Source organism: Suricata suricatta, chromosome 5, assembly GCF_006229205.1.
Source record: "Suricata suricatta isolate VVHF042 chromosome 5, meerkat_22Aug2017_6uvM2_HiC, whole genome shotgun sequence".
Taxonomy (NCBI): Eukaryota; Metazoa; Chordata; class Mammalia; order Carnivora; family Herpestidae; genus Suricata; species Suricata suricatta.
In genome coordinates, this window is record NC_043704.1 from 128,357,847 (window position 1) to 128,429,795 (window position 71,949).

The 71,949-nt window shown below is 40.8% G+C and overlaps 1 protein-coding gene and 2 long non-coding RNA genes across 5 annotated transcripts; all 3 read left to right on the top strand.

Annotated features, from left to right (window-relative positions):
• Nucleotides 1–4,160: 4,160 nt before the first annotated feature.
• MRPL3 (mitochondrial ribosomal protein L3) lies at nucleotides 4,161–44,435 on the top strand. 2 transcript variants are annotated; one of them, XM_029940294.1, is made up of 10 exons: nucleotides 4,161–4,416; nucleotides 5,437–5,621; nucleotides 6,863–6,954; nucleotides 9,250–9,348; nucleotides 16,232–16,331; nucleotides 18,567–18,627; nucleotides 30,164–30,272; nucleotides 35,421–35,498; nucleotides 38,766–38,843; nucleotides 43,306–44,435. In XM_029940294.1, the coding sequence occupies exons 1-10, from the start codon at nucleotides 4,325–4,327 to the stop codon at nucleotides 43,456–43,458; spliced, it is 1,047 nt and encodes a 348-aa protein (XP_029796154.1). In that variant the 5' UTR covers nucleotides 4,161–4,324; the 3' UTR covers nucleotides 43,459–44,435. The 2 variants fall into 2 exon arrangements, with proteins under 2 accessions (XP_029796154.1, XP_029796155.1); XM_029940295.1 differs by lacking the exon at nucleotides 9,250–9,348.
• Nucleotides 44,436–44,762: 327 nt separating this feature from the next.
• On the top strand, nucleotides 44,763–48,678 carry LOC115292842. The gene is made up of 3 exons (XR_003909166.1): nucleotides 44,763–46,369; nucleotides 46,801–46,844; nucleotides 47,733–48,678. It is a non-coding gene; the product is annotated as an uncharacterized LOC115292842 (long non-coding RNA).
• Nucleotides 48,679–53,228: 4,550 nt separating this feature from the next.
• On the top strand, nucleotides 53,229–60,463 carry LOC115292843. 2 transcript variants are annotated; one of them, XR_003909167.1, is made up of 3 exons: nucleotides 53,229–53,428; nucleotides 54,362–54,408; nucleotides 60,204–60,463. It is a non-coding gene; the product is annotated as an uncharacterized LOC115292843 (long non-coding RNA). The 2 variants fall into 2 exon arrangements; XR_003909168.1 differs by lacking the exon at nucleotides 53,229–53,428 and adding an exon at nucleotides 53,909–53,938.
• Nucleotides 60,464–71,949: the final 11,486 nt, after the last annotated feature.

Here is a 71,949-nt window from a genome sequence, read left to right on the forward strand (position 1 = left end):
CATATTCAAGTCCTCTTGGGCACATCCTTCAAGCCTGGCCTTGGCCTCTCTGAATAAAGGGTATACTAGACACCTACCCAGAAGCTGTACTAGGGAGCAGAAGAAAATCTGGAATAAAACTTTCTTTCTTTCCCGTAAACCAGCCGGGCATAATCTGGAACTTTTTTACAGGGTAAATCTATCATGGTAAATCTGTCAGCAACTGGTCAATTTCTGCAACTTGCTAGATGCAATTCTTTTTCTTTCACATGGAAATACATATGGTGTTTGTGGCAGATTGTATTTTCTAAAGACGGCTGTAACAATGTTTCCCATCTCACCTGCTCTTCTAACAAAGTGATTTTGACATGTTCACATTGAGGGGTGGGTCTATGTTCTTTCCCCTTGAATCTGGGCCAGCTTGTATCTGAAGTGAAGTAATACCGTGTAATTTATAAAGATAGGTCATAAAAGGTGACACAGCTTACATCTGGTTCTCTTGAGACGCTTGCTCTTGGAACCTAGCCACCATGAGGAAGCCCGAGCATCCCACCGAGAGACCACATTCCAGAGAACAGCCAACTTGAGGTCCTGACTGATGGCAGTGTCAGGCACCAGGCATGGAACAAATGAGTCTTCAAATGATTTCAACCCCACAGCTAACATCACCTCCAGTCTTTAAGTCATCCCAGCTGAGCTCCCAAACATCATGAAGCAGAAACAACCCATCCCCACGGTGCCCTTTCTGAATTTCTAACCAACAGAAGCCACACAGATAATAAAGTGGTGGTTGTTCTTTGCCAAAAAGTTTGAAGAATAGCCGCTGGAGCAACTGGGGATTTTTGAGTGAAGCAGACCTACATCTTGAATTCCAGCCAGACTACTTATTAGTTAATTGGCCAGTTACTTACCCTCTGAGGAATCTCATATGTAATCGCCTATGTAAAATGGTGACAATATCTATCATTATTGTGAAGAGCAATCTCGATGGTGTCTTGTTTTTTCTGAGGCTCAATTTCCACAACGGCAAAAGAGGATGAAAATAATAGGACCTACATGATAGGTGAGGAGTGACTGAACACATGTAAAGCACTTAGAACAGTGCTTGCGACTCAGCAAGAGCGATGTGTTAGTTATTTCTCATTCTTCAGGGACCCTTTCCAAGAATAATCAAAATCCCAAATGAACTCAGTCTCTACGAATTTCTCAAGACTTTGTATCTTCTAGGCTCAGAGGGGACACCCTGACCATGGTTCCAGGTGACAAGAATATTCACCAGGCTAGAGCCACACTCCAGCCATCAGAACTACGCTGGCATCAGGAGAAAGACCAGGGAGAAGGAACTGTCTTTGGTTAAAGCGTTTGGTCCCCTGGCAGGTGATGCTCCACTGAATATAGATAACACTTCTGTTCAATCATGAAATAATTTCAAAGAAATGCAGATGGGTTTAATTACATTAAGTTTCAGAACGATTCTGAATAACATGGGTGGGCAGGATGCTGAGAAACTTTAAATGCACATCACTTCATGGCCACACGCCTCCTCTTCTTCCTCCTCCTCCTCCTCCTCCTCCTCCTCCTCCCCTTCTTCTCTTCCTCCTACTCCTACCTACTCCTCCTCCTCCTCCTCTGTCTTCTCATTTTTTTCCTAGGCTTTCCAATCTGGTCATCTCTTGGAACCCTAAAATCTGTGGGCTGACTTAAGAATTTATAAATAAAAAATTTTGATTTTAAAAGCTTTATATTGGAAGTGAAAACTGTAATTTGGTCTTACCGAGGACACTGAAGCAGAATTCATCATCTTACTGAATGAGCATCTGTAGGTTTTGTGATGTGGTCTCTTAAGCTTTCTACTCAGTCAGCAATGGAGTCTCAAAGTTCAAAGTTTTTTAAAGTTAATTTTATATATTGTCCTTCATAAGATCTCTATTTATTTTAGAACATGCCAAATTCTCACAACTTTTAGAAAAACTGGAAGAGGGGCACCTGGGTGGCTCAGTCGGTTAAGCGTCCGGCTTCAGCTCAGGTCATGATCTCACATTCGTGGGTTCGAGCCCCGCGTCAGGCTCTGTGCTGACAGCTGGCTCAGAGCCTGGAGCCTGCTTCAAATCCTGTATCTCCCTCTCTCTCTGACCCTCCCCTGCTAGCACTGTCTCTATCTGTCTCTCAAAAATAAATAAAAAATATTTAAAAATAAATAAATAAATAAATAATTTTTAAAAAAAGAAAAAGAAAAACTGGAAGAAAGCCATGATTAACTTAATGGAAAGTCTATGCTCACTTCAAAAAGATTTTTAATTTCAAATATAAGGCATGTTTTAAACTAAGACAGCATAAATGAATATAAAATGCAAATTAGCCAACAATGAAAATTAAGTATTCTACAATAAGCTAAGCATATAGGACATATCACAAACATTATAAGAACTAAATGAAGAGCCTAAAGGCAGAAAGAAACACATAGAAAAGATATTTCCAATAATCTATTGGTTTGAAACCTACTCCTTCTGTGGTGATTCTCTTTTGTTGGACCTGGCTTTAGAAATTCAGAAGTGACACTATTCTTCATGTTTTACTCAGTAAGGGGAACATTTGTTATATCATCTTTTTAAATTAGAAAAGTAAGAAGGATGGAATTGTAGTACTAAAAACAGATTGTGGGGGGTTATCTTTGTTCCAACGATGAACTGAAGTCCCAGACAGGTAAAGTGGTATTAAGGGTAGGGGTGGATCTGAAGGATGACATCAGAAAGTACAGGCATCTTGAGCACCGTGCCCGAATGCCCTAAAGGAGTCCTGGCTAAGTCCCTCAAGGACTGGACCTTGTCCTTGTCACTTAGCAGTATACTGGCATGGCAAAATCAAACACGATGACACCTTCAGGCCCAGCTGGCAAACAGGAGATGTGTGCTACATGCCACCAGACGAAGCACGCTTTGCTTAGATCCAGTTAAGCAGTGGTGCCTGCAAATGGTTCCATTGACTCAAGGTCTCTATTATGGACCAGGAGAGAGTTTGCACCAGGGGCAAAGGCTAGCTGAATAGCTGCCTCCTCAATCCTCACAGACCACTGTGTGTGTGATAATGTTTTCTTACCAATTTTCCACTTTAGCCATAGAAAGATTCTAATGCAAGGCAACGAACATATTGGTCACAGAGAGCCAAGGAAACAATATTGCTAAGAGCATAAGCTCTGTGCTCAGGCTGCTGAAATTTAAATCTTGGCTCTACCATTTATTGGCTGAGTGACCTTATTTAAATTATGTAATCTCTCTGTGTTTTTTTTTCTTGACTGTAAAATGGGGATCATTATGGTGCTATTACATAGTGTTGTTACAAAGATTAAGTGGGAAAATAGCCCAAAACAGTGAAAATGAATTGTTAGTAATCAGACTGCAATGTTTATAATGAAACGTAAAAAGTAATCATTTATTCCCTTCGACAATTTTTCTGGTCAGGAGCCTGTGAGTTTCTTGGCTGGGCGGTTCAGGCTCGAGGTTTTTCATGACATGCAGTCATCTGAAGCGTTGCCTGGAACCAGAGGATACACTTCTAAAGGGCTCACTCCTGGCTGAAAAGTTGGTTCCTCTTCATACGGCCCTCCCTACAGGGCTGTTTGAATGTCTTCAAAACGGCCACTGGCTTTCTCCACAGGGAGCAATCAGAGAGACAACACAGAAGTAGCAATTCTTTGTATGATCCAGCCCTGGAAGTCATACATGATCACCTTGGCCATATTCTGTGCCTAACACATGCCAGCCCTGTTTCAGTGCCAGCTCTGTCTTTCTGCCCGATGTACTATTTCGGACCAGCACCAACATTCTGAGTCTCTGTTTCCTCATTTAGAATGAAAATAACAATTTCCTTTCGCAGCTATTTTGAACATAAACCACTCTAACAATATAAAGGGCTGCTTAGTACAATGAGCTGCCCAACAGTAAACATTATTTAGAAGTGACCTCGCTTCCTTAAGGGACCTGTCCCTAGTTCACCTCGTTCTTGCAAAGTTTAATTCCCAACATCCCCCTACTTTTTTTTTTTTTTTTTTAGCCCCGGGAGAGACAAATCAGTCAGCCCCCGCCACCCCCACCCTGACTCCAAAGTAGGACTATCCGGAGGCGGAACTCTAGTTCCGAGGATTAACCCGGTGCCCGGAGTGCATTGGGAAACGGACCGGAAGTGGCTCTCGCGGCTCCTTTCCGACCAGGGAGGGCAGCGGTACAAAGTCGGCGGCAGGGCCCAAAGAAGGCCCCGGTGGATTCGAGGCGTTAGCGTGGGGACGCCTTGAAAGCAGAGCGGCGGGGCTCCGGGAAAAGCCGCGGGCCGAGCCCTCTCCGGCCGCTCCATGCCGGGTTGGAGGCTGCTGGCTCAGGCCGGCGCCCAGGTGCTGGGCTGCGGCGCGGGCCGCCTGCGTGCTGCCCGGGCCGCGGGAAACAGGTGGGTGTGGGCCAGAGACCGGGTGTGGAGGTGTGGTTCCTGCAAAACACAGCGACCCGGAGCAGTGGCATGACCCGGTGCAGAGGGGTCTGCCCTGGGTGAGCAGGAAGGGGCTCCCTCCCAGCCGCAGGCATGGAGGAGTTAGGAGCAGTCCCCCAAGGAAGTGCCTTTTAAAGAACTGAAGGGGTGATTTTCTGTTTTTAATGTTTATGAGCCAGCGACTGACAGAGCATTACCAACAGCAATAATATTATCTATGAATTAATGGGCGTTTTCTCTGTACTGAATGCTTTGTTGGGCATATTAGGCGCCTTAGCTCACGCAGCCTCACGAGATAGAACTGCTATGGTTACTCGTTTTACAGATATAATCATTATTTCGTACTGTCAGGATTACATTTTGCAGATAAAACGGGAGCTTGGGAAAGTAACTTAGCTAAGGTCACTCAGCTAATTAGTGCACAATTTGGGACTCTAACCTGGATGCGCCTGCCTACAAAAGGGGCGTGGACAGTAGACAGCTTTACTCCTTTTCTGACTCCCTCGTGCAAGAATTACACACCTCCTTCCCAACTTTCATCCCCTGAGGTTTTCCTTGGTGTGTTCAAGTAGTCAGAGGTTATGTCTGTTATGTGCCTTCTGAGCTTGGGCCATATCATCGCAGGGAAGAGGTGAGCTTATCAGATAAAGATCTGCATCCCACATTCTGCCACCTCCACTGGATGTAAACTATTAATGGACACATACAAATGGGCCACTGGCTTCTGTGCAGGACAGCTGTGTTAGAAATCGGTTTGTCCCAGAGGAGAAGATGAAGACCTTTTATTCTACAGTAATCATTAACAGTTAAAATGTGACCCCCTTTATTATCATAAGGAAAGTGAGGGGGGAAACTTGCATAGATTCCAGATCCTGTCTTAAGGCCCAGACTACACTTTCTAACTCATGTGACCTCCCTTCCACACATTAAATGGGGGAACCTTTTATATTGTGGTCTGTTTTCCAATTTTTATTTTTACAGAGCAGACATCTGGCTTTTGGTTAGAAGTCTCCATGGCAGGAGTGGTACTTGGTGGGATGAGCATCTTTCTGAAGAAAATGTCTCATTTGTTAAGCAGTTGGTCTCTGATGAAAATAAAGCCCAATTAGCAAGTAAACTGTGTCCTTTAAAAGATGAACCATGGCCTCTACATCCCTGGGAACCAGGTAGTTATTTTATATTTGAGAAGTTCTCATTTCCTGATGTGGCTGGTGCATTCAAAATCATAGTGACTGCTGTGAAATGATAAGTTTCTTGAATTTATTTTTCACATCTCAAGTGTGTTTTATTGTAGTGCGGTTTGCAGGTTTATTTCTAGCATGCTGATCTACTATGAATAAATGTCTGATGGTACTCAAGACTTCCTCAAGAAATTATTTTGCAGGTGAAAGGAAAATCATTCTGCATATGTCTTCTTGTTTCCTTCAGATAAAAATAAAATAAAGTAAATCAGGGAAGAAAAAGGAGGAGCATGATCTAAACTGCAGTGTGTCACCCTGATGTTTTCAGTTGGGATTCTAGCCCTCTAGGTTTGCAAAGCATAACCTCAGAATCAGCAACTTGTACCTCATAAAGTTCTAAACCCATGTGTAGCCAGACCAAGAAGAGTAAGGCCTATCCTGTGAGAGTGTGGTCTCTGGTTGGGGTTTATTATGACAGCTGAATTGTATAGTGATCAGAAGTTCTTAGTGGAGTAATTTTATTAACTTATGCAAAATCTAAGTAGCATGGGGGAGGCTGGCATACTTTGGCAACGTGACCTCTTCTGTCATCCCTGTAGACCTAGCTAAGTTCTTAGAATTTGAGTGGTAGATGTTCTCCAAATAATGAGGTTAGATATGAATTGAAACTAGGAAAGCAAAGCGTAATGATGGATTTATGCCCTCTGTTAATACCATTATTTTAAAAGCAGAATATTATCAGTTTACCTATTTTATTTTGTACAGTTCTCATATATTTGTTTATTATACAGAGATTTATTAAGTACCAATATGCTGCGCAGCCATGGTTGACATCTCTTACAAGGAACAGTTGTATTTTAAATTTTTTTTTAATGTTTTTTATTTATTTTTGAGACAGAGAGACAGAGCATGAGAGGGGGAGGGGCAGAGAGAGCAGGACACACAGAACCAGAAGCAGGCTCCAGGCTCCAAGCCAACTGTCAGCACAGAGCCTGACGCAGGGCTCGAACCCACGAGCGTGAGATCTGACCTGAGCCAAAGTCGGAGGCTTAGCCCACTGAGCCACCCAGGCGCCCCAACAGTTGTATTTTACACTATGAATATATTAACACGTTTCTTAACTGCCTGATGCTCATATTGAAACCACAGTGTAGCAAATACTGTTGCATCATGTTGACAGATGTTGAAAAAGTTTGTAATAACACTGATTTGTGTTTAATTACCAGGTTCCTCTAGAGTAGGCCTTATTGCCCTGAAGCTGGGTATGATGCCTTTATGGACCAAAGACGGTCAAAGGCATGTGGTCACATTACTTCAGGTAAGAAAAACAGAAGATATAATAGATTTGTATTTGTGCCAAGGCCTGTTTGTGCAAATGTGAATGGGCTGTATTTGTAACTGTGTGGTGAGAATGGGCTAGTGTCAAGCATAAATATTATTTAAAAACTTTACTTTTGACTGTTTCAGTAAGTGTTTTCCTCTTGCCTGAGTGGTGGCCTTCTTGACACTGGCTTTGGGATAACTAGGACAATGAATAAAAAACAGCATAGCCTGACTTCTCACAGTTGTACCAGTATAATTCATAATTGGAAAAAATCTCTGTCCCATCTTACTTTCATTCTTTCAACTCGAAATTAAAATTTTGATCTTGTGAGATATATATATATATGTATATATATGTATATGTATACACACACACACTCAATGGAATATTACTCAAAAAAGAATGAAATCTTGCCATTTGTAACAATGTGAATGGAACTAGAGTGTGTTATGTTAAGTGAAATAAGTCAATCAGAAAAAGATAAATATATGATTTCATTCATGTGGAATTTGAGAAAACAATTTAGGGGAAGGGAAGGAAAAATAAGGTAAAAAGAGAGAGGGAGGCAAATTATAAGAGATTCTTAAATACAGAGAACAGACAGAATTCTTGGAGAGATGTTGGGTGGGTGAAAAGGCCAAATGGATGATGGGCATTAAGGAGGGCATTTGTTGGGATGTGCACTGGGTGTTAGATGTAAGTGATGAATCCCTAAATTCTGCTCTTGAAATCATTGCACTATATATTAACTAATTTGGATTTAAAGAAAATTTTTTTCAAAAATTTGATCTCTTTGTTAGCTTAGCTTGTAACACTCTTGTCTAGGGAAGCATTTGGTCTCTCAGATAATACAAACTCTAATGGCTAAAAATATGGGCGCTGGGACTAGAATACCCGACTTCAGATCTTGGTTCTTCCACTTCTTACCTGTGTTTCTTGGAGCACTGGGCCTCCTCTGTAAAAGATACAATTATATTTGGTAAAGGAAATAAGTATTACCTCCGTTAGAAGGTTTTTGTGAGAGTTAGTTGCACAAGGTGATAAATGTCATGCACTTAAAATGGTGTTAAATGTCCAATTTATGTTGCCTGCTGTTTTCTTTACAGTTATTATTAGAGAAAGATCACTGATGGAGTTAGGAGACCATCATTCCCCAAATTGGGTTGGATATCTGAGTTCATCTTTGGGTCTGGTCCTAGACAGGTGATTGGATGGATGGTGGTGATTAAAATGAGTGCTTACGCACAGAAATATGCAGAGTGCGGTACTTCATAGGCCCCACGGGGCTACAAGCCTTAGGACATTGTTACTGACCCTGAATGATCAAAGCGAGGATTATAGTTTCTAAAACTCTGGGGAACTTTGAGAGCTTGTAGGAATGCCTGGTGGGATTGTAAATTGGTACAACCACTTCAGAAAACAGTTTAGCATAATCCTGTGGTAAAGTTGAGAATGTGAACCTTGTAGCCTGGCCGTCCCACTGCTGAGTGTGTAGTAAAAAAGTTGAAGAGAATGCCTCCACAACAGTGTTTACAGCAGTGTTGCTCCTAATACTCCCACACTAGAAATAACTCCCACGTCTCACAGAATGGGCAAGTAAGTCATGGTATTCACATAATGGGATGCTGGATAGCCGTGAAAATGAACAGAAGAGAGCTACATATGGATTAAAGTTAGAAATAAAAACAAGTGCAAGAAGCAAGGCATGGAAAGTACATCCAATTTGATTCTATTTATACACAGTCTAAAGCAGGCAACACTAAATAAACTACATTATTAAACGCTTTCGAAGGTACCAGTTATAAAGAAAAGTAAGTAAATGATTACCAAAAGTGTCAAGAATAGTAGTTATTTCTAGGGCAGTGCTTCTCAGATTTTAGTGAGCCTCAGAATCAACCTGGAAGGCTTATAAAACGAGATTCTGATTCCGGTGATGTCGGTGCTGCTTGTTTGTGGACCACATGTTGAGAAACACCGCTCTAGGGGTAAAAAAAAAAGGGGGGGGGGCAGGGCAGTTGGAGGGAGGTTATTGGGAAGAACCACGCAGAAGCTTTGTGGATTCTACTTCTTGGCAAGGGGGGTGGTTAATGCCTGTTTTGTCTGTATGTACTTGACTTTTTTGTTTTTTAAGGGTATTTCTATATTTTGAGATTGTGGTTGGTGTTAGAGGAGTGGCGGGGTAATTAACTTGAGGGAACTCCTAACTGTCCTGCGGCTCTGGTGCGGCTGGTGCGGTGTGTTAAAACGTGTCTTGGCACATACTTAGTTTTTTTATATTTGTTTTCTTAGGTACAAGACTGTCACGTTCTAAAATATACTCCAAAGGAAAACTGTGATGGAAAAATGGCAACCCTAACTGTAGGAGGAAAAACTGTGTCACGTTTCTATGTAAGGATGGATTTTCATTCTTTAGAATAGTACATTTCATTAGCTTCATTCAGCTCTGAATTCTTTAAGTTTAAGGCTATTCTGTAGTCACAAACTTGTGTTTGTCCAGGCAGTAAATTGTGGATTCGGCGGAAGGCAGTCTCTGGAAGTCATTGAGCCCAGGATTCTTAAAGAATTTGAGTTTGTTCCAGTTCCTCTCTTTAGTATTTGGAACAAGTAACTTTACCCTCTAAGCTGATGTATTTGCCCCTCTGTACAATGGGAATAAAAACACTGCCTGCCTATGAAGTTTCTTACCAGGATTAATGAGATTTTTCATACCTAGTTCCTACAAAGACACAGGGAAGAGAGTATGTGTGCTTGTGAATAGAGGTGTGGTGTGTGAGATCTTAGTGTGCGAGTGTGGGGGAAGGTCGTTATCCAAGTAGAGTGCTGAAGGGTTTAGAATTCTTCCTGTAGATTTCCAAGAACTTTCTGAGTTATTTAAAAAAAAAAAAATTTTTTTTAATGTTTGCTTATTTTTAAGACAGAGCATGAGCAGGGAAGGGGCAGAGACAGGAGACACAGAATCTGAAGCAGGCTCCAGGCTCTGAGCTGTCAGCACAGAGCGTGATGGAGGGCTCGAACTTGTCAACTGCGAGATCATGACCTGAGCCAAAGTTGGACATTTAACCAACTACTCAGCTACCCAGGCGCCCCAAGAGCTTTCTGAATTCTTTAACTGTGGCAGTAATGTGGTCAAATCATTATCTTGGTTAACTAAATGAGAAGAATCTGGATGCCAGGAGGACATTTAGGAAGTTTTTTTAAGCTTGAGAGTTGACAAAAGGCTTTGAACCAAGGCACTTGCAACGGGCATGGAGGGGACAGGGATTTGAACAGGAGTGGGTGATTATGTGGCGAGGGACTCAGGCGGAGAATGGTTCCTCAGCGAGCGCCTGGCTCAGTGCTGATGCTGAAACCTGGGATCGTGCCAAGGGAAGGGGAAGTTTTGGAGAAAAGAAGTGTGTGTGACATGTTTTTGGAAAATTCAGGTGGAGTTGTTCCATAAATAGTGGGATATACTGATCAGTGAATTCAGGGTGGTTAAAGCCACGTAAAATCACTCTAGTCCTGTAGTTGAGTAGTGCTAGAGGCCATTTAGGCCTGTCTCATAAGTGTTAGAGAAGGTAGTTACTTTTGCATATTATAGTAGTATAGTCTATTTATATATATTTTTAGTTCTGCTAAAAATTCTATTCATTCTTGACAATTTATTGGCTAATAATTTTAGGATTTAAAATAATTTCACAGAAATGAAGAAGCACAGTGAGGTATTTATGGAAACTTTTTTTTAAATGTCAGACTTTTTCAACTGTTTGGATTTTTTAAATGTATATATGCTAGTCTTCGTGTGAATAATTCTTTGATGTTTTCATGTCGATTGTACTTCTGTGTTTTTGTTATGTCTAGCACCATCATCTTTAATTACTGATTTTGTAGATTCATGACTTTATTGCCTTGATATTTGTAAATCAAATATAATATTGAGATAATCCACTCTGCTGCAACAGATCTGTGAACATTACTTCCCAGAAGTAGAAAAGTAGAAAAACAAATTCATGTGGGGTCAGAAGAACTGAGTTTTAATTCTCACTTCTACCATTAGCTCCCTTCACTCCACTGTCTTGAACAGCTGTTTTCTTTATGTAAAACCAAGGCGTTGGATTTGATGGTTGCTAATCCTCTTTTTTTCTAAGAGGCTCACACTGGGTCTCAAATATTTTAGTTCTCAAGAAAAAACAAAAGTTCCCCCCAAAAATGTATTTGGCAACTCATTTTATTCTATTTTACTTAGTGAAGAAGATGTCTTTTTTAAAAAAATTTTAATAACTATTTTGTGTTTATTTATTGAGACAGAGAGAAACAGAGCATGAGTGTGGGAGGGGTAGAGAGAGAGGGAGACACACAATCCCAAGCAGGCTCCAGGCTCTGAGCTGTCAGCACAGAGCCTGAGGCGGGGCTTGAACACAACAAACCGTGAGGTCATGACCTGAGCCAAAGTTGGACACTTAACCGACTGAACTGCCCAGGTGCCCCAGAAGATGTCCTATAGATAAGATTTTATTAGCATAATTCTAATAATTAAAATATTTTGGAAATGGTAGTACTGCACTTTCGTACTTCAGACTGTGGTCTACACTTTTGAGACTTTATTCTCTTTAGCGAGTATACTGCACAGCCCAGTGATTGGGATGCTCTCTTATGTTGTGGACGATTTCTACCCACTAACCTTACACAGAGTTTTTACTTACTGTCTGGTATAGGAAGTACTACAAAGGCCTTTCTTGTTCTTCAAGATACACATTTTCTAGGTCCAGAGAACATGTATTACGATACTAATTACAATTCCTTTCTTCAGAATGAGATGTGAAAGTGAAGTTTTAGAATTCTTTATAAGTAAAGAATTTTTGTCCAGAATGGAAAAAGATTTTCAAACCTAAAAGAAAGCAAACTTCCTTTTGTATATTGTAACCCTTAGAGAAGGTTCAAGTACATTAGCTATAGGTTTTAAAAACAAATAGACCTATGCATATAGAATCTCAAGTGGTTAAGCATTTTTAAATGATTGATTGAATCAGTTTTGTTTATAATAAATAAAATATTATAACATATATAATATGTAACTGGGGTTGGTTTTTTCTTTTTCTTTTTTTTTAAGTCTGTAAAGAATTTAGGTCTCCTAGAAATTAGACGGTTCTTCTTTTGCTATTTTTGTAACTGGTTATAAATAAAAACAGTGTTTTTGAATAAGTAAGTTAAGTGGCCTTAAAAGTTGATCGAATCAATTCATCTTAGAGAAGCATTTTCATTGTGAGAAGGATAATTGCAGAGAACTCTGAAGAGGGAGAAAAAAATGCAGCCTCATAGATGGGATTATCCGAGTGTGACACTGCTGTCAGTCTTTTAAATTGCCTTTTGAAATCATTTATTTGGAAGTCAAAAAAAAAACCCCTCGTGTTACACTGCTGCTGCTTTCAGCTCAACTTGAGCACTTTGTTTTTCTCATGACCGATACCTAACTAGTTTTGTGATATTTTGATTTTTAAAAGAAAAAAATTAAAGTATTCAATTTTACTGAAATTGAAAGATAATCAAGAAGAATGTTATGTATTACCTTTTATGTCTCAGTGTGCAGTTACGTAGGTCAGGATATTTATCATCTATTTTGTGTTGCTGAAAAGTAGAAAGTTTTTCTTAGAGGCTTCCTCACACACTTACAAGCTGTTAATAAAATGCTTTTTAAATCGTCAGATAGAATATGTGCATGTCAAAAATAAGTTTGAGGTCTATTCTTAAATAAATCTAAATCTGAACATCTGGAAAATAATTGCAAGGAGCCACATTTTAAATGGCAACTTACATGTTTTTGTCACGTAACTTCCCTCTCGTTGGGAAGGAAGCGTGTATACTTGAAGATGAAAAGCAGGGGACTTGAGAAGTGGTTGGAGACGAGGGTTGGATTTGAGCGTGTGGGCGGTGGACTGTAGAGGATGCCTGGGAGGAACCTAGGTCCCCTGTCTTCTGGAGGAAGGGAGGGGAGGCCGCGCCTTCTGGAGGGAGGGAGGGGAGGCCGCGCCTTCTGGAGGGAGGGAGGGGAGGCCGCGTCTTCTGGAGGGAGGGAGGGGAGGCTGCGTCTGAGGCAGCACTGAAGGACGCAGCGACCTCTCCTGGGCGTCCAAAGCGGGTTCCACGGGAAGGCCCCAGGGCTTGTGGGTCCAGAAATTAACATTCTGTGCTCACGGGCCCGTGCCACCCAATCTCATGTCCATCAGAGGCAGCCTTCTCAGTGTTACAAAGTGGCCCAGCAGTTCACTTTTTAAACTGAAGTCCAGTAACTGCGGTCTGCTGCATGGTCACGTAGTCTGCAGTTAGGCCCGGCCGTGCAGATGCTCCGTTGGATCGGGGTACATCGTCCGCATCCTCGGGTTGGCTAGGGTTTTTCAGGTGCTGCTCTTCTTGCTTTTTTAATTACAGATTATTCTTGGTTTGGTTTCATAGTGTAGCTTCCTGAAGATTTGTTCAATCTCAGAATAAGTTGTGATGTTTAATTTAGGCCTACAATTTTTTAAATAATTAGACTCGTGAAGATAACATTATAAACACAGTGATATCGTGTGCCAAGAACTGATGCAGCAGCAAGAATGGAAAGGTGAGGTGACTTGGAGAGACAGACCAGGACTTCACATCCAGATGGATGTCTGTCCTCCATCTCTTATGTCTTCACCGTGCGTTCAGCTCACTTCTGCAGTGTCTGACCTGCTGCTGTGCTCAGCTCTGAAGTCACAGATACAGGTCAATACAGCAGCTCGCCATCCGTGTGCTCCATCGGACAGGCAGACATTTGTTGGTGAGCATAAGGTAACATGGAGAGTAAATGAACATGTGCGGGGTCTAGAGACAGCCTAGACAGGGGAGTAGTCTGCTCTGGCAAGCCCGCCCGGGCAGGAGTCTGACAGGAAATACCTCTGGAGCTGGGCCCAGACATAGATTTAACAGATTTTTAACGTGCTCTGGAGGTAGGAGGTGGAGAATTACAGGCCAAGGGACTGGCACAGGCAGACACAGACAAGCATACACAGAGTATTGTGGCTCGTGGGGGGGAGGGGCCTACAGGTGTTTCTTTTGTGAGGGGACAAGTCGTTGAAGGGGAGAGAGCATCAGGAAGATAGATACACCTGGGTTGGTTATAGTCCCATGAGAGAGGTACTCTTCACATCAGGAAATCTAAAGCAATACAGCTTTTTTGGTAAGTCTTCTAGCAATCTATATCGAGAGTCTTAAGAATTAAAAAAGACTCAGGATGTTATTTTTTAAGGAAATGAGGTATCCATAAAGTTGTCCATTCAAAGATATTTTTTATTCAAGGATATTTACAGTAGCAGAAAAAAGAGCAGGGGTGAAGGGAAAAGCAGGAGCTACCAGAACCTGGGGATGTAGCAGCACCTAAAGTTCTGTTCTCAAATCTTACATTGTGGTGGGATTGGGTATGAAACAGGGAGGCTGTAGCATAGAAGATAAACGATAAAAAATGGCTATCACGATATATAGAAATGCTTTGAAGACTAATAAAGTAGGTTGAGAGGATTGCGAGTGACAGAAAGTGGTGCTCTTTTAGATAGAATAATCAGGGAAGGTAAGTTAATATTTGGATGGAGGCCTGAATAAAGTAAGGGAGCACTGTAGCCCTCCAGAAAACTGGCAGAAAAGCATATCAGGCAGGGGAGACAGTATCTGCAAAGGACCTGAGGCCATTGTGTAATGTATTCTTGGGCTGGTAAGGAGGAATGCGTTGTACCTGAAGCAGGGTAGCCAGGAGGAGAGTAGTCGATGAGGACAGAATGCGTAGAGCCTTGGAAAACCTGGTAAGGATTTGGGATTGATTCTGCAGGAGATGGAAACCATTGTGGAGCCATGAATGAGTTAGCTTGAGTTTTAAAAGGATCATGCCAGCCTGTGACTGGAGAACAGAGCATGGAGTCAGGTGTGTGGAAGTTTGGAGACCGATTAAGAGGCTCTGGAAATAATCCAGGCAAAAGATGGTGGATTGAGGTGCAGGTGAGAAGTAGTTGATGTGGGCTATATTTTTTCTCTTTTGTTTGAGAGAGAGCATGAGCAGGAGAGAGGCAGACATACTCAGTGAGGAGCCTGACACGGGGCTTAATCCCAGGACGTGTGAGATCATGACCTTAGCTGAAATCAAGAGTTGGACACTTAACCAACTCAGCCATCCAGGCACACATGGACTGTATTTTTAGAGTCTACAGTAACTGCTGACTCTAACAGGTGGGAGGTGAGAAAGGAAAGAGTCAAAGGTAATCACAAGATTTTGGGTCCAAACAACAGAAGTATGGAGATGTCATTTATTGAGATTTGGAAGATCCAAGGAAAGCAGTCTTCTGGAGAGAAGTTGAGTTCAATTTTAGACATGTCAAATTTGAGCTACTGTATGACATTGAAGTGAACTACTGAGTTGGCATTTGAATGAATGAATTTGCAGTTCAGAGTAGAATTTGCGAGTGACCTTAGAAATGTGGGGTTATTAGCATGTGAAAGAACAGAGTGACAGTCTCAAGCAGAAAGTGGTCACCTGCACCAAGCATTACTGATAGAGCCAATATGATGAGTATTGACCGGTGTATTTGACCACATGGAGATGGTTGGTGACCTTGACAAGCACTTTGCATTGAGTATTAGGAGCTGCAAGCACCTAGTTAAAGTAGGTTTGAGAGAATGGGAAGATAGAACATAGATTCAGCACAAGTCTTTCAAGGAGCATTGCTGTACAGGGGAGTTGAGAAGTTTTAGGTTTTTTAAGTTTGTTTTTTTTTTAACTTAGAGAGAGAGTGCGAGCACACATGCACACACGTGGAGGAAGGGCAGAGAGAGGGGGAGAGACAGAATCCCAAGCAGGCTCCATGCTGTCAGCACATAGCCCCAGGTGGGGCTCCGTCCCATGAACTGTTAGATCATGACCGGAGCTGAAATCAGGAGTCAGACGCTTAACCAACAGAGCCACTCAGGTGCCCCAGGATTGAGTTTCTTGGTACTTAAAGTCTCCAGTCAGAATTCACGTATGGTCACAACTCTGTTTCTTTTCCTGTAGAAGAAAAGTCTTTCACCATTTAGTGTATATGAGCTCCACCATGCATGTGGTTGGATCCTTGGTGTAGTGGATTATGGATAAAAATCCCACCTCCCTTAAATCAGAGGAATACGGTGCTCTTTGTTCATTACAGGAACAGTGTGCTCTTAACGATTTTTAATAACTTGGTTTAGGTCTGTGCATTGAACTCCACATCGAGTACTAATGAGTTACTTATGTGTACTGCTTTTCCTCTAGAAATCTCCGTCTGTATTGGAATTTTACCAAAAACTTGGATTGCCGCCAAAACAAAAAGTTAAAATCTTTCGTGTAACAGATAATGCTGTGATTAAGCCAGGTAATCTGAGGTTGGGGAGAGGAGGGAGGCAAAAATACCCAAATAAATTTGTTTAATGTTAGCCTTTCAGGAAAGCTGAATCTAGAATACAAAGCCCTAAACACTTATTTTTAAATACAAAACAGTATCTAATCACTGGGGACAAGCCAGCCTTTTTCTTTTTTGACTGGAAAGAACTGTAGAGAACTCTTTGTTTTCCATGAAAGAGGGAGGAGCGCTTTTGTTTTTAATTTGTATAGGTAGGTTTACATTTGCAAAAGCTACTCCAAAGCAATACACAAACTTTTATTTATTTTTATTTTTTTAAATACACTAACTTTTAAAATGGGACGGTCACTCAGTGTAGGGCGGTATTTTAATAAATGAGGAACAACTAGACTCCCACTGACACAGAATTTAAGAAAATATGAAACAGTAAAGTGACTGACCATAGCACCTCGATTCTTACTTAAAAGTTCCAAAGTATTTTACCTACTCCACGAAATGCCAGAAAGTACAATTTGGCAGTGTGGTTATATTGGTTTATGTAGTTAACAGTATTTTGACATCTTTGAACTTCAGAAAAGCTCCTGATCTCTTGAACTTTAGTTCAGACAATTAGACAGTCGGAGGGTGTTTTGAGATTTGATATTTAAAATCTGAAATGAATTTCATGAAGTAAAATACAGTTGGAATAGGCTTTATTAATTGGAGTGATAGAGGATCAGCCTTGATATTAGCTAGAATTAGAAATGTTTTTTGAAGTGCAAGTTTTATAGTTTAAAGCTAAAGTGAATGGAATTAAGGGAACAAATGTAAAAACTAAGTCCGTATTGCTTTTTGTCATAGCTCAAACCATGTGAAATTGTTTTGTAGGTTAGAGGTTATATCAGCAGTTCAGGTCTTTCAGCCTCCTAGAAATTCAGTCTCCCCTGTTTTTTCTTATTTCTTAATTCAAGGTTTTTCTCTGCCCATAGAACCTTATTCCCTGTTTTAAACAAGCCAAAAATAGCATTCAATTATATTCCCTACTACATTGATTATGGCTTTTTTTTTTTTCTTTTGGTAAGAAAAAAGAAGTCTCTTATTTGATGATGTAATGTTGATTCTTCACCTAGATAATAAATTCTTGAGGTCAAGAGCCATGTCTTAGACTTCTGTTTTTCTAGCTGTGTATGGTAAAAGTATTTGCAGATTAATTGTCAAATTAAATAGTTACCATAGCGTTAAATTGATGCAAACAAAATGTTGTAAAGGGATTTCACTTACAAAATTCCTTTAACTAACATTTTTCTGGTGTATTTTAAGTAAGACTCTCTTTATATACAACTAGATTTAGAAATGTTGGTATATAAAATTAAGGGTATCAATAATGGCAATTTTTCAGTATTCTAAATGATCCAGGTACGCTAGACTCACTATATTTTATTGATACAATGACCAGTCTACCAAAAATTGATAAGTATAGGCTTTATATGGGTATCACACCTCCAGTGTACAATGAACTTGGGTTCAAACAGTTAAGTTCCTATTTTTTTTTGTTTTTTTGTTTTTAAATTTTGTTTTTACATTTTTTAATGTTTTATTTATTTTTGAGAGAGAGAGAGAGAGAGAGAGAGATAGCATGAGCAGGGGACCATGAGAGAGAGGGAGACACAGAATCTGAAGATAGGCTACAGGCTGTGAGCTGTCAGCACAGAGCCTGATGCAAGGCTTGAAACCACGAACCGTGAGATCATGATCTGAGCTGAAGTCAGACGCTTAACTGACTTATCTCTTAAATAATTTATCTTTCATGGTTATAAAAGATTTGATCCAGCCAGAACATTTTTTGAGTCATTCTTTTGTTTTTATTTTCATTATATGAAATAGAAAAAATACCTTGTCAGTGTATTGTTATTTATCAAAGCAACCAAGAATCATCAAACCCGTGTATTTACCAGCAAGAACAGTGTTTGTCTTATGAATTGCCCGTTTCCACCAGTACCACGCTGGCCTCTGTGAAGGCATGAGCCCATCAGCCAGCCGTGATCTGATGGCCTGACATTGTGGGGCACGTTCTTCAGCCCATGGACAGTCAGCTAAAGCATGTTTGATGAACAATTTTATTTTCATTATTGGTGTTTCTAATAATTATAATTGCAGAAGAGAATCTTCTACTTTTTTTGAAATCTGATAGGTTTTCTACATGTAGTTTGTGTTCAGCAAAGTTGTTCTGGGCCGACATTTCATTTTGCTTGTTTTCTTTTCATAAAGGTACTCCTCTTTATGCTGCTCACTTTCGCCCAGGACAGTATGTGGATGTCACAGCCAAAACGTAGGTCCACTTAACTGGTTCTTTTCCTCTTGTTTTTCTCATATTAAAAAATAATGGAGCAAGTGAAAGTATAGTCTTTCAAGTCAATGAGTAAAGATAAAGTAATTTTATAATGTTACTGACTGTACTGGATTTTAAATTGCACTGAATTAGTTGTATGTGAAGAGTTTTAAACTGAGATGCATGCTTGTTGAAATGGGACTGAAAGAAAGGTCACATTACTCAGGTTCTTTGTGGGTTGGGCCCTGCTTCTATTTTTAAGACCAAAGGCTGCCTGCCGTTCGATGGTGAAATATAAATGAACAGTGCTATGCAGTTCTTTTGAGATTATGTCATCTAGTAATTGGTGGTTCTTTCCAGCTCTAGGAGACAGTTAAATTAGAAATATTTTATACTGTTCTGATGCTTGTTTTGCTTAAGGTTCCCCTAGGGTAACTATAAAACATTTTGTTAACTGTGTTAAAAGCCTATCTAAAACTAGAAAAAATATTACACCTTACGCCTCTAAGAGTACGATGTGCTCTGTCAGTACTGGGCAAGTGAGACCTCTTCCAAAAAGGCAGAGTATTCTTTATCCTTAAACAAGGGTTTAATTTGTTAGAAATCAACCCTTGATTGTCACACTGACTTTGAGTCGTATTCAGACTGGGCAGTGGTATTTCTGGTACTGTAGTCTTTTCGTATCTTACTATCAGATGACTTAAGAGAAGTTCGGTACTGGCAGGATGATCTCCAGGAAACATTTAGCTCTTGCAGAAGCAGCTTTTCAAAATTGGGTAAGGTTAGCTCACTGTGGAATGAAGTGACTGAGCCCTCATCTGTGTTCATGCAGAAATTGTCCAGTATATGTTAGGGGAATCCCCCTGATCTAGGCTAAACTAAACTCCAAATATCAGCTCTTGGCTCTTCTTGTTTCTTGTTCTGTGAACACAGATGATAATTTTACTTCTTTTGTGTGCCTTTTTTGTCATTTGAAAAATAGGTCTGAGAACCCTCTGAAGGTTAACGGTGGTCCAGAGGTGCTCTGGAACAGTCACAATCACAGCGACTGAGCCAAAGAGCTTTTAAGCCAGGAAACCAGATGAGTGCCAGCGTCAGTTTCCTTAATGCAGTCAGATACACTTTATTTCCGTTCACATAAGAGCCATAGCAAACAGCCCTTATCTTTGATCAGCTCTTTAGATGTCTAAAGAGTCATGGAGTCCGAAAGATTGGCAATTCAATGGGTCCTCTTTTTAGAGAGATTATGGACTCCCCCCTCTTCTTTTTTTTTCCCTGCATCCTGATTGTTGCAGCTTCATTCCTACTTAGTGGGGCCTCTAAAATTACTTGGTAACTTTCTTTGTTCTGCCTTTCCTTGTCAAGAACTCAGAATGTTGGAGCTGTAAAACTGGTTAGCTGGGGAGATGTGTGTGTTGTGAATCAGATGATTTTCCTTTTTAATTTCAGAATTAATTATTACATGTGATAAAGCACCTCAGTAATTCTGTTAATTTACACACACTTGATAGTGTGTGAATTCCATTACCTGGTTTGCAGAATGTATGAGATATTCCGAGCCGTCCTACAAAGTCCGAGGCCTTTGTTGGCAGGTGCCTTGTGGTGGGATTTGTGACTAGCTTGGACTCAAGCCAGCGCTTTACATGCCTGTGTTCAGTAAACGCTTTCATTTCATATGCTGCTGTCAGGTTTCATTGGCTTCTTAAAAGTTATTTTTAAAACTTCTCCTTCTTGTTATGGGCATAAAATGAAAAGGAAACTTGTCATATACCTAGAAAACTGTAAAGCCTTGTGCCACGACTAGATGGCTGATAAGAGCTGAGGGGACAGCTAGCCCTGGGATTTAAAGTAGTTGCCATTCAAGTCTGCAGAAGGGAGGACCTGTGTTCGAGAAGGCCTCACTGCTGTGTGGGCTGCAGTGCAGGATTCTCTGCGAACTTCACCGTGTGACAGGGGAAGAGTTAGCCCACACAGGAGTCCACTTTAGTCTGCGGGTGTGTCTTCACGTGGTATTCCTTGAGATCAGATGAAATAGACTTTTACTTTTTGCTGAATATTTCCAGTGACTCTTGTAGCTAGCATGTTATTATGGCCTTAAGATGCTTATAAGTGGTTGTACATTAGTAGGACTCTGTCCTCACGAGGAGCCGTTTTGAATTCCTTCCAGGGGCAGCATTGGGTCCTCAGCTCATACAGTCTTGGTGGCTGCTTGCTGCCTCTTCTCTTTGCCCCTGACAGATTATGGGGAACACACACACGCATCTACTTGCTTTCCTTTGTCCTTTTAAAACTGTCTCCTATGCCTGAAGCCTTTCATTTTAGGCACATGAAGTTCTTCACAGCCAACGAGAATGTTCTTCTTGTTGACTGTGAATAGAACCATCATCTTTTGGGAATAGACTACAAGTACTCAGTCCTGTACTGTGGCTCACTTGTAGCCAGAGATTTGCTTCTTTGTCCTCCATTTCCAGCCCCTGTTTTAGATATTTTGAAATGTCTGGACCCCCTCTTCTTGATTATTAATCCTATTAGAAAAAAATTGTGCAGTGACACAGATAGGTCAGATGATGGAGGATATGGATTTACAGGCAGGGACAGTGGTTGTCACACTTGAGTAGGTTTCTGAATCTGCAAGAGAGCTTGTTAAACACAGATTACGAGGACACCTCCCCCCACCCCATTCTTCTTGTTCAGTAGGTCTGGGGTAGTGCCTGAGACTTTGCATCTTCAACAAGTACCTGGTGATGTGGATGCTACTAGTCAAGGGACCACATTTCAAGGAACACTGGACTGGAGAATAGTCAGGGGCTCACCAGTGAAACCGCTTTCCCTTCCCACTCCTTTACCCAGCTTAGAATCCTAATCCTTTCCTTTCCCTAAGTCTCTACTCAAATTATAACACGTTAACCTCTGTTGTACAGCAAGCAAATTTAATCAGTCCAGTTTCAAGTAACAGTGGCAATAAAAGTAGACCTATTTATAACTCACATTTTAGTTAACATAAAACTGAAAATTGGTCTCTTTAGAGACCTTCATCATCTTCCTTCCATTAGAAAAGAAAAATCTCAATCTCTAAGTGAAAATCTTCATTTTTCTTTTATTGTAATAATTATGTTTAATGGTTAAATCTATTCTTATATTTTGAGTATTTTAACTTTTTTGCTTTATACTTTCAATTTTAATTGCTTGACTAAACATATTTTAGAAACAACTAGGAAAATTTGGGGTGCCTCCTGGGTGGCTCAGTAAGACATCTGATTCTTGATATCAGCTTAGGTCTTGATCTCAGGATTGCTCTGAACTCTAGGAGGAGAAAACAAGGCATGTGCTGCCTTCAGGATACAATTGCTGTTTAGTCCTGTACGTTTCCAATTTTAATTCATTTTTAACAAGTTACTTTACTATTATTCAGAGCAGTACATTTTTCAGCCTAGTAATGAAACAGTTTTCAAAATGAGTGACTAAACTATAGAAGGAAATAATCCCTATAAAAACTAATACCTCTTAAATCTAGTGAGTGTGTATTTCAAGCTAAAGGAGAGCTTGGAGGTCAGTGTTTGGGGTTAGATTTTGTTGTTTTGTTGCTTTAAAATTTCGTATAGTAGTCATCTACAGTTATCTCACTTTTAACTCTACAAAATAGCAAACTCAAAATCAAAATTAAAGCCTAATGAGAAGCAGAATAGGGAACCGCCAAAAGCAGGGGCTTTGCTTCCCAGTAGCTGTGTGACCTGGACAGCTTTCTCACCCTCTCTGTTGCCTCATCTTTAACATGAGAATAATTATAGCCCGACCTCATGGCCTTGATGTAAAGATTGAGTGAGAATGCACAGAAGGCTGTTCGCTCAAGGCCTGCCATGTATTAAATGCTCAGGAGAGTTGGCAAGGATCACAATTGTTGATACTATTGCTTTTTAATTTGTTTCAGAATTCAGAGGAAAAAATTTTTTTCAATAGGAAATATCTTTTAAAATGAAAAATTTTTTTTCAATAGGAAATATCTTTTAAAATGAAAAATTTTTTTTCAATAGGAAATATCTTTTAAAATGAATAAAAACATTAAGTCATTAGGAATTCTGTTGTGGTTTTTTCTAATACATCTAGTTAATTGCCCTCTTAAGATTGACTTGTATAGCAAAGTTGAAGCTTTCCAAAGCACTCTAGGTAGTTTTAAGGTTATATACTACTTGCTACATCTAGAGTTTACAGAGTAATGAAGATGCCTTTAAAGTAGTTTTATGACACTCCAGTGTACTGGATATTTTCGTATTTTTCCTCTAATCTGTTTCCCAAGAGCCAGTATGACCTGGGTTGAAAGCATGGCCATATGCTTCCATTTACCAGGGATTTGTCCTTGGGCAGGTGGCTTAACTTGTCTGAGTGTAGATTTCATTGTCTTTACCTTAATGGCATGGGACTATATGGTTTCTAAGATTCCTTTTGTTTCAAAAACTTATTTATAAAAAATAATCCTTCCGTTTTCCAAGTGGCATAACTTACTCTTATCTACATTAATGAAAAAGTCAGACTTAACAGTGGATTCAACAAAACAGCGATATGGTCTTCGGGTCTATTGAAGAAAGTGACAAGGCTAAAGACCTGCAGAAAACTGCTATGTCCTTTCATGATATTGTGAAATGATTCAGTTATGTGAGGGATTTTTTTCGTTTTTGTTGTTGTTGTTAATGTTATAGAAGCGCACATTGAATTTAGGACAGCAAATGAGGTTGTCTGAGTTTATTTAGGACAGCCAGGAAGTGGTCCCTTTATAAGAGGACTCAAAAGAATCACTGCATATTTGGCTCTTTGTACTGTTGAATAAGCTGAAGTCAGGAAGCTATAAACTGTGCACTCCTAGCAGTCACTTGTTGATAAAAATGTTCCCAGATATTGATGGGAGGTGTATGGTTTTTAGACAGAAACAATACATTCTGCATTTTCAGGTCATGCTGTCACAAACTCATCCTAGACAGTAACAGCTATATGGCTGTTCGGTGCCAGCTTTTAACTAAATGTGATAGAACACAAAGCAACTGAAAAATTCCACTGTACCTGACTTGTGGGCTCAGGAGCTGTACATCACTGATTAAATAGGTTTAGACAACACTGAATCAGAAATTGACTCCTAAAGTTTATGGGGGTCCTCAGAGAGATGCCTTATGCTTAGAATGTGCAGAAATTAAAGTAGGGAGATAGCATCTATCTGCATGAGTTTGTTGAAATGAGAAGCTATAATTAAAGATTAAAGCATTTGTGCCTTATTAGTTTATCATAAATTAAAGGCTAATCCTGGTGGAGATCATGAATTAGCTAATAGGGCTTTTTATTAAAATTGCCCTTTTTTGTTTAGTAAAGTTTTAATTAAAAGCTTTTGCAGGGGGCGCCTGCGTGGCTCAATCAGTTAAGCATCCGACTCTTAAGTTAGGGTCAGATCATGATCTCCCAGTTGTGAGATTGAGCCCCAAGTCTGGCACCACACAGGGTGAAGATTCTCTTTCCTCTGTCCCTCTCAAACAAACTTGGGCTCGCTCTCTCTCTCTCTCTCTCTCTCTCTCTCTCTCTCTCTCTGTGTCTCTGTCTCTTTCTCCTTCTGTCTCATTAAAAAAAAAAGTAAAGAAAAAAGAAAAGCTTTTTGGGTGGTTTGAATCTAAAACATAGGAAAGTAAGGTCAAATTACATCCTACAAGAGATTCTTTTGATTGTTGATTGGACATTATGCCTCTATATTTCCTGTTACTTTTTCACAAGAAAAGATACCATCTTGCTCTATTCTCAGTTGTTCAGTTTCATAAAGCAGCAGCCCAATCATGATTTTGGTGAGGACCTGATGTGAGTCTCCATTGCCCTGTATTCATAGTAATGTTTAACCATAGAGAAGCTGGTTTTAAATCAGTGATTTCTTCTTTCCACCCTCACCTCCATAAAAATACAGTCTGATCTTGGGGCATCCTTAGAGAAGTCAAGAGTCATCTCTTCCATTTAGTATTCAGTTACTGGTTTTCTGAGAGATTATGTACCAGTCACTTAAACTTTTTACAGCATAAATTGTAAAGAGAAAAAGTAAAGCTCCATTTAGAAATGGTTCTGATACAAAATCCTCTACTTACAGTATGGATTTTGATTATTTTAATTAAAAAAATCAAGTACTTTGTAGCTGATATAACACATGAGAGCACTTTGGCTCTTTTTTCATGGTAAAAGTAGAAAGGCAATGCTGTGAGCAGGGTATTTGAGGCTGAGGGAGCAGAATGAGCAAAAGCAGGAAAGAGAGTGGCATCCTTAGGGATTCATAGAATAGTCTGCTATGACTCGGATCTGTGATGGGCAGGGTTTGAAGGTAGACCGGACCCAGTTAGAAAAGACCTTATATGCCACAAGCTAAAGAAGTTACTGACAGCCACCTAACGTTATAGTTTAGATTGTTTGCTTGTTTTTGTTGCTATTTTGCTTTTTAAAGCAGGGGACAGCTTGTGTGAAAAGACTGTTGTCTTAGGAATGTCACTCTAGTGCCTCTGACGGAGGATAGCTTGAAGAAAAAGAGATGTTCAGTTTCCGTTTCTGAAGCATTATAATTGATTGGCTGAGATATTTGGATTAGTTATGGACAGTACATCTGTAGAAGGAGATCGTAGCAGAATTCTTGCCAGAGGGCAAGGTTTGTGGATCCCTGGCTTATTAGTAAAAGGTTTAAGAGTCAGCAGACTTTTACTCAAAGGGCCAAATTTAGAATCTTTGAGGTTTATAAGCATTATGTTCTCTGTTGCAAATTACAGCTCCGTAGCAATAAGTAAATAGATGTACATGGCTATGTTCAAATAAAACTTTATTTACAAAAGTGGCCACTATAAGCCATAGTTCGCCAACCCTGATTTAAACCATATTGAAAAGAGGGTCAGCAGCAGGACTCTTAAGATCATCGTTTCATGTAGCAACAAGAGGCAAGAAACTTCTCCAGGAGCATTAGAGAAGCAGAAAGATAGGGAGGAAATGATGATTGAGAGTAGTGACAGGAAGAGTGGTAAGCAAGAAGAACAGAGGACAACTCTTTCTATTTTAAAAAAGGCTATAGAACAAATCAAGAGACTACAGATGCTGGCGAGGGTGTGGAGAAACGGGCACCCTCTTACACTGTTGGTGGGAATGCAAATGGTGCAGCCGCTCTGGAAAACAGTGTGGAGGTTCCTCAGAAAACTATCAGTAGAACTCCCCGATGACATAGCAATAGCACTGCTAGGAATTTACCCAAGGGATACAGAAGTGCTGATGCATAGGAGTACATGTACCCCAATGTTCATAGCAGCACTTTCTACAATAGCCAAATCATGGAAAGAGCCTAAATGTCCATCAACTGATGAATGGATCAAGAAGATGTGGTTTATCTACACAATGGAGTATTACATGGCAATGAGAAAGAATGAAATCTGGCCATTTGTAGCAAAGTAGATGGACCTCAAGGGTGTCATGCTAAATGAAATAAGTCAGACAGAGAAGGACAGATAGCATATGTTTTCACTCATAGATCTAACAGGAGAAACCTAACAAGACCATGGGAAAGGGGAAGGGAGAAAGAGAGTTGGGGAGAGAGAGGGACACAAATCATGAGAGACTATTGAATACTGAAAACGAACCAAGGGCTGAAGGGGGGAGGGGTGGGGGGAGGGGGTGATGGTCATGGAGGGGGGCACTTGTAGGGGGAAGCACTGGGTGTTTATGGAAATCAATCTGACAATAAACTGTTCTAAAAAAATAAAAATTAAAAAGCCTATAGAAATTTGAATACTGACTAGTTATTTGATATTAAGAATCACTGATTTTTTTTTAGATTATGATAATGGTATTGTGGTTTTGTTCTTAAAAGGGATCCTTAAAAGAGATCCGTATTAAAATATTTATGGATGAAATGATATCTGGAATTTGTTTCAGAATAATCCATTAACAGAGGAAGGGAATAGATAAAACATAAGAGCCTAGTCATTATACTAGTCTGTCTGCCTTTGAGTATGTTTTAAAATTTCCATAATAAAAATTATTTTTATAAAAGTCTTTGGATTTGGGAATGAAGGGGGGGAACCATTTGCTTTCCAAGGAGGAGAAAAAGGGATACCAAGGAGAGATCAAGGAAGCGCATGTCGAGGGAAAGATGCAGTGACGAGAATTTGGGAGGAGGTTCTCCAAGGACTCAGAATGAGTCGAGGTTGGGCAGAGGGGCTGAATAATGCATGACCCCCTGCCGTTCCTGAACTTAAAGCATACTAAGGCGAAATGGACTGAGAAACAAGGGCAGCAGAGTCTCCTAAATTTAATAGGATCTCTGAGTTTTTTGATGAATTTTTGGTTTACCAAGTATAAATGCTGTAAATAAATTTTTATGTTTTTCCTAATTTTCTGATATGGCTCACTCAATTTGGAACTTCTCACATTGTGTTCTTGAATTTATCTGTATTTGATTTTTTTTTTTTCCTGCTAACTGAAAACTGCAGCAGAAAAGGGGTAGGGGAGGTAAAGCATGTGTGTTATGTGCTGTGTATCCTTTTTAGTAAAATAAAGGTTTTCTTTTATGTGACCTGTGAAAACCTTGTATTCAAAATGTGACTGGTATACTAAGTATAGAGTTCAGTTCACTTCTTGGCTTTGTTTTGTTTTTGTTCTCCGGTTGGGTGACAGCGGAGAGAAGAGTAGAATAGATAAGCTGCACCGCCCATGGATCAACAGGTGCACTCTAGTCTCCGTCATCTGAATTAAGCCAATAATTTGTCATGTCATTTGCATTTATCCTTTTGTTTAAAGGTTATTTATTGAAGAGGTTCCCATTGTACACAGTATAACAACATGATGCATTCTAGAGCTAGATTGAAAAACAGTCTGTAATTAGCAGACAGGTAATTAGCACTTTCAGGATACCGCTTTCATCGTAGAAGCATTTACTCTTAAAACGACCCAAATTATCTTCTGAAATTTACCTGGCATTTGTTCTATTGGTGCACACACTGGCACTCTTCCTTTTTAAGTAAGCAATGAATCAGTTTGAGAACTCAGAAGGTACCAGTAAACTTTCTACCAGGAATGGCCAGTGTTAGAATGTGGTATTTTTTTTTAATGTTTACTTTTTTAATAGTTTATTGTCAAATTGGTTTCCATATAACACCCAGTGCTCTTCTCCGCAAGCGCCCTCCTCCATCACCACCACCTCCCTTCCTTCTCCCCTCCCGCTTCAACCCTCAGTTCGTTTATCAGTATTCAGTAGTCTCTCAGATTTTGCGTCCCTCTCTCTCTCCAACTCTCTTTCTCCCTTCTCTTTCCTATGGTCCTCTGTTAGGTTTCTCCTGTTAGATCTGTGAGTGCAAACATATGGTATCTGTCCTTTTCTGCCTAACTTATTTCACTTAACAATTACAAACATCTATCTATGTGCCAAATTCGGGAGTGCCCAAATACGTAAAACAATTCATCACAGACAGAAACAATCTTATTGATAAGAATGTGCTAATTGCAGGGGACTTTAATACTCCACTGACAGCAATGGATAGATCAACCAGACAGAAAATCACTAAAGAAACAATGGACCTGAATGACACATTGGAACAGATGGAATTGATAGGTATATTTAGAACTCTGCATCTTGAAGTTAGGAGAAAGAAGGTGGTATTTTTAAAGCATGTTCGGTTTGGATTAGTGTGGCTAGTCCCCTTTCTTTTTCCCTTAAAGTGTTATTGCCAGATAGTAGCCATAGGCTCAAATGACTTTGTAGGTATTTCTTCTTTATTTTTAAGTTGCCAAGCTTTTTATTTTTCAAATATTCTAAAATTCAGCATTAATTAGAAATATTTAAGTTGCAAAATTTCAGGAAAACATTTCATTATTATGGTTTCTGTTCTTAAATGACAATCTACTTGCAGAAGTTATGGTGGGTTTTTCATTTAATATATGTTGTTACTGTTTTAGCTCTTTGACCAGGAATAAGCGTTATCTTGAGTTTTTGAGGCAAAGCAGAATTATATGCACACCATCAGTGATGTGTTCATTTGGTTAATGTGAAGAAAATGGTGTAAGCTACACTTAAATTATTCCTATACAAGTAACTTTTGACCTGCAATTTGATAATATTCAGTTGTTAGGTTCTACACATAGTTTATATTGTTTCTATGTTGAATTCTTGACTTACTTAAAACAAAGTATTGTTTGTATGGGCTTACTTCAATCCATTACTCTGATAATTGTTAAATGCTTAGCAAAGTCCTTGAGGAAATAACATGGTTTTTATAATCTTGTGCTTTTGATCCATTTTGTAAGTGGCCTGAAACATGCACTGTCTAATAATATTTAGCTTTGTTAGTGTTAGGGAATACAGCATTAAAAATATGTTGACATATTATCTAGTGAAAGGCGAAAAATCTTACGAGTATACAAATATGTTTGGCACAGTCTTGCAATGCATTCTAGCCCTTTCCTTGTATCTCTGTACTGATGTATTTGACAGAGACAGCTTTAATAGTGCTTGAACCTTAGTATTATCCACTTTCTACCTGCGTCACAGAATGTTTCTCTACTAAGCAGAATTTGAAAATAGTACTAGATTTTTAAGAAATTGCTAGTCTTTGGTTCTATTTCTCTGTGAGCTTCAAGCCCTGAGAGCAAGATCCATTGGATATCTTATAAAAGTAAACCTTGTCTAGCATTAGGGCATTATTATAGTTTTATTTAGTGTTATATTATCTATTGCCACCTAACACATCACCCCAAAACATAACAGCTTAAAACAACAAACGTGTATTACCTCACAGCGTCTGTGATCAGGAATCCCAGCACAACTTAGCTGAGGGCCTGGGGCTCAGGGCCTCTCACAGGGCTGCAGCCAGGCCACCGGTCAAGGCTGCAGTCATCTCGGTTCAACGTGAGCACTGCCTTCCAGGCTCGCTGACCTGGCCTGGCCAAGCCTCAGGACCCCAGGTGTTGGCTGGTGACCTCTTTACCACTTGACACTCTATAGGAAATGGCAGTTGACCTCCTCCAGAGCGTAGCAGGCAGAGTATGCCAAGTACAAAGTCACAGTCTCTTTGTAACCTAATATCAGAAGTGACCTTTTATTGTGTTGCCACAGTTTATTCCTTAGACACGAGTTCCTGGGTGCAGCCAGACTCCAGGGGAGGTGATGACAGGAGGGCATGAGTACCAGGAGGTGGGGATCTTCACGGTTGCCTGTGACATGACTCATGAGTACTTTGGAAGTTCTAGAAATTTACCACTTTTACTATGTTGTTTTACAGGATAATAAAACTCCCTGTTCAGATAGAACTACCTCTGCTTAGCTTGTCTCATAACCGTGAATTAATAATTTTATATGGAATGAAGCTCCAGGAAGGAATGTAGACCAGGACGTAGTTAAAGAAATGTTCATTTGTGGGTTTCCTTGCATAGCTTTTCCCAGTTATTTAGATAAGCAATGTCGTTAAAACTCTAAGGTACTATTAAGAAAATTCGGAGTTGGGAATATTTTATGCTCTGTTATTATGTAAATTCTAATGTCTGCCTTGTTCAGTATTGGTAAAGGTTTTCAAGGAGTCATGAAAAGATGGGGATTTAAAGGCCAGCCTGCTAGTCATGGTCAAACAAAAACCCACAGGAGACCTGGAGCTATTTCAACTGGTGTAAGTATAACTTGAGTGATCCGCTTTTTAATGCTAAATGTTCAGCTTCTGCACATACAGTACTCTAGTCTGTCCTTGGCATCAAGTCACATAATTTTAATCTGATTCCAGGTGGGTCATAGTACTTGTCACATTTTTATGAGTCCTGTCCTCACTTACTTTCCAGAACTAGACTTAATTCGTTTCATAATAACCCACATACTTACAGCCAGTGTTCTTGGTACTTTTCCTGCCCTCTTGCTCATTTCCATCTCTGTCTTCCATCCTACGCTCTGAGGTCTGCAGCAGGAAACCAGGGGTTAGAATGCCCCTCCATCTGCCCCGCTGGTTCCTTCACAGATTCATCTTTGCCTTAACAGAGACTGTGGGGAAGATTGTCAAGGATACTATCATGCAAGAGAGAAGTAGTAGAGGAGAAATGGAGAAATGAACAATAAGCACAGAAAGTGGAGAATGAATTTTGTGTCCTGAAATAATTTCCTGTAAATTATAGTAGTGAATATGATAAGTAAATATATTGATAATGGGAGCAAATGTCTCACTACTAGACAAGGATACTTAGGTATAAAAAGGAGGGAAATTAGAACCAACCCTATAGTGTTGAATTCAGATTGTATATATCAGTATATGTTTACCGTATGTATATATAAGAGAAGTAGATATAGATATGTTTGTATGTGTGTATTTATTTATTCCTTAGCTCTCTTTGCTGAAAGGACCAAAAAGCAAAGATATTCTATAGCAGTTAACATACCTAAATCTTGGCTTATAAACATCATTCCCCACTGAAAGGAACTAGAGGGGTGCCTGGGTGGCTTAGTCAGTTAAGTGTCTGACTTCAGCTCAGGTCATGATCTCATGGTTCATGGGTTCAAGCCCTGCATCAGGGACTGTGCTGACAGTTCAGAGCCTGGAGCCTGCTTCAGATTCTGTGTCTCTCTCTGTCTCTGCCACTTTCCTGTTTGTGCTCACTTTCTCTCTCAAGAATAAATAAACATTAAAAAAAAGAAAGGAAGGAAGGAAAGGAACTAGAGCTTATTGGAGAAATGGTCAATTTCATGCATCGGGCAGGAAGAGTGCAAGATAACCCCAAAATAGCTTGTTCAGGAAAGCAAAGAGTATCACCTACAGCATGGTGACTATAGTTAATAATGTTGTCATGCATATTTGGAAGTTGCTAGGAGAATAGATCTTGAAAGTTGTCATCATAAGAAAAAAAATTAATTCCTTTAAAAATTAAAACAACAAGGAAGAAAGAAGTGCTTTAAAAATGACAGCACATGAAAAGGACACAGCAGCCAGCTGTCTCTTGGAGAACTTGGGACAGTTTGATCTGAAGATATAAAAACTGACAGAATTCATGGAATAAAACTATAGTTGGTGAACTCACACTGATATAGCTAAATAAGGTGAGTGGAAAGGTCAATAAATAACTAGGAGAAAAGAGACTGTTTTTTTCCTTGCAGTATAATCTTAGCAAATAAATGTTAAAGGAGTGATGAAGTTAGAATTTCACTTTTGACAGCCATCGTAGGAATAAATGATTCAGCCAGGAATTATCAGTGGATGCTGAATCAAGTGATGAAAATTGGGAAACTAGTTATTTACAGAGTCCTAAAACTCCTGTTAATTACAGAGCAAGAGATGATAGTCTTAGAGTGGATTAACCTAGTGAGCACAAAAAGCAGAGAAGAGAGTACATCATCTATCACTTCTGTGGTGATTCCTGCCAAAAATGCATCGCGTGACTCTAATCATGGAGAAATATGAGACCCAAAGTGAGTGATGATCTACAAAATAATTGGCTTCGATAACCTCAAGATCATGAAGGGACAGTGCTGCGGAGCTGCCCCGCACTTAAGGAGACTAAGGAGACCTAACAGCCAGTTACAGTGTGGAATTCTGAAGTGGATCCTGGACTTGAGAAGCAGCTGTAAAGAACATGATTGGGGCAAAATTTAGAATGTAGACTACAGATTAAATGACACTATAGTAAATTTTTTGAGTTTGATAATTGTACTGTGGTTATATGAGAGAATTTTGTTGTTCATAAGAATTACCACTGAAATACTTGCAGGTAAAGGAGCATCCTATCTGCCACCAGATTTTAGATAGTACAGGAGAAGATGTGCATATAGAGAGAGTGAACGTAAAGCAAATAGGGCAACATATAAACAACTGGTGAATTTAGGTAAAGAGTGTCAGTTTTGGTGTTAATTTGCAACTTTTTTATAAATGAAATTATGCAATTATACATTATATGAAAATAAATGATAAAAATTAAGTAGATCCCAGAGATAAATTTTAGAGCTAACCTATTAAAGTTTTAAAGAAAACATAGGAATAACTCTTCATGACCTTGAGTTAGGCAAAGCCTTAGATAGGGTGCCAAAAGTAACAAGTGCAAAAGAAAATACAGACAACATAGACTTCATCAAAATTTAAACTTTTGTGTTGCAAATAATACAGTTGAGAAAATGAAAAGGCAGCTCACAGACAGAATGGAAGAGAATATTTGTAAGTCATGTATCTGCTAAAATGTATAATCCAAAATACAGAAAGAACTTATAATTAAGTAGTAAAAAGATAACCCAATTCCATCCAAAGGATTTGAATATTTTTCCAAAGAAGACCTGCAAATGGCCAAAAAGCATATGAAAAAATGCTTAACATCTTTAGCCAGGAAGGAAATGCAGATCAAAACCTAGTACGATACCACTTCACACACACTGGAATAACTATAACTAAAAAGATAGATAAAAACAGATGTTGGCAAGGATGCAGAAAAATTGAAATCCTCATACATTGTTGATAGGCATGTAGAAATGATAAGAACTGCTTTGGAAAAGCTTGGCGGTTGCTAAAAAGTATAAAGTTACCATATGGCCCAGCAATTCCACTTCTAGGTGTGTGCCCAAAAGAAATGAAAGCAGGCACAAAACACTTGGGAGTGAATATTCATGGCACATTAATCATAATTCCCAGAAAAGAGAAATAACTCAGATGTTCATCAGTTGATGAGTAAGTAATTAAAATGTAGTCTATTTATACAATATTACTTAGCAGTAAAGTGGAATGAAGTACTGATACATGCTGCAACATGGACGCACCTTGAAAACATGCTAAGTCAAAGAAACCAGTCACAGACTACAAACTGTATGATTCCATTAACATGAAACGTCCATCATAGGCATATCTGTGGAGATGAAGGTAGATTAGTGGCTGCACAGGGCTGGGCGGGGGGGGTGTTGGATGGAGTGACCGCTATTGGGTTTGGAATATCTGTTTTAGATTGAATGAAAATGTTCTAAAATTGTTTATGGTAATACACAATTCTCTGCATATTCAAATCTTTTTTTTTATGTTTACTTAATTTTGAGAGAGAGTGACAGAGCAGGAGTGGAGAGAGAAAGACAGAATCCAAAGCCGGCTGTAGGCTCCAGGCTCCGAGCTGTCAGCACAGAGCCCGATGCGGGGCTCAGACCTGCGAACCACGAGATCATGACCTGAGCCGAAGCTGGTCGCCTAACCGACTGAGCCACCCAGGCGCCCCTCACATCTTTGAATTGTATACTTTAGGGGTGTCTGGGTGGCTCAGTTGGTTAAGCATCTGACTCTATTTCGGTTCAGATTGTAGGATTGAGCCCCATGTTGGGATAGCATGCCTAGGATTCTCTCTCTCTCTCTCTGCCTCTCTCCCACTCACATGCATGTGTTCTCTCAAAAGAAATGAAAAAAATTTTTTAAATTTAAATTGTATGCTTCAAAAAGTAAAATGTGTGGTATGTGAATTATACTCCAATAAATCTTTTATTGTTTTTAATGTTTATTTATTTGCTGAGAGCATGAGCAGGGGAGGGACAGAGAGAGGGAGAGCTAGAATCCCAAGGAGGCTCCACACTCAGCATGGAGCCTTACATGGGGCTTGATCTCACAACCATGAGATCATGACCTGAGTCTATATCAAGAGTCAGATGCTTAACCGACTAAGCCACTGAGGCACCCCTAGCTCTTTGAAAAAAATTCTCTATTTCACCCACACACACACACACACACACACACACACACACAATTAAAATGGCATGTAAAAGAACCTATTATAACTCATTAGTTAATTGTCATGAACCGTTTTTTATGACTCCTATTAGTTGTCATAAAATGCACTGTTCAGTCTTTGTAAATACTGCCATTCAAGATTAGCTGGTAAATACCTGTGTAATCCTGAGTGGGTGTACTTTTAATGAGAATGTAAACTTAATCATGGAGGGTGGAGTCCTTTTTTAGTAAAGTAATGTTAAGCAAGGTGTGCCTATTACTGAGTGTGTTTGTAGAAAGAATAAGAGTGATATTCGTTCTGTAACATGCAGAATTGTCTTTAATCTGTGTTGGTTACATAGTAACCAACCAACTCAATGCTATGGTGAGCTACTTCTACTCGGAGTTTGGCTCATTAATATCAGAGTAGTGACACCGAAGTGTTTATATTCCAAGAATTTATGTGTCATGAGAAGCTTTCCCATTTGAGATGTAATTCAAATTTGCTTCTTTAGATGTAGTATTATCCATTATCAAAGCCAGAATCAGAGACTGTGTGAAGCTGTTTGATTTATATGAATCAGAGACAACCAGTACTGGACAAACAAACTCAATATTCTGATAACTAACTCTGTCCTTTAATCATTGTGGGGAAGGAAAGCAACATCAAAAGCAAGCATGGGGGATAGAACCATTCCAGCAACGGTGGTGTGGATGGAGTCCATTATGTCCGTTAATGCAGAAGAGTAATGAACACAGACCAGGCAGTCAAGTCTTTTCTTTGAATGGTGGTGTGATGTATGTTTATGTCCTGTAATTTTTCTTCTCTGCTTCTCAGCCACTGTTAGCACAGGAACTCTTCGTTCCTGAGGTTTTTTTCTCCTACATCTGTTTCTTAGTCTGTGCGTCTTTTGTTGCTTTAATCTAATTTAGAAAGGAAATCCTTGGGGGTAAATATGTATAAATCCATATTTAGTTGCTTACTGGGGCCTAGCAGAATGAGGAAAAAGTACAACATTTTAATAACTCCTGTCTCAGTTTGCATTTCGGTTTGATCCGTGCTATTTGAAATTGAGAGTACTTAAAAGTGCTAATTTTGGTTTTCTTGTGTAGGATGTTGCCAGAGTCTGGCCTGGAACTAAAATGCCTGGACAAATGGGAAACAAAGATAGGACAGAATACGGACTAAAAGTAAGTTTCTGAGGTGGCTCTCTTTTGGGAATTAATGCCTGAATGTAAAGGCACCAGAGGACGTTCTGCATGTGTGTCTGTGTAGAATCGTTCTGATACTGTGTGTGTGTGTGTGGGTGTGGGTGTGGGTGTGTGTGTGTGGGTGGCCATAGTCATGGTAGTGTGTTCGTCTAACACCTAAGCTATGGAATGTGCAGTCATAAAAGGAAAAAGTCATCTATTTGACCTGGAAGATTTCCACAAGAAGACAGTGTGTGAACAAAAGTCATATTCAGAGCGTTGTGTAGAATACTGTCTTCTTATCAACTGACGGACAAAAGCTCCCTACATGTGTATGCTGCTGTGCCATTACGTAAGCACAGAGGAAGGTGGGATTACGAGCCAGGTTATTTTGGATTATATGTCAAATGTGTGGGTGGATAGATGTGGATGTAGAGGAGGAGGAGGAGAGAGGGAGACCGTCAACACCGGAGGGAAAGATAGTACTAAAAAAAGGATTGTGGTGCATCCTTCTTTATAAAACGATGTATCTTTAAAGGGGGGAACTTAAATTCAGTCCCCACTAATTTGAGAAATTTGACAAATAACTAACGTTTCTGTATGTATGTTATATGTTTCAAGTATAGAAAGTACAAAGAAGAAAATAGCTATTCATAAAAACAGTACCCGAAGGTAACATTTTGGTTCATGTTCTTCCAGCCTCTATTCTAGATATATTTTATTTATTTATAAATTTTGACCAGCAGAGTTTCTTAAATTTTATGTAATTAAATCTGAAGGTTTGTTTCCCCTTCCCCCCTTTTTTAAATTTATTTTGAGAGCTTGCATGAGCAGGGGAGGGGCAGAGAGAGAGGGAGAGAGAATCCCAAGCAGTAGAGCCCAATGCAGGGCTCATTCCCACAAACCAAACATGTGATCATGACCTGAGCTGAAATCAAGAGCCAGACACTTAACCAACTGAGCCCTCCAGGAGCTCCAATGATTCTTTTCCCCTTCTGTTATTTTTACATCTGTGAGAGATCACCTGTTTGTATCTGTGGTGGGTAGTGTGTGTGTGTGTGTGTGTGTGTGTGTGTGTGTGTGGGTGGGTGGGTGTGGGTGTTGGGGGGTATTTATTAACTGTGAGCTATGTCAGACTTGACTTTTGCCCCACATGCTTTGTTCTTTCACTACCATTTCTTGACCATTCTCTCCCATTGTGAACATTTTTTTTCACATGAAAGGCCATCCATATGAGAGCCATCTGCTCAGCACACTTATTTTGAAAATTAGACCCAGAGAGGTCTTGGCTTCCCTAGTTTCTAGTTGCAGGAGGCTAGTATGAGATTAAAATAAAATAAAATTGAATTTTCACTTCTTAATGATGCCAGCATAGTCCATTGAGATATCCAAGCAGTCTTGGTTGTTCAGTCACATATGTACATTCATTCATTCATTTTCATTTTGTTTTATTTTCAAATTTTTATTTAAATTCTAGTTAGTTAACATACAGAGCAATATTGATTTCGGGAGTAGAATTCAGTGATCCATCACTTACTTACAGTACCCAGTGCTCATCCCAAGTGCCCTCCTTCCTACCCATCACCCATGTGGCCCATCTCCCACCTGCTTCCCTCCTTCCCTCAGTTTGTTCTCTGTCTTTAGAGTCTCTTGTGATTTATTTCCCTCTCCTTTTTTTCTTCCCCCCATGTGTTCATCTGTTTTGTTTCTTAAATTTCATATATGAGTGAAATCACTTGGTATTGGTCTTTCTCTGACTGACTTCACTCAGCATGATATACTCTAGCTCCATCCACGTCATTGCAAATAGCGACACTCATTCTTTTTGATGGCTGAGTAATATTCCTAATATTCCAGAGTGTGTGTGTGTGTGTGTGTACACAACACATCTTTATTCATCAGTCAGTGGACATTTGGGCTTGTTCCATAGTTTGGCTATTGTCAGTTTTACTGCTATAAACATTGGCGTGCATGTACCTCTTCAAATCTGTATGTTTGTATCCTTTGAATAAATACCTAGCAGTAGGGTCATAGTGTTGTTCTATTTAACTTTTTGAGGAACCTCCGTACTGTTTTCCAGAGTGGCTTTACCAGTTTGCATTCTCATCGACACTGAAAGAGAGTTCCCCTTGGATATGAGGGCGATCTGGCTGCGACATCTGTCACCCCATTGATCGCCAGGGTTGAAAGAGAGTTCCCCTTTCTCCACATCCTTGCCAACATCTGTTGTTTCCTATGGTGTTAATTTTAGCCATTCTGATAGGCGTGAGGTGGTATCTCATTGTGGTTTTGATTTGTATTTTCCTGATCATGAGTAATGTTGAGCATCTTTGCATGCATCTGTTGGCCATCTGGATGTCTTCTTTGGAAAAGTGTCTATTCATGTCTTCTGCCCATTTCTTCACTGGATTATTTGTTTTTTGGGTTGAGTTTGGTAAGCTCTTTATAGATTTTGGATACTAACCCTTTATCTGATATGTCATTTCCCGTTCTGTCAGTTGCGTATTAGTTTTGCTGATTACTTTCTTCACTGTGCAGAAGCTTTTTATTTTGATGAGGTCCCTGTAGTTCATTTTTGTTTACGTTTCCTTTGCCTCCAGAGACATATTGAGTAAGAAGTTGCTACAGCAAAGGTCAAAGGTTTTTGCTTGCTTTGAGTTTATTTTTGTGTATGGTGTAAGAACATGGTCCAGGTTCATTTTTCTGCATGTCGCTGTCCACTTTTCCTTGCACTATTTGGGGAGGAGACTGTCTTTATTCCATTGGACATTCTTTCCTGCTTTGTCAAAGATTAGTTGGCCATAGGCATGTGGGTCCATTTCTGTCCCATCGATCTGAGTGTCTGTTTTTGTGCCAGTGCCCTACTGTCTGGATGATGACAGCTTTGTAATACAGCCTGAAGTCTGGGATTGTGATGCCTCCAGCCTTGGTTTTTTTTTTTCAAGATTGCTTTGGCTATTCGGGATCTTTTCTGGTTCCATACAAATTTTAGGATTGTTAACTCTAGCTCTGTGAAGAATGCTGGTGTTATTTTGATAGGAATTGCTGCTACCACTTTCATAACACATATGTGTTAGACTCTGATGTTACAAGTCATCCGTAGGATTTGAATTTTTCCCTTTCTCATTCAACATTATAAAGTGCTAATATGATGATTACTTTATAGGCTACTTATAGACTCAGATTTTAGTAACATTTTGCCTGTTTTAATATAAGTAAATTCTCAAATCTTTATCTCTTAAAATTTGATTTCATTTCTTACTTTAGGTGTGGAGAATAAACACAAAGCACAATATAATCTATGTAAATGGCTCTGTACCTGGACATAAAAATTGCTTAGTAAAGGTATGTATGTAAAATGTATGTAAACTCTTTATTTTCCATTATTTGGATAACTGAATATGTGCAGTAAATTCTCCTTTGATCCATAAATGTGGCTTGAAAATAAGTGGCTATTTTTCCATAATCTCTGCTAAATTAAATTTTTTGCCACTTTTCACTAGTACCTGACTGGAAAAACTGTACAAAATGCCTGTAACCTATAATCATAAATACATGAACCCATGAGAAGAGTAGGACCAATAAATAGAGGCTCTTCAGTAATGCAAAAAGGTGGGGTGCCTGGGTGGCTCAGTCGATTGAGCGTCCGACTTTAGCTCAGGTCATGATCTCACAATTGGTGAGTTTGAGCCCCGTGTCAGGCTCTGTGCTGACAGCCCTGAGCCTGAAGCCTGCTTCAGATTCTGTGTCTCCTCTCTCTCTGTCCCTCTTCTGCTTGTGCTCTTGCTCTCAAAAATAAATAAATAAACATTTAAAATAAGACAAGAAATACAAAAAGAATATTAGGATAACTGTTGCCAAAATATCAATATCCTTCCAAAAAAAGAAAAGTTTTAATTTTTTAAAAAATACTTTGACACAGGAACTGAAAATACGTGAAATGGCAATTCAGTGAGAGAGTCAACAAGACAGGTGGGATAGTGGTACTTGCCTGGCTCAGTTAGAAGATCATGGGAATCTTGATGTTGGGATTGTGAATTTGAGCCCCGCGTTGGGTGGAGAGATTACTAAAAAAAATAAATAAAACTTTTTTTTTTTAATTGTTTTTTTTTAATGTCTTTTATTTATTTTTGAGAGACAGAGAGAGACAGTGTGAGCAAGGGAAGGTCAAAGAGAGATGGAGACACAGAATCTGAAGCAGGTTCCAGGCTCTGAGCTAGCTGTCAGCACAGAGCCCAACGCGGGGCTTGAACTCACGAAATGTGAAATCATGACCTGAGCCAAAGCCGGACGCCCAACCGACTGAGCCACCCAGGCGCCCCAAAACTTTTTTTTTTTTAAAGACAGGTAGTTACTAGCATTGCTCTGTTTTAAAAATATTCAGATTGATATTTATGTTCAAAAACAGAGTAAAAGAAGAAAAATTTGTATAGGATAAATTTGAAAAACAACTATTGCACTCTCACAGACATATTTCTATCAAATAAAATAGAAAATAAATATTCTGCCTAGGATTTAATTTTCCAACATTAACAACAAAAATAGATTGAAACTTAAACCTCAGATTTTTCACGTTGGGTCTTTGTTTTCTTTTCATTTCTTAAAATAGATTCCATTACTAGCATAAAGTATAAATAACACTTGTTTTAATCTTATAGTAATTAAAGTTCATTTTTCTGGAGTTCATTTTTTGGCTGAGTTAATCTCCTTTTTCTTAAAGAAAAAATATATCTTAGAAATTTTTACAAGTACTTTTTTTTTTCCTCTGCATGTTTTCAGGTTTAAGTAGACTTCCAGTCTCCAAATGACCTAGTTGTATAAACAATGACAGGTTACTGAGGCTGACAAGTTGGCATTGTCCTTCTTATATAACATTTTGGCTTCATAATTAAATGTATCCCTCCACATTACAGGTTTATTGCATGTTAAAAGTATCACAACCTAATAAAAGAGAGGAGGGAAATTAAATTATTTTCCATAATAAAATCGTCCTGCATAACAGATGAATTTTTATGTGTTGTCAGACCTTCCTTCTCTCCCCCCGTTGCTGCACACACGGTCCCAGACTGGCTTCCCGGCTGAGCCTGCCTGCCCTGTGCATTCTCAGGTCCGCCTCAGCGTTCCCCTTGACACCAGCATAGATGTATAAGTCACCTGTCTTGGAGAAGCATAATATGTGCAGTGATATTCTGACTGGTTGCTGGAAACAGTTTATAGTCCACACTTACTACTCTTCCACCTATTTAAACAAAAAATTGCCTCCAAAAACTCAACTGTTAATGGACGATGGTGTGCCATTACTGAAGACATTCAGAAGGCATACCAAAGGCAGTTCCAGAAGGGAGTCCAAGTATGTTTCAAGAAACTAGCATCAAAGAATGTCCAGTCCACTTTGAACTATTAACACACCAATGAATGTATTTTCAAGAAACATTTTGATTAAAAAAAGAGTTCATCTTGAAAAAAAATCTTTGAAATACAGTGTCTAAACAAGTCTTTTGTAACCTTACACAAATGTCTGTCACAAACATTAAGAGTGTTTGGGGAGTGTTTTGTGGGCTTGTGTTTTAAGTGTCAAAAGTGTAATACACTTCTTGAAAATTTTTTCTGTCATCCTACTTTTTCTATCCTTCTAGGTGATTCCTTAACAAGTACAAAGAGCCCCCTTGCCCATGGAGGTTGAGGCACTTCCTAGTGGACAGGCAGCCTCTTCAACATTCTCTCTTCCCACATGAACTTTGGCCCCCCATCCCCAGAGTACAGGGCTGCCGATAACTGTTTTTTATGCTAAAGTTAGTAAAGATCGTCTTAGGGATGACCAACCTGTTTAATTAGTGTGAGCATTTTTGTTGTTGTTTAGATTCACTAAATGTATTAAAAAAGCCTAAAGAACTTGTTTCCAGCATTATGTGGTATATATTAAGTATTATTTGTGTGTGCTCATTCCTATGTCCTAATTTATGATTTAAGTTTATTCTAGATTTCTTGTTTTTGTGTGTGTGGCTTGCCAATATACAGAAATATAAAAAGAATGAGCCAGAGACTTGAGGGAGTTTTGGTGAAAGTGAGGAAATGACAAAGCCAGAGGTTAGACTAAATGCACAAAATTACATACTGTAGAGTCTTACACATTGTTCCTTAAAGGTGGGATGCAAGCTCCTGGCCCTCAGCTTTAGAGCCGACAAGACGAGATTTAAATAAAATGTCATTCATGTTCCAAATCAATGAATTATAGTCCTAGAGCATTTATAGTTAGAATGTATAAGGAGTGCTTTTGTCTGAAATGTTCCTCAAGTATGATAGATCTGTCAAAATGTGAAACAGCAACTGAGAATTTGCTGTTTAGATCATTTATGACTACATTTTCACAGTTATCAAATTAGCACAGTAAGTTTTGCTGTTGTTGGTTTGGTTGTTTATATGCTTGGGTTTTATTCTCCATTCAAAATTCTGACACAGTTCAAGTTAGTAAGAATATGACTTTCCCCCTCCCCCCTCAAGTTCAAGTTCAACCCAAGATTAGTGACTTGGAAAGAAAAAATTAAATGAGTTTATTTTCTTCTGAGCAACTAACTGAAGATTTCTTGAAACAATTTTAATGAGCGAGATTAAAATAGATGTTTTTCTGTACATAGCTGTTCTAGCAGCTGCGTATTTATTTCAACCAAATTATTCGTTTCTTATTGCCAAAATGATTATGCCGTATTTTACTCTGTGTGTATAATTACATGTAATTTTTTTAAATTTCTCACTGAATGAAAGCTGTAGAATGACTCAGAGCTTTAAAGAACCAGTAATGTTTTCCAAAAATAAAACCCAACATTTTAGATCATATCAGTATCTGAGCTATTTCTTGATTTATGAATTCACAGCTTAATTAGAATATTTTTGGATTATAAAGAGTTAATATAACTAGGGTAAGTACTTGTGGAATGATTATTATTGTTTATTACTAATTACTATTTTGTCTTTCTTTTCTCAATGGTAATGGTACATGTTAAATATAAGCTTATTTCCTTAATAAAACTTGGTTATTTTTGGTTTTGTGCCCTTTGATGTAAGACTAATAAAAATACTAGGTAAATTTTTTTTTAAAACCTCAACTCAAAAAAATCTACGATAGCCAACTTCAGCTCAGGTCATGATCTCACAGTTTGTGAGTTCAATCCCCACGTCAGGCTCTGTGCTGACAGCTCAGAGCCTGGAGCCTGCTTCAGATTCTGTGTCTCCCTCTCTCTAACCCTTCCCCGCTCATGCTCTGTTTCTCTCTTTCTCAAAAATAAATAAAGCATTAAAAAAAAAAGGCTTTGATAGAGAATAAAATAATAAAAATAGATAATAGATAATAAAATAAGATCAATAATTAAGTAGATGGTAATAACTTTTAGGTACATAGTTTGGATATAATTGATAATCTAAGTAGTAATTTTAAAATATACTTTAAATATATAAATATACATAATATATTTTATTTATAATATGTAAATATATAAAATATACTTTAAAATATAATTTATCCATTTGGGAGTTCTAGAGATTTTTAAGTTATGGATAAGATATAAGTTAATTATCAGAGAAATTTAGAAGGTAGATGACTAACTTGAGAGGAAGGTTGTATTTCTGTCATTGGATTAATTTTATTGAAATAAAAAGAATACATTGAGTTCCTTTTACTTTATGTAACAGTTGTTATTCACATTAGAAAATGTAGGAATAGATACTCTTTGTTAATAATTGAAACATACTATCTTTAAGTAACTTTAACTTGTAGTACTTATTAGTAAGATCTTTGTCTCCTTCCTTCCAGATCAGGGATTCTAAACTGCCTGCATATAAGGACTTCTGTAAAAATCTACCATTCCCTACATATTTTCCTGACGGAGATGAAGAAGAACTACCAGAAGATTTGTATGATGAAAATGTGTTTCAGCCCAGCGCACCGTCTGTTACGTTTGCCTAACCTCAGTGGACATGGCAGAACGTTTTGTATTTTATGAGCTTTGCTGAGCCAGAGCACTATACAACCAGGAAATCTGTTTTCCTTTCTTAATCACAATACCGCTCTTTGTGGTAGGGCATCTTTGTGAAGGCCATAACTATACGTCATCCATCCCCCAAACTAAATTTTGTTTTAAAAAATTACATTAAATAAATCAGTTAAGTAGATTGGATATGCCAAATGTAGACGGATTGGCAGTTTGCATATGAGCCAAATATTTTGTAATTTGTGAGCTTCATTCTTTTTTCACTACATATATCTCTAGTTACCTTAAGATGCTTATGAATTTAACTTCTTTTGGTAAAGATATTTCTGTCTTTCTGAAGGGGTGATTGTGGAACAGTGACAAACCGTTTGGGAATTATGGTGTAACCTATTCAGAAAAAGAAAACATTTCCTAAAATTCATTTTTATCATTCTTCACTAAACAGAAAAAGGAAGTAAGATTTTTATTTAAATTACAGATATATGTCATAAAGGCCTGACAAAGGAAAAACAATAAAATCATAAATTATGGATCCTGTTTACTTATCTCTTGGGAGGAATGCTTTTTAGTTTGATCACTCAGCTATAAATTAATCATTAAACTATAGTTTAATCATTTTTCCTCACTTTCCCAGAAGGATTTGAAATGGCCTAGGGTTGTACATTCAACAAACTTATTAATCATCTATTTTTAAAAATATTAATTCTTGGGTATTTTTCATTGTATGAAATTAAAATGTGTTTACTAATGGCTACATTATGTCCAATAATCAAGCTTAACAATGCAAGTGTAAGTAGTCCTTATTGAACTACTGATTTCCTCTGAACCAGATTCCTGAGGACCCACAGAATCTAACTTTTAACTCGATGTTTTCTCAGACTTCATTCAGATGGCATCCCAAGAAACATTAATCATACTGCTAGATCACCGTATAAATCCTGATAACTAATCAGTTTGTATTTGAATGGTCCAACTTTTTATTTTTGCTTATATTACATTTCTCTCATTCTTGATTGTAGTCTACCTTTTTAAAGATCCAAATGTAGTCACATCTTTTATAAAGTTTTCATTTATTCTTCATCAAACTCCAGTAAGATTTGTTGCAATTGATAGCAAATCCATACAATAAAATAGTTGGGGCGCCTGGGCAGCTCCATTGGTTAAGTATAGGACTCTTGGTTTCAGCTCAGGTCATGATCTCCTGGTTTGTGAGTTCAAGCCCTACATCAAGTGCAGAACCCACTGGGCTTCTCTCTCTCCCTGCCCCCCTCCCCTTCACGCCTCATGTGTGTATGTGCATGCTCTTTCAAATTAAATAAATAGAAATTAGTAAATGAAGAGGAAAAAAACACATAGGAGAATATAAAGAATAGATGGGGAGTTGGGGAAGAATGGTAACAATATGATATAGATGAGCAGACTATGACATGCAGAATTGTTATACTGAGTTTGACTCTGAGCTGCCTGGGTATTGAAGTAGAACAACATTGATCTTTTACATATTACTCTTCAATCATGAGTTCCTCAAGAGGAATTGTTTTAAACTGGAGTAAGTCTTGGTCACCGTACCATTTTTTAATTAAGAATAATGTATCAAATTAAAAACTACTTGGCTTGTTAAAAGATTCTCTCAAACATATGCAGGGGTAAAATATTAGACACCTTATCAGAGATCAAATGAGAATAGATAACCTTTACTACTGCTACTCAACAGTGTTCTTGGACGTCTCTGTCAGTACAATTACCAAGACAAAAAGTAATGATATAAATACTAGGAAGTGAGAACATTTGTAAGAAATACCTACCTATAAGACAATCAACTGGCAAGTCATTAGAAACCATGACAGTTCAGCAAGGTGACTGAAAACAAGATTAATATATAAAAAACAGCAATATTGAGAAATTTTATGGGGGGGGGATGGATAGTATCCCAATAGCAATTTTTTAAAAAGATTACCTAGAAATAAAAGCCTAACAAGAGTTATTGGAGAAGTTAAAACTTTATTGGAGAAAATAAATAGTAGAGAGGAATGTCATGGTTATGAATGGGAAGGCTTAATATTGTAAAGAATTCAATACTATTTTAAAAATCTCAACAGGATTTACCATAGAACTGTTCAAACTGATTCTAAAATGGATGTGAACGTGTACATTCAAAAACAGCCAAAATATAAAATCGTAACCATTAGCTATATCTCGTACTATGCTTACAGACTTCCACTTCACTTTGAAATTCAGTAAACTGTATGTCTTAATTCAACTGCTTTAGTTGCATTTGATCAAAAGATTTTAATGAACTTATAGGTGCGTGAAATTTGCTGATAAACCAATGGAAAGCCACTGTTAACCTTGCAAGACAAATGAACAGTTACTGCTGGGAGAACATAAACCTTGTTTCCGTATAAAGCATGTGCAGAGGTGGAGAGAAAGGAATCCTAGCATCTGAAGTAACCAGATGGAAAGAAGAGCCAGGAGCCATGCAGCAGTCTTTTGCCCGGGAAGTGCAGTGTTTTGAAGAAGGCAGGGAGCCCTCTGTGCTAGAAAGCCGGCCCTAGACCCACCACCATTTTAGAGTCTTCAAGCAGTCTTTGGATCTGCATTTGAGTTTAAAGGAGAAAATTTCTGATCACCTTTTAGAGTCTGAGTGTGAACCTACTGTCTAGAGTCAGGGAGCAAAGCATCCACTTCTACCCCCACCTTCATCAACCTCCTACTCCCCACTGCCATGGCCTTGAACCAATCAAGGAGGATCTGGGCCCCATTCCTGCAAACTTTCTAAGTAGCCCAGAAGTAACCCAAGTTGTGTCCTACTGACCCTGGAAGCCTTCTCTACAACTATGGAATACATAAGCCGGAATCTGCCTAGTCCAACACTAAGCAAGACCGGTAATTTTGCTAAAAACCTTGGGTCACTGTTTTTGGCTACATGCCTATCCTCAAATGTTCAGCCTGAGGAAAATAGAACTTAGCTTGCTATGGGTAAGGAGTCCATGGTCTGGACGCTGGCTGCCCACCTCACTGCCTGGAGTCCAGTACTGGCCACTGCTCAGATGTGGAGGCAATTCGGTTCTCAGCTGTGGAGCCCACTCAGCTTCTAATTTGGACCTGAACCTGATTTACTATTTTAGATTTGTTTTGAGTTGGGAACCTTTTTATAACTAGATATTTGTTCTGGCCTTTATTGGTATTTACAACTATTGTAAAATCAGTAAACACTGAATCTGGTAAAACTGGATAGGCCTCAGGAAGGCCAAGTGGTCAAGCATATCCACTTTTAATAAGAGTTACACTGACCATTGGTTGTCCTTCCTTTCTAGGACCCTCACCTCCTGGAGTAGCTGAAGTTGAAACATTAATGCTGGTTAGTCCCATCCCCACAGTGGGCCCTGGCATGGTTTGAAAGTTGGACGGTGACAAACTGTCACAAACACTAAAATGTCAATGAAAGCACTTCTTACCCACAGCAGATGTAAGGATATAATTTGCAAGGAGATTAAGTTTTTCAAAGTCTATAAATAGTGCTTTCAGTAACCTCTAATTCTTTTTAACTTTTCACAAGGGTTGGAATATAAGGATGACTTTGACCCCTTATTTCCAAAGGTAAATTTGTGAATGGAACCTGAGTGCATCTAAGAATATATGATGAAACCTATACAGAATTATGGGGTTTGGATTGGTGGGGTGTTTTTTTTTTTTTAATGTGAAGTGTTATGACACACTCTAGTCACAGCAGACATTCAGGGTTACTGATTTTACAGGTTACTGATTTTACAGTCTGGGAGAGTGTTGTTTTATGTTCAACACCTGTTTTAGTAACCCAAAGAATGTCTTGTCTATTTGAGAAAAAAAGTGTGTGTGTCAAAATGAGCGCCTCTCCTTTTTGCAGCAAAACTGAACCTTGGTCCAACCCACATATACAGTGTTGGCCGTGTCACAGTTAAGACCCGCTACGGGAAAAAGCAGCATTGGGGTTGCGGATGCCGAGTCTGGTGTTTGGGCCTCTGGGACCGATGCTCATGGGAGTGTCCGTATCATTTCTTCTCCTGTCAGAGTGCAAATACACTGCCACGGCTTCTGGTGGCATCCCGCCTCGCAGTGTGGTCTAGCCTCCCTGTGAGGTCTTCTGGCAGCACTCTATTGTTTGCTTTTCCATGGCTGGTTTCCTTCTCTTGTTATTACTCTAAAAATACCCATTACTGCCTGTGTCTCCTGAGGTCAGTGCTTCAGAAGCTTTCCCCTCCTCTTCCAGGAAGGATGGCCTCATCTTGAGTTTATAAACAGTTTTGTAGTGGAGCCTTCTAGGGACGAGGAAGGGCATGTGGCTGATTTCGGTCTTGCTGAACCAGAAGAGGGCACTTAAATACAGACAGAGGTAGGTCACTGTGCTGTGAGGCCCCGTTGGGCAAACATCTTCAGGAGCTTTGTAATGTGTCACTTTGGGGCTACCTGTTTTCTAGACAGGAAGCAATTCTTCACTTGACTAATGATGAAGTTTCTTCTGCTTTCAGGGACTTTCTACCAAGTGGACTCTTGTAACAACCCACATTTCTCCTTCAGTTTCCAGTTTTACTGCTGTACGTGCTATATACAGCTTCCAGTAATGATTCCTGCAGAGCGGGTGGGAGCTTGGCCCCGGAAATGGCAGTGGTCTCCCCGAGCCTGCCTCACAGGACAAATGCTGCCTGCCTTCCAGACTCTGCCTCTAGCAACTGCCTGGGACCCCCTGAACTAAGAGCACCCACCTAATGTGTCATCATCCCCTCCAGAAGATAGCCGGAGTCCTGAGTGCAGGTTGCCAGCCTCCATTTCATCATTTGGTTTTCTGCTTTTAAATGTTTCCATGGAACTTACAGCAGTCCACCTCACACGTTTTTAACTCTTTTTTAAACTAATGAGGTGACCTGTTCAGGGTAGACGAGCCAAATGAATCTTGACGAAAGCAACCCATAACACCATAACAGCAAATAAATGATTTTACCTCAGCTGGCCAAAACATCTTCGTGGCATGGGAGGCACAGAGCTGTTCTCTCGGCCTTTGACTGGAAGAGTGGAAGTGACAGCCTTGATTCTCCGAAAGCAGACTTTACATGAGCACCAAGTGTGTGTGAGGGCATTTAGGAGAAAGGTCATTTTTTTTAAATCATAAAGCATCTTTTAAGAAAAGTTTTTAATGTTTGTTTTTGAGAGAGACAGAGCATGACTGGGGGAGGGGCAGAGAGAGAAGGGGACACAGAATCCGAAGCAGGCTCTGAGCTGTCAGCACAGAGCCTGACATGGGGCTCAAACTCGAGAACCATGGGATCATGACCTGAGCCAAAGTCGGACACTCAACCGACTGAACCACCCAGGCACCCCTCGAAAGTTCATTGTTTTTAAAGAAAAAGGATAAGATGCCAAGTTCCGGCAGTGCCTCAAATCTGCCTTATTTGAGAAGGAACTAACTATTCCATCACGGAGGTTCTGACAAGGATGCATGGACGACTGTATATAAGGTATTGTGTCAGAACAACAGTAAGTGGCTTTCTTGGGCAGCCAACATACATGTCCCTGTTGACAGTGGTGTGAGAAAGCACACAGCCTCAGAGCTGTTGGCTGGTGGCCTGTCTTGCTCTGCGAGGTGTGAACCCTGAAGTGGTGCTTCCCTGATGGGGGGGTGCCCGGGCCTGTGAGCAGAGCCTTCCACGAGCTGCTGGGAACAGCCAGCCTGCTGCCAAAATACCTGTGAGCGAGAACCAAGGCGACAGGATCCACAGAGGAAAATGCGCATTGAGGAAAACGTGAACCAAAACTGAGGCAGTAAGCAAAGGGCAAAAAACCGATAAAAAGGAAGGAAACAGGAAAAGATCAGTTCCCTAAAAAGTCAAACCATTTTTTACCTGTAAAATTAGAAGAGAGAGTATCTCTTCCCTGCTTGCCTGGTTCACTTCTCTAGCCAGTAACCGATAAGCACACCTCTACCTTGGGGGGAAAGGTTGTGATTTAATGATCCAAAGCCCTTTGTTTGACTCCACTTTTCCATAAAAAGAGAGGCTAAAAGTGCTGTGGCCCAGGTCCCTTGAGCTGCCCACCCGAACAACCGGACCCCAGAAGGGAGCTCCTCAGGCACAGGTAATTCTCACAGTGGTTTGCAAAGGCTGGACTTCCCTTCACCTCACACAGAGCGCCTCACCCCTGGCTGCACGTTAGAACCACACAGGAGGTTTTGAGAACCCCAGGCCAATATTCTTAGACTCTGGAGCTCAGTGCCGGACACCAGCCTTTTTTTAAAGCTCTCCAGTACTGATGCACAACGTTCAGAACCACTGGCCTAAAACAACGTGATGTATAGAGGGGCACATGATTTGTGGTACCCAGGCCAGCTATTCGGGAGCCATTCACATCGGAGAAATGTTTATTAAAAATGTAATAATAGTAATGTTTTATATGTGTATAGTGCTTTATATTTCAAGGTGTTTTTATGTTCTTATGAGAGTACCACCCTGGGAAAATATTTTAACATCTTGCAAGACTGTACAAATGTCAGGTATCATCCATCTTGTATCATTGAGAAAATGAGTAGACTGAGAAGTTTAGGACTTGGTTAGGCCTCACTAAACACGTGGCTGGCAGAGCTTGGGCTAAAATTAGCCTCCCGCTTTTCCCATATCCTTCCACACGACAAACTGAGATTCATGGCTTTCTTTAAAGAGAATCTACTGTATTGATATAGTTGGTTTCCTCTACTGTGACCTGTGAGTTAGCCTCACACACATGTATTAAAATGTTTCAGAAATGTGTTACTTTAATACCTCACCTCTGATAAAAAAAAATCAGAAGTGAAACAAGCTGTCAATCTTAGCTTGTCTGAATTTTTCAGTTTATTGTTGTTGCCAATATTTTCTACTTTGTTTATTTCATTTCTCCTGCACCTGCAGCAAGTATCAAAAGCTTTAAAAAAGTTACTGAGAGGAAATTTTGAAAATAGAATTTTATGCATAAATTTACTTTCTCTTTCTGCAAATTGGGATAGGTCAAGGCTCTGTTCTGTTTTCATGGCTGAAAGCTCTAGAACAACTCCAGAGAAGCTGATGTGGAGTTGAGGGGTGTTGGGTGTCGGGTGAAGTTGCACCAGCAGATTCCTGGGGGTTGACACATTAATCAGTGACCGCATCAGGACCCCTTCCCCTTATGACTTGACGGTTAGCAGTCAGGACTATAAGACATTTATTGAACACCCAGTAAGCATCAGGTGTTTTACACAGTCTCTCATTTAATCCTCAACAGTTACGCCAGGTAACTGTTATCGCCTCTACTATATACATGAGGAAATTGAAACTCAAAGACTATGTAGCATTTCCAAGTCAAATACCCAGTGGATGGCTGAGCTGGGACAAGCACTTCTGAACTCCAAGTCATGCATCTGGGCAGAGCTCCAGCTTCCAGGCCCCGAGTTTCCTAACCATCTCCCACTGTGGGGAGAGGAGCCCTGTGCCTCTTTGCTGTACCTGTAGATATGATTCAGACAACTTCTCTGAGGGGTGGTTTCTACCATAGAAGTGAGTGTGAGAGAATGAGCTGGGCATGAGTGTGGGGGTTTCTTGCTCTCCCAGACCACAGAACTTTGGGGGAGGCCCCCCCATTTAGAATGGAGTGAGATTGCTCCCCTGGCGGGGCCATCTTCACCATCCTCAAGGGCGGAAATGGTTGAGGGGTTGGGGGCTGAGAGCTTCTGCCCTTTCACTCCAGATGCAGGTCAAGACCATCATATTACCCTCTCAGCCAGCTCCAAAATGATTATTTGGAACTGAGCAAAGGTCTTAAGCCTGACTAATAGAAATTGATTAGACCTGCAAACAGCTCCAGGCAGTAAAACAGTATGAGACCTAAAAAAAAAAAAAAAAAAAAAAAAAATTCTGAGTTTCCAGAGTATCAAAGAGGTCAGACCAACTAAAACTGCTGAACCAACTTAAAAAAAAAAAAAAGGCATTGATTCAAAATTTAATTGAATAGAGAACTTTCACAACTTTTTACAGACAATATCCCAATTTTCTTTCCATCTCACAGGTAGTAAGGTGCATTGGACCCCTATTCACTGGTAGGCACACCTAGGAAAAATATCTGTGGATATTTATAGGATTTCTCCTATTCATTTGGTAAGTTAGGTTGACCTAATTCATCAAACACAGAAGGTCAAGGATCTGGCAGATTTTAAAATGTTCCCATTGGGGAGCCTGGCTGGCTCAGTCAATAGAGTATCTGACTCCTGATCTCAGGGTCGGGAGTTTAAGCCCCACACTGGGCATAAAGCCTACTTTAAAAAAACAAGAAAAGAAAAGAGAAAAGAAAAAAGGAGATGTTCTAGTGATCCTTTTCTTTCACCATCAGGTGGGAAAGTATCTGAACTTTTAGGATCCTGATGCTTCCTGGCTTGGAAATTCCACTGTTTGCTATTTGCTGGTCTCTGTATGGAATTGTTTGTCTGGCCAGGGTAGGGGTCCTCGTTGTCACTTCCTGGGCTCTTGGTTTTTTGAGTCTGTGTTGAACCGGAATTAGTTTGCTGTTCTTACTGAAATGATAAAGAGACATTCAGAGAATCCACAGAATGAGTAAATAAAGATTGGGAAAAGGTTTATGGATCAAACACCCAGTTTGATCTTCATGAAGACTAAGAAAAGGAGTAACACGATTCTTTTAACTTAAAAATAAACGAATTTGCATCAGAAAAGTAATCTTTGTTTATTGTGCGTATTTAGAAAGGGAGAAAAACACTTCATGATCCCATCTTGCAGTTACTAAGACTGTTGACCTCTTCATGCCTGTATGTGTGTACTTTTGTATAATAGGATTACTGTGCCTGCTGTTTGATAGTCTTTTTTACAGTTAACAGTATATCTTTCTGTGTCATTAAAATTTGAGTTTTTTGTGGTTTTTAATCCTCCCTCCCCCTGCCATTGTAAACCAGGCCATGATGGACATCTTTATAGCTAAATCGTTATGGACATCAATAATTATTTTCTTAAGTAAATTACTGGAAGCGAAATCACTGGTTCAATTGATGTATAATACTAAACTACCCCCGAGAAAGATTGTTCCAAGTTAAATGTGTTCAAAATCTCCTCTGTTTACTTAAAACAGAAACAGCTGGTCCCTCACTTCCCGTGGGGTGTATTGAGCCGCCCCCTCAAGCAGTTGCCCTAGCATTTCTCCCCTGGTTCCAGCTGGGGGTGTTGCTTTTATCCTTTTCTTTCCCACGTTCCAGTCAGATCAGTCCCAACCTTCCTTTATTTCACTTTTCTCCCTCCACCTCTAAGGATTTATCTCCTTAGGGAGCCGAGCAGTCTCTCAATACCAATTTGGAATTTCCAGAATCTCTAGGAAGACTTCATGCCCAAATGATGTTAGTAGCCCATTGCATGGAAAGCAGAAAGGAACACAAAAGCACATATCACTTCCACCTGTGATACTGGACGGGTCCAAGTATCTCCATCAGAGCCCCAGGAAGAGTATTGCATTGCGCAGTAGGGGAGGAAGGAGGCTGGCTTCATGGAAGATGGTGTTAGACGGGCAGTGTTGGAATGTTCCAACCCTGGACAGCCCTACTGCTAGGACACTGTCCACACCCTTATACAGGGGGCTGCGTGATATGTCTTCTCAGGGATTAATGGGAGCAAGATCTGTTTTCTCCAGTCAAAAAGAGGACAATTCCTTGAATCAGGGAAAGGAAGTTTGTATTCCTAATGTCCCTCTACCTTAACCTCCCCAAAGAAGAGTAAAAGTGAACTGACTATTCTTAGCCTAGTTTCTAGGATAATTATCTCTCTTTACTGCATCTTTCCTCTCCAGGTTGCGTGGCAATTAATATTTAGTTGTGTACTTTCCTCTCTGTGTCTCTTAAGGGAAGTCGTAGCACCTTTTCAAAAGAAGGAAAGAAGAGGATTTCATGAGAGGCTAATCTGAAACTGAACTGTGAGTCTCAAGTTCCTTTCTGATTTACCTAAATACTGGAAAGAATTTTCTCCCTTCTATTTATCCAGGACTAGCTGGACAAAATAAATGTTCATTAAATTCTTGTTCGCTGAAGACTTAAGTGTGGGGGTTAGGAAAACACCTGAGGTTGTGTTTCCCAAATTCCTGTGGGAGAGAGGCATGGAGAGGTGGAAAGAAGGAGGAGGGAAAAAGAAGGCAGGAGAAGTAAGTTATGGCCTGGGGGCATCACTCTGACCGAGGATGGAGCCGAAGCCTCCAATCACTGCAGCTAGTGACTGGGACCCTTTATCCCCCGCCTGGAGCACAGTGCTTGACTCTGGGGGCTCAGGCTTCCTCTGACAGAGCTACAGGGATCTGGGCCACACCCGGAGTCGGCAGCGTCCTAAAAGGTGCTAAGAAGCTAAGAAGTCCGAGAGATTTGCTGAGCACTTTTCAGCCGCCTTCAGCCCCTTTGCTGTAGCTGCCACGGGTGTCCAAAGATCTTAACTGGTAAGTTAACACAGTATGAATTAGGTAACATTTTATTGAAGCTCATCATTAGGTCACATTAATAATTTTCCAGCCAGCACCTTACCACCTGCTGTGCAGGGTTTCCTATCACTTACCTAAAACCACTGTCTTCAAGCTCCAGAACGCTGCGCTGTAGTCAAGGTTTTGGTAAGGTCATGACCACTTCATTAGGCATTTATAGCCCCTTAGTCTTCTGTGGACTCCCAGAGGCAGGGCCTGTGGTTTGTTCATTCTGTGTCCCCACGGCTGACAGTGTCTCACAGGTGACACCAGAGGGCCTCTGAAAGGCCCTATACGAGAAGGGAATAAAGGATCATATTGAAGCCTTTGTTTTTCCTTCTACTCATTTAACTGTATTTGCTTTTCTCTGATCTGGCTTCCCCTCTGTGTCCCTGTGTCTAGCACCGTGCCTGGCAGGTGACAAGTAGAACCTTCAGAAGCCTTATCTGGTAAGTGAATGAAATTAGCATATTGAAGAGTCCTCTCTCTCTCTCTCTCTGCCTTTACATGTCCTTGGTTATATTATTTGCTTTTCTCTCGGTTGATTCCAGCACCATAGTGACATACTTATAAATGCTTGAAATCCTTTGAGAATCGCACAGAGCAATAGCACATCTGTGTACCCTAAGCTTATAGAAAATGTGTTCATTATAAATGTTATTGGTCAGACTAAAACTTGAATAAATAGATGGCAGATGTTCATGATGAAAAGCCTACATATCATAAAATTGCCTGTTCTTTCTAAATTGGTTGGTAGGCCCAATATAGGGTTTTTTGATTTGTTTTGTTTGTTTGTTTGTTTGCTTTAGAGAGAAAGAGACTGAGAGAACATGAGTGAGGGAGATAGAGGAGTAGAGGGAGACAGAGAGAGAATCTTGAGCTGCCTCAATGCTCAGTACAGAGCCTGATGCCAGGCTGTCTCCTGTGACCCTAGGATCATGACCTGAGCTGCAATCAATAGTTGGATGCTCTACTGACTGAGCCCCCAGGTGCCCCAGTCCAATACAGTTCTACCATAATTCTACCAGAGTTGAGGGAAGGCAGAGGGAAGGAGAATAGGGATAGGGAGTAAAATTTTGTAAAAATGGTTCTAAAATTCATCCAGAGTAATAAACTGGAGGAAATATCAAAAAATATATAGACAGTGAGGGCGCCTGGGTGGCTCACTTGGTTAAGTGTCCGACCTCAGCTCAGGTCATGATCTCACTGTTTGTGGATTTGAGCCCTGTGTCAGGCTGTCTGCAGACAGCTCGGAGCCTGAAGCCTGCTTCGGATTCTGTGTCTCCCCCTCTCTCTGCCTGTCCCCCACACATGCTCTGTTTCTCTCTGTATCAATAATAAATAAACATAAAAAAATTAAAAAAATATATATAGACAGTGAGTAAGGGGGGAAAAGATTGATTTTTCCAGATTCTAAGCTATAGATACTGCTTTAAGAATGAACAAAGCCCAGGGAGCCTGGTGGCTCAGTCCATTGAGCATCTGACTTTGGCTCAGGTCGTGATCTCACAGTTTGTGAGTTTGAGCCCCATGTTGGACTCTGTGCTGACAGCTCAGAGCCTGGAGCCTGCTTCAGATTCTGTGTCTCCCTTGCTCTCTGCTGCTTTCCTGCTCATGCTCTGTCTCTCTCTTTGAAAAATAAACATTTTTTAAAAATAAGAAAAAAAGAATGAAGAAAGCCCTTGTGATACTGGCATAAGATAGAAATAGATTTTAAAAATTAAAACAAGTATAGAAAGGTATTTTTGAAAGTCAATTAATTTTAAACCATTTGAAAACAGAGGAATCCATGAGTCCATACCAATAATAAGTATAAATAAATGAAAGAAAGGAGGACTATTACTTGCAATAGAATGTTGAATGCCAATACTCAGTAAGTATGGAAGGGGTGCCAGAGGTAGAAATAATTTTACAGCCATCATGGTAAAGATTGGCTCAGACAAGAATCATCAATGGATATTCAATCAATGGGATGAGGAGATAGACTGATGGGGAGCAGGATATTTGCATGGCCTTAATGTGGCTTCCTGGGGATTGCTTATTCATTGAAAGGGGAAAATACCAACTATAGGCTGATTGCCAGGTGATCAAAATTACCATCACCAGTGAGGGACAGATGAACATCATGTGTCACTAGCTACAATACAATGAGAAGGACATAATGCACTTATATAATAGCCCAGCTGGGAATGCATAACCTGAATCTAATCATTAGGGAATGTCAGGCAACCGTCTCCAAAGAAAAAACAGAGATTGCATTCTTCGAAAGGAAGGAAGGAAGGAAGGAAGGAAGGAAGGAAGGAAGGAAGGAAGGGAGGGAGGGAGGGAGGGAGGGAGGAAGGAAGGGAGGAAGGGGGAAAGAAAGAAAGAAGAAAGAAAGAAAGAAAGAAAGAAAGAAAGAAAGAAAGAAAGAAAGAAAGAAAGAAAGAAAGAAAGAAAGAAAGAAAGAAAGAAAGAAAGGAAAGAAAGAAAGGAAAGAAAGAAAGAAAGAAAGAAAGAAAGAAAGAAAGAAAGAAAGAAAGAAGAAAGAAAAGTCCAACATTAAAGGGGCATCTGGGTGGCTCAGTCAGTTAAGCATTCGACTTTGGCACAGGTTATTATCTCACAGTTTGTGGGTTCTACCCCTGCCATTGGGCTCTGTGCTGAGAGCACAGTCTGGAGCCTGCTTCGAATTCTGTGTCTCCCTCTCTCTCTCTCTGCCATGCCCCTGCTCACTCTCTGTTTCTATCAAAAATAAGTAAACATCAAAAAGCATTTTTAATATCTAATGTTATAAAAGACAAAAGAAACAAAAGACTGAGTATATATACACCACAGTAAGAGACATGACAACCAAATGTCTCAATACTGTACTGGAGAGAGGAAATGCTATAACACACATCACTATGCCAGTTGGTAAAATTGGAATATGAACTTTAAGGTATTGTGTCAATGTCAAATTTACTTCAATTGATAACTGTCTTGTAGTTATGTAAGAGAAATTCTTTTTATTTCTTTTTTTTTTTGGTCTTTTTCCTTCTTCTTCTTCTTCTTCTTCTTCTTCTTCTTCTTCTTCTTCTTTATTATTTGTAAGACATACACACTGAAGTATCTAGAGGTAATGAGCCATGGGGGAGGCAACCTACTCTCAAATATTCAGGAAAAGTTGCAGGAGAAAATACTTATATAGAAGATGATAGATAGATAAGATAGATGATAGGTAGATAGACGGATAGAAAAACAAAGCAGATAGGGGAAAAGTGTTAGCAATTGGTGAATCTGGGTAAAGGTCACATGGATGTTCCTTGTACTGTTATTACAACTTCTCCATAAATTTGGAAATATTTCCAAATAAAAAGGTTTTTCTTAAAAGTACACGTAGTTACAGTTCCATTTATGTGAGTTTCAAGAATAGGCAAAACTAACAGATGATGTCAGGCGTCAGAATAGACATCTGGAGGTTATCTCTGCAGAGAGGGGACAGGAAACTGACTGGAAGGAACTCACCGGAGTGACCTGTGATGGTGGGAACGTCTCGTATCTTGATCTCAGTAATGGCTACGTGAATGCATATGTTTGTATGCAGTGAGTTGTCGACTTAAAATTTGTGTACTTACACATATTATATCTCAATTACAAATTACGTTTTTAAAATTTCATTGTGAGTTGAGAGCAAGTCACATGCATGGTAAAGTAGGGACAGTAAGTGAAGGATGCAGTGAAAGCAGCAGCATGATACCAAGAAATTCATTCTTCAAAATGTGCCTCAGAACTTTCACACATGAAACAGCTAAACCATTCTAGAGTTCCATAGAACCGTGTGCAACGGGATGATATAATTTACCCCGTCACTGCTGAAGGAATTCAAGTCAGAGAAGGATTGGCAGGGAGATTGGTTAGAAAAATCTCCAGAAAACTTAAACTGAGGCTTGGCAGAAAATACAGGAGTTGGAGAGGGAGAGGAATGTAGAGTGTACATCTTCCTAATTTCCCTTCTTTGACCATTTGTGTAAGATTTTACATCTGTGAGGCTTTGATCTGAAACCGCTTTGGTCTTTTTTAATGCACAAATACAAAACTGAAGAAGACCATACCGATGGAGCTAAGAAATAAACAAGCATGTTGTACCTCTCTGAGAGGAAGTTTTTAAGTTTTTTTTAAAATGTTTTTGTTTATTTTTGAAAGACAGAGAGAGAGACAGGGCGAGCAGGGGAGGGTCAGAGAGAGAGGGAGACACAGAACCTGAAACAGGCTCCAGGCTCTGAGCTAGCTGTCAGCACAGAGCTCGATGCAGGGCTCGAACCCAGGAACCTCGAGATCATGACCTGAGCCGAAGCCAGACGCTTAACCGACTGAGCCACCCAGGTGCCCCAAGAAGAAGTTTTTAAAAAGGTCTACAGTCATAGATTCTCAAGACCTGAGGCTGCAAGAGAAGGCTGCCACTAACCAGGTCAGCACACTTAATAAAAGCCCACGTTTATGGAGGGACCTCTCCATGTCCTCAACACTGTGTCACACTGGGGACAGCAAGTGTGCTGCTCCCAGCCCTGCCCTTGAAGAGCTTACACTTCATGGGCTTATATAACAGAGACAGAACAAACGGCAAGTTGGGACATCTCATCAACAAAGTGAAATGAGATCTCATTGTTTTGCACGCCCTCTGCTCCAGAACAGAGCAGTGATAGCTGACATCTGTAAATTGATATAGCCAGGCTCTACAACAGATAAGCCAGAAAATGGGGTGACAAAACTAACAACATAGACCAGAGAACAAACTGAAACATAAGCTTCTTAAGACATGGATATGAAAGAAAAGGAGAGCATGGGGTTAAAGGGACCAAAATGCTTGACCCAAGAAGGGAGACTAGAGTAGAACTTGTTCCATGAAGCCGACGAAGGGCTTTGCCTTTCCAATACCCTCGCCAAATGAAGACAAGGGAAAAGAAACAAAAACAAAACTATTGTTGACTATGGCATTTGCTATGTCAGAGATTACAGCCTAAGTTTTACAACCAAGAGATACACCACATTCCCACTGGCCCAGGAACTGGATTTGCACCATCTCCATTGTCACCAGAGATCAGGATCTTTTGAAATAGTTTTGGACTAAGGGCCCAGAAGCGAAATAGAAGCAACTGCAAAATGATCAGATGAGGACAGATGAGCAATGAGATAAAAAATAGAAAGAGAAAATGCATTTAAAAACATTTTTTTGAGAGACAGAGACAGAAATTGAGTGGGGGAGGGGTAGAGAGAGGGAGTCACAGAATTGGAAGCAGACTCCAGGCTCTGAGCTGTCAGCACAGAGCCTGAACCCATGAACCACAAGATTATGACCTGAGCCAAAGTTGGATGATTAACCAACTGAGCCACCTAGGCGCCCCGAGAAAATGCATTTTTAAGAGTAAATAAATAAAATGTCTTCCATTCAAAACCAAAAATTTAAAAACACAAGAAATCAAATGGTAAGAAAAAGCCAATACAATCAGCAATCAGAATGAATTCCCCCATGTGATATTAGTCATAAACGGTACAACAAAGATCTTAAAATTATGTGTTTAGGATATTCAAAGAGTGACTAAATTTTAAATTCTGTTGAACATGGTAAAAAGAATAACAAAATAAAAACAGATAGAAAGGAAACAAGAATAGATTGCTATATCAGGAAATGGTATACTCCTAACAATTTAATTCAAACTATGTAAAGCTCATACAAATATTATTACAAGGGGAAAAAATCACAAAATTTGAGCATATTTCTATCAGGTATGTTAAACTGATAAAAGAAGCAAAAAAAAAAAAACAGTAAGGACATAGGAGATTTGAACAACACAATGAACAAGCTTAATCTAATGGACATTTATAGAGCCATTACTTCCTGGCAGCGCAAAGTTCCCTCTGGACTCTTCTTGGCGTTAATTAATATTTTACTCTCTTCTGGAAAATTCATCTCAGCTTCAGTCTAGATGAGGTTCCTGTCATTTCTGCCTTTATTGCCTCAGTGACAATACTAACAGCTAAAACTTATTGAGGCCAGGGACTAACTACCTTGTTAGCTAATTTAATCTCCAAAATAAGTCTCGAAGGTTGTGCTTTCTGAAAACGGGAGCTACAAGCCACGTGTGACTCATGAATAGTTGAAATGTGGCTGATCTGAATTGAGATGAGGTATAAACAGAAAATGCACCCCAGACTCCTAAAACTTCGTACCAAATAAAAAGGTCAGCCATTAATAATTTTTATGTGTCTTACATTTTGGACACAGACCACTTCATCTACCAGCAACAAACAAGGCGAATCTGTGACCATCATGGAGCAAGGCAGAAAACAAGATGACTCTAAAGTTCAGCACAAACCAAACCATAAACGTAACAAAGTGTCCACCTCTCCAGCTCAAAGAAATGACTGCTTCTTTACCAATTACAGCCTGAATCCTTTTGTGCCCCTCACCTCAGAGTGATAAAAATTATTAAGGTATAATAGGATCACTCCTGCTCTAGTACCCAATAAAGGAAAACCACACTATTTTTTTTAAGAAATGGTTTATCACTTCTATTTTTTATACAAAACACATGGGAGAAACCCAGCCAATCGCCACACAGCTGCTGCCAAATGGGAAGGTAGTTTCATCCGACTTCCAGTCAAAGAGCATGCAACTGAATGTTTCTTTATATGTGACAGTAATTGTCTCTGCTTTTCCAATTAACTGGATTTTTTCCCCCAGTTTATTTATTTTGAGAGAGAGAGAGGAGAGAGAGTAAGAGGAGGAGCAGAGAGAGGGATTGAAAGAACATCCCAAGCAGGCTCAGCACTGTCAGCACAGAGCCAACGCCGGACTCAGTCCCACGAACCATCAGATCACGACCTGAGCCGAAATCAAGAGTCAGACACTTAATCAACTGAGTCACCCAGGCGCCCGTTCATTTAGCTGTTTTTAAAAATCCACATGTCCCCATGATTTCCTCCGTCCCAGTTACAGTACAGTGATGCGGAGGAAGAAGATCGGTTAAGAGAACTCTCTGAGCAGTTTCTGCTGTGCCTTCTTGGCACTCAGAGATTTGTGGGCGGGGGCTCGCAGCGCCCCGGCTCCGACGGCCGTGGGAAGAGAATCCGCGCCCTCGTCCGCGGGGGCGGACCCGCTTTACTCTGCCGTGGTGCCTGCCAGCCGGCGCACGGGCAGTGAGGCACTCTGGCTGTGCTGTGCTGCCCGTGGCGGCAGTGGCCACCCCTTCCGTGGCCTGCGGGGCGGCCTGTCGCCCAGCTCGCTCTCGCTCGATCGCTCTCTCTCTCTCCCTCTCGCTCTCGCTCTCGCTCTCGCTCTCTCTCTCTCAGTGAGAGGCCGCCTCAGCCTTGGGCTCCCTCAAGTCCTTTCCATCTTTGCCTCCGCTATGGCTTCCAGCGCTCCCTCCCGCCCATCCACAGCCAGCAGCGAAAACCACACCTCTTTGAATTCTCTCCCAAATCACCTAATACAAGTTAAAATCTTGCAACAATCCCTAACACCCTCTTTCTGAAATGCCTTGTGGCTCTTGGTGGAGTGTTAACTTCCCTCATTGGTGCAAGCCACTAAATCAACTTTGTTCACAGACAGTGATGGTCTTTAGCTGGAGAGCATTTAGCAAGCCCATTTAACAGGCAAGAACGCACAGAGAGGCTAAGTAACTCATTTAAAGTCACACAGATTACAGGGCTATAGTCCCTGAACGGCAGGCCTACCTGTATATCAGACTCTCTGGACATGGGACTCAACTATTCATATATATTAAAAAGCTCCTGGTGCACCTGGTGGCTCAGTTGGTTGAACATTTGACTCTTGACCTCAGTTCAGTTCATGATCTCACAGTTTTGCGAGTTCAAGCCCTCCGTCTGGCTCTGTCCTGACAGTGCAGAACCTGCTTGGGATTCTCTCCTTCTCTCTCTGCCCTTCCCCAATTCACACTGTGCCTATCCCTCTCAAAATAAATAAATAAACTTAAAAAAAAAACCAAAAACCAAAACACTGTGATAGCCAGCGAAAGAAATGTCCACTGCAGCACATCTCAAACTTTAACTTGTCAATTGATCCCCTGGGACATCTTGTTAAAATGCAGATTTGGATTCAGTAATTTGGGGTGGAACTGGTGCAAGTCTAACAAGATCCGGGTAGGTACTGGTGCTGCTGTCCCATGGACCGTATTTTGAATAAACGGGTCTGAGGTCCCTTAGAGCTGACTTTCCAGAAAGTGGTGCTTTGTCTATATTTTACATAATTATTTATTCATCTATTGAGCACCTATCACTCATTAAGCACCATGCGAGGCATTGGGGACCCAGCAGTAAACCAAACAGAACATGTCTCTGCCCCACCTCCCATTCCCAACCTCCCCAGCCCCCCAGCCCCCGCCGAGCTGACTTTCTAGAGACTTCGAGGGAAATATCACATCTAGTTGAAGCAGGGAGACCTAGGACTCTAGGTCTCCTAGAGCATGGAGTTCATGCTCTTGGCTGGTGATCTTGGTGATTAGGGCCCTGATACCTTCCTTTGGGCATCAACATTGTATTATTTGATTTTACCCTGCAGAGCATGAATTTTGGAATCATATATTTATTCCAGATGTATTCATTTGCTAAAATAACTATAATGTTGGGAGGTCACAGTATATTCAAGGTTATGAGAATAGGAAGTGTCTTGTTAATATTAAAAAAACCCAACAACTGTAATAGAATTTAAAAGTAAATTATTTAGCATCCATGAGATAATCCCCTCCCCCAACGATGATCACAGTTTTAAAGTAGGTCAGCTTCTGGGACTAGCGTGTCTAGACTGTACCTATAATAAGTGAAACTTGAATGTTTTCATCGCTCTTTCCTTTAAATGGTTTTGACATGAAATTTTAATTAGTCCTCAAAAGTCATCATACATCTACTGCTGGGACCCTGGGAAATTTGTTAACCCTGCCTTTTTTTGTTTCTTCACAATGTCAGAATGGCAGCACCAGTTTATCAAAAGCTGGAATTTCCGTTCTCTTAATGTTTGGTCAGTCGTGTTGGGGGGTGGGTAGGGAAAAGCAGTCCTTGACGCCTGAGGCTGACTGGGTGCTGGGAGGGGCGTTGGTGTCCTCTCATCACACATAACAGGTGCACAGAACATCTGCACCAACAAGGAGCAAGGGAGAATCAGAGTGGGGGGCGTCGGCTTCAGAAGCATTGGCTTCCAGGGAAAGAAAGTGGCATTTCAAATGTCTCTGGACAAGAAGAAAGGAACAAATCCCTGTTTGGAGCATGACCTTTTACTACCCATCCCATACATAATCCCTTTTATAATAATTTATTTTTTAAGAGGTGATTTCCTTTCTCTATTTCTAATGTTTATTTTTGAGAGAGAGACAGAGAGAGAGAGTGAGTGGCAGAGGGGCAGAAAGAGAAAGAGAATTCAAAGCAGGCTCCATGCAGACAGCAAAGAGCCCAATGTGGAGCTCAAACTCAGGAACTGTGAGATAATGACTGGGACCAAAGTCGGACACTTAACCGACTGAGCCACCAGGGGCCGTCCTTTGCTGGCATTTCTACTCTTGACCTTTCGGTGATGTGGGTCACCGCTGAACGGGAGGCAGAAAGTTGGTGGCTTTGCTGCAGGAACTTTTACCTCAGTACCCATGGTTCATTGTCTCTCTGCTTGGAAGAGTGAAGAGGTGGACACAGAATGAGCGGCAGGCAGGTGCTTGTTCGCTCAGAAAGGAAGAACAGTAGGAAAGCTCTCTTCACAGTGAGAGGGCGTGCAAAGGTGAATGCCCGCGACTGTAGGCAGGGCTCCTTGTTTCATAAGGTTCTGGGCGCCCCCTGCCTGCTCCCTCATCCTTCTCAGGTCCTACCCTTACTGGCTAGACAACTCTGGGTGCCGACTTGTCCACTCCTGACTGGCTCCACTCCATTGTGTGAGGGGTGGTCTGTGGCCATACCGTTCCTTGTGGGTCATATGTTTTATGGTCTACTGCGAATTTTTATTTAGGTCTTTTGTCAAATTCCTGAGGGGAAACTGAGGGGGATTAGGTGATGTCTGTGACATTCTTCAACGGACCTTATGCCTGAGGGGTTTGCTATGGTCAGACACTCCCAGCATCGTTCCAGAGTATGTGTTTTTCCCCCACCCAGGGACCTCAGGGTCCTTTCCCTCTCTGCCTACTGAACCTTATCTTTTCCTATTATAGCTTCACATAAATCCAGAATCCCTCAGCTAGAAACTAGTACTTCTTGTCAGGGTGGGTGGGGACCATTTCTGGAGTTGAAGTTGTTTTCAGAGAATGCCTTCAGGGAAGTGACCTTTCTTGAAATGTCATTAGCCTGTGCAAACTTCCAGAGTTTGGTTAGGCACATGTGGGCGCCTGGGGTTGACAGGAGAGGAAGGCCTTGGGGAAGATCCATCCCAGATTGGCCCATAAATTCACATTACTGAGGGCTGTCCGTCTAGAAGGCACTGGGAGCACTGGGGCCTGAAACCTTTTGCAAAAAGCCTTTTCCTTTTTTTCAAAGGATCCCTGAGTTTACCTAATTTCAATGTTGTCGGGTGCTGAGGAACGAAGACTTTCAACAGAATAAAAATGTTTGGAGCCTCTAAGAGCTACCCCTTCCCCCAGGCTAGTGTGAATGGCAAAAAAACGTCCCTCCCAGGGTATGAGGGTGCCATGCCCAGGTGAAGTCTGGAATCCCTTAAACCAACTGTTCTTCCTCTTTTTAATAGTTATTATTCATAATTAAAATCCATAAGCATTTTACAGAAACTTTGTAAAACAGACACTAGAAAAGGAAAAAAAAAATCACACATCTGTCTCTCTAATTGACCCACCACCCACTGTTAGGATTTCAGAGTATTTTTTCACATGGTTTTTCCTGGGTTATAGAAAGATGCAACCAGAGAACCATACAGCCCCATACGGCCACCTCTCCTCTTGCGCCTGAGCACCCAGCCTGAAGAGGCCACACGCTGCCCTGCTTTCGCGTTCCCCATCACCTTCATCATAACCTAAAAGTGCACATGTTGTTCTCACCTCCCTACCTGCTGGATGTCTCTTCCCTCTGGCCCCTTGTGGGACTCCGGCCCAGCCCCACCCCAGACTGTACCGGGACCGACAAGAACACCTGTCACGAATATGTGTGTGATGCATTAATTGGATGGATGGATAAATTCATTATATTCTCTTTTCTCTTAATTGGCTTTTCCCTGCCTATACAGTTGTTAAACCTACTGGAAATAAGATTAATATGCAGTTTCCTCTGAAAAATAAAAATCAAAGCCTGGTTTCCAAGCATTTTCTACCCACAGTGTTCCTCCTCCATCTGTCCCTCATACTTACCCTACGTTATAAATAAAACCCAAGGCATCAACAAGGAGGTTGAAGGGAGAGGCCACAAAGGTGGAGTGCGGGCAAGGGAGGCAAGACAAGGCCGGGATGAAGTCGGAAGTCGTGTGGTAGAGCAGCCTGAACACGGGGCTTCACCATCAGATTGGCCTGGTTTCCAATCCCAGTTCTGCTGCTTGCCTGCGGTATGATCCTGAGTAAGTAACTTCACTTCTCTGTGCCTCTGTGCCATCACTGTCCTGGGGAGACCCTCTCCCTCCACTTGTAAAGGTTAAATAAGACCACGGATGTAAAGTACCTGTTTTTCTTTTTTTTTTTTTTAAGGCAGCTTAAGGTATCTTTATTGGCATTACCATGAAATAGCTACTGTTGTGCCCAGATTTTAATATTGCCCCAAAAATCAGAGATTACCTGGGAGACCGAGTCATGCATGCAAAAGCAAAGGACTTTATTATTACGGACTTAGGCTGGCCGGGCCTAAGCTCAGGCTCACAGACTTTACCGGCATGACAGATCCATGCTGAGAGCCCCAAACAAAGGTGGGGTAGGGCCTTTATGGGTTTGGGAAGGGGGAGTTACAGGGAATTATGACACAGGAACAGAGATCTAATCATTATTATACAATATTATTGACCACAGGTTTAACCATACAGGTTGCCTAGAGTATTTGTTACTTTTGGCAGGACCCAATCACAACATTTAGAGTATTGACCAATCAGAGTGGGCCCAGGACCCTCACATAGGGTGTGACTAGTCTTAACCTCCATCTTTAGGCCTGCCCTTAGAAAAGGTGTTCGCTGGACTTTCCTGATTGGGTGTTACAAGGGGGGGTCCCTTCTGCCTTGGGCGATGTGTGCCCTTCTATTGTCTCATGGAGTCAGTTTCAGACCTGCATCCTTACACTACAAGAATAATTGCAAAGTAAATAAATTACTAAATTATCACTTAATAGATTACAAACTTCAATATTATACTGACAAGGCCATGCATTCACAGAGGGATGACTTGCAGGGGGGTAAATATGAAGCTCATGGATGATAATATAAAATTTGTTGTATAGAAGCAATATGTCCCCCATCTGGGTGTAGATCCACTAGCAAAGGGCATGGAACAACAGAGAATAACTAACAGCTTTATGCTTTCTTCTTTTTTCTTTTTTTTTTAGTTTTCATATACAAAATTCAAACTCATGTTATTCTGCTTCAAACAGTGCTGTTTGTAAAATGCAGAATCAAAGAAGGAAAATGTTACTTGGTTTGTGTCACAACAAATACACATGTTCGACTCATTAATACTGATAGAGAGGGTGTCTGGATGGCTTAGTCAGTTAAGCATCTGACTTCAGCTCAGGTCATGATCTCATGGTCCATGGGTTTGAGTCCCATATAGGACTCTGTGCTGACAGCCCAGAGCCAGGAGCCTGTTTCCAATTCTGTGTCTCCCTCTCTCTCTGCCCCTCCCCTGTTCATTCTCTCTCTCTCAAAAGTAAATAAATATTTTTTAAAAATACTGATAGAGATACTATTGGAGATACCACGAGGAAGAGAGATACACACATTTGAATGCTAAATCCTGGCTGCCTTTTAGAGAAAACGAAATGTAAAGGGCTCTTTCCCTAATTAGCCACCTCTCTAGCATGCATTATATGCCGGATCATGTTTACATGGATTACCTGATCTCTACTGACCACAACCTGGGAAGATACTATTGCTCCCCTGTGAGAAGTGAGGGAGTGATTCATTTTCAGAAACACTGAATAAAAGCTGTGCTGTCTAGTTAACAATAGGTTTACAACCTATTGGAAATATGTTCCAATCCCCCACCCCCACCCCACAATGAAGTCCCAAACCCTAGACACTGCACGTCCTGGTTCTTCTTCCCCTCTCAATTTCACGAGCTTATTTTCACTGGCTTTGCAATAAGCATGCACCGCATAACAGAGGGAGGAGCCACTGAAAGTCTCTGCATCACCTCAGGAAATGTACATTTGTTCCCATCACTACTCTTTGGCCTTACGTGGGAATAGGCAACTTCCGGTAAGGCTGTCCCGTACTGAGCCTAGTACTCAGCTGTAGTACTCAGCCAATGAGGATTCGGGGAGGGATGTCCCCCTAGGAGATAAATTGCCTGCTGTACCTGCCCCGAGTGTGCCTGTCCATCAGACACCCGCTCTTCCACGAATGTTGATTAAAGCCTTGCTTCACTGTGCTCTGAGTCTCTGTGTCCCTCCTTTGAGTGGAGTCCATGGACTTATTCCTCACATCCTCACACTGTGCAGATGCTGATGGAGTTATTCCCAGGCACTCGGGATCCAGAATTAATTCTTCTTAGAGTCAGAACTGTGCTACCTTTTTTAAAAACATTGTATTTATTTATTTTTATTTATTTATTTATTTATTTATTTATTTATTTATTTTTGAGAGAGAGAGAGAGAGAGCGAGTGAGCGAGCGAGCATGAACAGGGGAGGGGGAGAGAGAGAGGGAGACACAGAATCCGAAGACAGGCACCAGGCTCTGAGCTAGCTGTCAGCACAGGGCCCGACGCGGGGCTTGAACCCACGAACCGTGAGAGCATGACCTGAGCCGAAGTCGATTGGCTGAGCCACCCAGGCGCCCTGTGCTACCTTCTTCAAACTTGGCAAGGAAAAGTTATTCAGTGACACAAAAGACATTAGACAACCCTCTAACAGTGGACACGATCTGTGATATAATAAAACACACATGTAGGACGCCTGGGTGGCTCAGCCAGTTAAGCATCTGACTCTTGATTTCGGATTAGGTCAAGGTCTCAAGGTTTGGGAGAGGAGCCCTGAATCAGGCTCTGTGCTGGCAGAGCAGAGCCTGTCTGGGATTCTCTCCTTTCTTTCTCTCTGCCCCTCCCCTGCTCCTTCTCTCCTCTCTCAAAAATACACTTTAAAAAAAATGCCATGTATGTGGTCTTTCCTGGAACAGAGCTCCTAAAATCCCTGGAATTTCTCAAGTGATCGAGTGCCTTTTGCTATTCATAACGAGCCTCTTTTGATCACACCTGAGTCTGTGTAAATCCGGTGACTTAGGTGGGGTCCCGGACAGTGGAGGATAGGGCTAGAGACCAGAGGGACCAAGTGATTAACGGCGTGGGACTCTCAGCTCCAGCACCACCTCCAAGGAGGGGAAGTGGATGGAGACTGAGCTCCATACAAACTCTTGAACAATGAGATTCCAAGAGCTTCCGTGCTGCTGACCATCTCAAGGTGCTGGGAGGCCCAGAGAGGGCATGGGGTTTCCATGCCCTCACCCCATACCTGGCTTTATGCGTCTCTTTCATTTGGCTGTTCCTGGGTTGTATTCTTTAAAATAAACCAGTGAACAATAAACGTAAGTAAAATACTCTGAGTTCTGTGAGCTGTTCTAGCACATTATTCAATCTGAAGAGGAGGTCATGGGAACCCATGATTTGTAGCCAGTCGGAAGTGTAGGTGGCCTTCCAGGGTTTCAACTGTCATCTGAGGTGGGGCTAGTCTTGTGGGGTGGAACCTTTGACTTGTGGGGTCTGTGCTGTTAGAGCATACAGCACATAGTGTATGCTGTATAGCAGCGTAAAATATGTTTGAGTCCCGCTTTCAGATCTTTTGGGTATATACCTAGAAGAATTGCTTGATCCTATGGTAGTTTTATGTTTAATTTTTTGCGGAACTGTCTGATGGTATTTCTGAGAAATCCCTTTAAAAGGGACTGATTCTGCGGGGGACAGCCTTTTCTTTTAACCCCTCCCTTCTTCCTTTGCTTCCTTTTTCTGAAGCACAGATGCAAAGGCCGGAGCTTTAGCAGCCATCTTAGAACCTGATGGGACTTTGAGGCTGCTGATCAGGAGCTAGGAGAGAGGAAAGTCTCCTGATTAGATTGTGTGGCATAGAAACGGGATACTGCTGATCTTCAGCTTTCTTTCATGCTAGAGAAAACTCCACACTAATTTGTTTTGGCAGGGGGTGGGAAGAGTGGTCTCTGATACTTAGAGAATACAGTTCCGAACTGATATATCTCTCTTAATACTGACATCCTTCCTGGGGTAACGGGTTCAGTTTTGCTCTGCTGAAAATGAACTGTTGCCAAGAAACCACCGTGACACAGCATATGTGTTCCAGGCTGGCTGTGGCTTGATCAGTCCTGTCCCACAGCTCTCCTTCCCACACCCCATCCTGAGGCCTTCCTCTGCTTCGGGAAGGCTTGAGCAGATAAACACCATGCGAGTTAAGCAAACACAGTCTGACCCCTCATGCTTCCCAGCTGTGTGCCATTCAGGAAACTACTTGAATTTTTACATCTATGAGGATGCAGATAACCATCTCTCCTTTGGACAGTTACTGTGTGGATTGTGTGGATTCAGTAAGCTAATGCTTGGAAAGTGTTTAGGACTTGTAGTGGCATATGCTATTACTATTATTATAACTTCTTTTGCATTGTCCATTCAGCTCCGCACAGGGATTCACAGAAAAGAGCTACATCTTGAGTGTTTATTAAACAGCAGACAATAGGATTGATGTGCATTTTCCCATTTAATCTTCATGGGATCCCTACAAAGTGGTTATCATTAATATCTCCATGTTATAGTGGAGGAAGTTGAGGCTCAGAGAGATTAAGGAACTTGCTCAAGGTCACACAGCAAGTAAGTAGTGGAGCCAAGATTCAAGTCTGAGTCTCTCTGTATCCAGAGGTGTGAAATAATAAGAAATATATATATATATATATTGGTCTCTGCGCTAACTCCATTTAGTGTCAGAATGGAACCGAATTGTAGGACACCCAGCTGGTGTCACAGAAAATTGCTTGGTGTAGGGGATACTTCCACACATGTAGCGACCAAAAATGTCAGAAGTGAAGTGTTCTCTGTGAATTATAAACGAGGGACCCAGGAGTGTGCTTTTCCTGGGCAGGAAGCCAGAGGCTTAACTACCTTGGGACATAGCCTCCTGTCCTGTGGCTTTTTCTCTACCATCAAACCCTTCCGAAAGCAGCAAGGGCTAAAATAAGGACTATTAGCTTAATATTAGCATTGGGAGGTCTTAGGGAGAATACAGATTTAGATATTTACTTATATATGTACATGTATATTTATATATTTTAAATTGTATTTTCACTGTGGAAAGAGAACCCTGGGTACATACTCTGGACCAAACTAGGGCAGAACTGAAGAATGAAATTGCTCTGCATTAAAGCTGGAAGCACTTTGAGCTTCTGTGGGAGCCCCAGAGGGAGGAAGGGAAGGGGCCAGAACCAAAGATGCTGGACAAGCTGATTGGAAACCAAGCATAATGTCAATGGGACCCGGAAGAGACAGTGAGGGGCAAGGTACATGTGACAGGTGTAGCTGAGGGACTTCTGAGAACATGCACGCCCAATATCTGATATTAACGGACTTGCTCTGCTGGCCCAAGTACCCCCTGACTATGGGGGTCACCCACAAATCTTTGGTAGCGAAGATTTCACACAGTGTGAGTGGTGCTGGGGGAAGCAGAGAAGGGGTGGCCAGGTCTGATGTCTGGGCAGATGCCAGGCAGAGAGAAGGAAAGGGCCACAAGATACAAGATGGGATCCAGAAATCAGCAGAGGCAGGAAATCAGAGCAACAGTGACCAGGAGAAACATGCACACTGAAGACTCACTAAATATGGAGGAAATAAGGAGTTTGGAGGACTTAGTCATCCCAGTGGTGTTGGTTCAGACCCACTGGAAATTGGCTGGTGGCCTCCTACTCGCTGTTCATGTCCCTGCAGTGGGAGAGCCAGGACCCAGGACAAGCATGGCCTTGGCCTCCTCCAACCAAGTCCCTTAAAGGATTCTACAGGAGAGAAAGAGACCTCCTCACCCCAGGTCACCTGGGAGCATGCGTGTGTGCATGTGTGCAAGCAGGGAAAATTCCCCAGGGCTGGTGCTGCCACTACCTTCCTCTCCGAGGGGGATCAGCCTTTGAGGACTGAGGAGAGACAACCACAGGCTGGGGTGGTGAGGGCTGGAGGGAATCATGCATATGAATGGACTCTGCAAGGACCTAACCTTTTCCCTCCTCCGAACCCTCTTCCAACCATGGTAAAAATAAATGCTGCTGACATCAATACTTAATGGGACTAGGCATTGCATACTAATGAAGGTCTCTGCAGGGCAGCCACCTGGAGAGAGAAAAAACGGGGGACTTATTAACCATCAAGCAGCAAGACCACGTTCCCGATAAGGCCCTGCTGACTGGGCAAGGAGATCTTCACACCCTCCATCGAGAAGTGAACCTGTTTAATTATTCTGTGCTGTCGAGGGTAGGGAAGCAAGGACAAGGGTCTGACCATCTTGGGGTTTGACCCCTCTCCTACTTGCCTCTTTCCTACCCAGAGTGACAGAGGGGAGAAGGAGGAAATGCAGCTGTCAGAGGGCCCTTCTAGTGCTTTTACTTCCCACTTCTCACAGCAAACGCCAACCGAGTCCCCCCTCCTTTGTTGTCTTCTGAGGTGTGGGAGATGAAGAGGCCTCGGCCGCCTCCATTTTGACCTCAAACTTTTCAGCTTGTGTCTTGGCTCAGGCAGAAGACTCTAAGGATAAAGCATCCCCTGATGGGAACCCAAACTACCTTCTCAAGCAATACCGACTGCCGGGAGTCAGCAAGACCCCGCCCAGGACTGATTGATCCTCACTGCCCACCTGCAGGCAC

Bases quoted from the DNA above. Each gene is read 5' to 3' on its own strand.
- MRPL3 (XM_029940294.1), top strand. From the start codon at position 4,325: ATGCCGGGTTGGAGGCTGCTGGCTCAGGCCGGCGCCCAGGTGCTGGGC. The intron at 9,349-16,231 runs GTAAGGATGGAT...CTTTTCCTCTAG, and splicing joins AAACTGTGTCACGTTTCTAT to AAATCTCCGTCTGTATTGGA. The intron at 35,499-38,765 runs GTAAGTTTCTGA...TTCTTACTTTAG, and splicing joins GGACAGAATACGGACTAAAA to GTGTGGAGAATAAACACAAA.